This window comes from Chenopodium album, chromosome 17, assembly GCF_948465745.1.
Source record: "Chenopodium album chromosome 17, dcCheAlbu1.1, whole genome shotgun sequence".
Taxonomy (NCBI): Eukaryota; Viridiplantae; Streptophyta; class Magnoliopsida; order Caryophyllales; family Amaranthaceae; genus Chenopodium; species Chenopodium album.
This window is the reverse complement of record NC_137850.1, coordinates 11827484-11899572: the sequence shown is the minus strand read 5'-3', so window position 1 is coordinate 11899572 and position 72089 is coordinate 11827484. Positions and strand designations below refer to the sequence as shown.

General features: G+C 34.1%; 3 protein-coding genes and 1 long non-coding RNA gene across 4 annotated transcripts; all 4 read left to right on the top strand.

Annotated features, from left to right (window-relative positions):
- The first annotated feature begins 14228 nt into the window (after positions 1 to 14228).
- On the top strand, positions 14229 to 19302 carry LOC145588661 (uncharacterized). The gene is made up of 9 exons (XM_081645276.1): positions 14229 to 14238; positions 14505 to 14595; positions 14681 to 14745; positions 14840 to 14911; positions 15025 to 15096; positions 15197 to 15268; positions 15374 to 15439; positions 15534 to 16415; positions 16688 to 19302. Exons 1-9 carry the CDS (start codon positions 14229 to 14231, stop codon positions 19300 to 19302), a joined length of 3945 nt encoding a protein of 1314 aa, XP_081501402.1.
- Positions 19303 to 19418: 116 nt separating this feature from the next.
- On the top strand, positions 19419 to 24586 carry LOC145588660 (replication protein A 70 kDa DNA-binding subunit B-like). Its single transcript, XM_081645275.1, has 10 exons — positions 19419 to 19689; positions 21104 to 21273; positions 22567 to 22834; positions 22912 to 23017; positions 23116 to 23246; positions 23324 to 23402; positions 23507 to 23618; positions 23726 to 23904; positions 24047 to 24185; positions 24461 to 24586. Exons 1-10 carry the CDS (start codon positions 19419 to 19421, stop codon positions 24584 to 24586), a joined length of 1581 nt encoding a protein of 526 aa, XP_081501401.1.
- A 7613-nt stretch (positions 24587 to 32199) lies between these two features.
- LOC145587603 (uncharacterized) lies at positions 32200 to 36192 on the top strand. The gene is made up of 4 exons (XR_014101321.1): positions 32200 to 32309; positions 32972 to 33036; positions 33929 to 34048; positions 35674 to 36192. It is a non-coding gene; the product is annotated as an uncharacterized LOC145587603 (long non-coding RNA).
- A 20104-nt stretch (positions 36193 to 56296) lies between these two features.
- LOC145587602 (uncharacterized) lies at positions 56297 to 70788 on the top strand. Its single transcript, XM_081644333.1, has 22 exons — positions 56297 to 56550; positions 58098 to 58628; positions 58723 to 58982; positions 59094 to 59186; positions 59421 to 59555; positions 59643 to 59764; positions 59974 to 60138; positions 61359 to 61458; positions 61802 to 61907; positions 62001 to 62111; positions 62936 to 63099; positions 63862 to 63979; positions 64558 to 64782; positions 66590 to 66780; positions 67575 to 67742; positions 67886 to 67991; positions 68215 to 68352; positions 68485 to 68643; positions 69258 to 69464; positions 70005 to 70199; positions 70282 to 70353; positions 70509 to 70788. Exons 1-22 carry the CDS (start codon positions 56503 to 56505, stop codon positions 70665 to 70667), a joined length of 3573 nt encoding a protein of 1190 aa, XP_081500459.1. The 5' UTR covers positions 56297 to 56502; the 3' UTR covers positions 70668 to 70788.
- Positions 70789 to 72089: the final 1301 nt, after the last annotated feature.

The following is a 72089-nucleotide window of genomic DNA, read 5'->3' as shown; positions in this document are numbered from 1 at the left end:
AAGGACAATTAAGATGTTTTTGAAACTTATAGTAGCTTCTAATAAATCCTAATTAGTTTAAGAACGGGATTAAACCTTTGGACCCTCTACATGATCATTGGGTCATAGGTAAAATCCGGTTTGGGCCCAGTTTAGTATTTTGGCCATAACTTCCTCATTATTCATCGGAATTGGGCTTATAATATATCGTTGGAAAGGTGTTTTCAAGCCCCATCCAAGTACACTATTATTGGATCCATATCATGGACCAAACTAAACTGTACTGGACATTTTCCATAAATAGAGTACGAAAAGAAATATTTTCGAAAACAGAAGGAAAGTATTTTATTAAAACAACCGCATCACGAGACTCTTTCACATTTCACCTTGTTCGACAATCAATGACATGAAGTTATTCATCACTAGGTTTGGTTTTTGGGGAGACACAATTAGGTGTCTACAATATGATTATGATTCATGTGTTCCGCATTATAGTACCTATAAACTCTTACACATTCGCCGGATGATTCTAAGGTTTTCATTGACTGCTTGAGGGGCTATCTGTATAGACTCCCACCGGATGTGCCAACAAGTATGGTTTCCACTTCTTGACCGCCATGAATGGGCGAGACCAAAATTTTCAACCATGGAGCACCAGAGTTCTGCATTTTGAAACATATGGCTAGTGAAATAGACCGGGAGCTGATTGTCATCTCTCTCTACAAGGAGAACATCACTAAGGGCATGATGTGAAACGGCTAGGTACATGCAAAACGTCTCCTTGGGCAAGAGGCTAATAAGCCTTCGCAAAGAGTGCAAGTGTTCTTTTAATTTTTAAAAGGCCACCTCAGCATCATTTCTTATTCAAACACGGTCTTCTTTCTGATTACTTGGAAAAAGTAGAGACATTTGTCACCTGACCGGCTGAGAAACCTCACCAATGCCACTAGAAAACCAATCAAATTTTGAACTTCTCTTACAGTGCGGAGTGACTTTATGTCAATGACTGCTTGTATCTTCTCGAGATTTGCCTCTATCCCCCTTTGAACAATAAAAAATCCGAGAAACTTCCCAGACTCAACATCAAAGACTTACTTCTTAGGATTGAGCATAACCTTGTACCCGCCTGAGTGTGGCGAAGGTTTCTACGAGGTTAGCAAGATGATTTATCTGTAGCTTGGATTGACTATAATATCATTAATGTACGCCACTACATTTCATCTGATTTGATTAATAAAGACCGCACTAATCATTCGTTGGAAAGTAGCAGTCGCATTTTTCAAGCCAAATGGCATCACAATACAACAGAATAACCTCTGATCAGTGACGAATGTCGTCTTCTCTTGATCTTTCTTCCACAGGGGTATCTTATGAAAGCCTAAATAGGCATTCAGAAAACTTATCAAAGCATGTCCAGATGTAGAGTCGACCAGATTGTCGATATTTGGAAGCGGATAACTGTCCTTCGGACATGCCTTTTTTAAATCAATATAATAACACACATGTGCCAGGTCCCATTCGTCTTTTTCACAAGGACAACATTCACAACCCAATCTTGAAAGTGACATTACCGAATGAACCCGACGTCTAACAACTTCTTGACCTCGGCGGCTGCCGCCTAAGATCTTTCCTTGCCGTTATTTCTTTTCTTTTGCCTGACAGGCTTCTTATTTGGATCAACGACAAGTTTGTGGACGGTAAGGTCCAGGCTGATGCTTGACATCTCTTCCACTTCAAAGGAAAAAATGTCCTTGAATTGCTTCAACAGATTGTGCAAGTATGCCCCCAACTTTGCAAAGGAAACCGTCCCCACCTTAACAGTTTGCTCCGGACGGGTGTCATCTAGAGCAATTTCAATGTGTTCACCCGTCGGATAGGGACAGAGTTCATATGACCGTTCCCCGGTCAGTGATTGCTATTGCTTCTCTTTCTTGACAGTAATCAGCTGGTCAACCTTTCTCTTCTTGCCACCTGCTGGTGAGGCAGACTTAGGTTCCTTGACATTGTCAAGGTCTATTGGCTCCATGTCTCGGCCAACTGTCGTGGGCTTGACGTTAGAGAGATAGAACTATCGAGTTATCTTCTGATCTCCATTCAAGGAGCCAACAAAACCATCATCTTTCTCAAATTTCAACAACATGAGGGATGGGATAATGACGACCTTGTATTCGTTTAGAGTTGGACAACCTATGATGAGATTATACGCGGTCAGCTCCTTCACAACCATGAACCGAACAACCATATTGCATTCTTGCCCTCTCTCCCCCAGCCAGATGGGTAGATCAATCCGGCCGAAAGGGGTGCACCACTCCACCCCCAAAACCAACCAAGAGATGAGTGACCTTGTGCATGCTGCCTATCTTGTACTTCAGCTTAGACAAACAGTTCCAGCTGATGATATTAGACGAGTTGCTTATATTAATAAGGATCCGACCAACCCTTCGGTTGTCCACCTTACATTCAATAATAATGGGGTCATCATGCGGCCGACAGACTTCGCCCCGGTCCCTTTTAGAGATGACGACCTCCAAAAAGGTGTCGGCAGACGTCTGGCCTTCATCCACCGAGATGACATCCATTTGTCTGACTTGATCCTTGGTGCCTCTGATAGTTGGGCCCTGTAGACAGTTAAAAATTTCTCCCCAAAGACAAACCCGATGATGAACAACCTTTCACCGCCATTAGCGGTCGGGTCAAGTATTTAATCTCAAAAGTGCTTAAAACCTATATTCAGTCAACAAATCAGTCAAACCATTTATTCAAATTCAGTCCAACTCATATTCTAGCCCAAACCCTTTTGTAATTTATTTCGTGTTATTTATTAATTAAGCCTGATTAATAAATAATAAAACCATAAGCCTGAAAATAATCCGGAGTAGCTGAAACGACACATAAAATATCACGTTCTTAGTCATTAAGCAAAGAATAAAATGAATCTGGACTATTTTTAGAAAAACATAAGCATCGTGTCACGGCAGACACACCGCGTCACAGTATTCCGCGCCGTGTCGTGACACTTCATACCGTGTCACAGTATTCCGTGCCGTGTCGTGGCACGCATACCCTTACGCAGCATTTTTCTAGGGTTTCTCTGCGGTACCTTCTCACTTCTAGGGTTTCGTGCTTCACCCCACACATCTTCTCTATAAATACGAGTCTAATTTCCATAGTTTCGGGACACCATCAAGTCATTCTCTCTTCTCCCTTCTATGCTTTAGCCTAAACACTAGCCTATCTTATTCTTCCACAGTACTTCCCTTAAGCACTCCAAGGAGTCCGTACTTTACCCGTAGTTCTACACTTAAACCAAGGCGTGATAGGTAGAATTGTTTGAGGGTTTGGCCCCAAATCAACTCTAGTTTATTTAAATTTTACTTTTATTATTGTTTATTAATTTTCCTTAAAGTTACTAACGCGTTTATTATTTTATAGTTGCAAGCAAACAAAATCAAAGTAAGGAATCATGTTCCTTTTGTTCTTATTATATTTCTAACGATTTTTATTGTGTTTGTCATACATTAATTGTTGGATTTATGGTTAAATTGCATCCAATGTTGATGTTGATTTTATTATATTTATATGATCACCATATTGCATGTTAGAGGGAATATGTAATTGAAAATCACGACTAATAAGATAATTTGGAAGACCGGTTTAGGTTCCTTTTTAATCTTGGTGTTTAATCAAGTGATAACAATATTTTAAAATTATATGTTGCATTAACATTCGACCAATTTAGCCTAATAATAGTTTGGAGCAAATTGAATCTTTGTTTGCATTCTTTTTAGATCGCATGAAATACTTTTTGCTGTAAGAATCGAGTAGAGGTCAATACGGGCAAATCTAACTCCATGACTCACTTTGTACCATCATCCGCGATCCTCCTTTTATGGTTTTGATCCATATGGAATTAGTAATCTCATGGTTTATTAATGGGGTGTAACCTTCACGGGTCAATCGTTGTTGCCTATCGTTGTCCCTTAATCGTGGTTGCCTTAAATGATCCGTGAACGGTTTACAAGTTCCTTAAAAACTTGTTGGCAGCTCCCTACTTTCCTTGTCCCTAATTGTTGTCCCTAATCGTATTTGACAACTCCCTCTTCCTATGAGTTCCAAGAATATTCACCACATGCTTAACATAGGTGCGCTTTGAATGACGTACGCCTATAGGCCCCCACCGGCAAAGCCACCTACAATGGTACAAATCATGTCCTGATCTGTATTTGAGCCACTATCAGCCTTTGCAGACTTTTTTATGGCTGCCTAGGGTCCGTCATTAGGGTTACCTTGGACTTGAGGATGTAGGACTTCAATATCCCCTTATCATCCGATCCATCCAATAGCCACCTGAGGCTATAACAGTCGTTGGTGTCATGACCAATATCCTTATGAAAGTGACAATACTTGTCTTTCTTCCAGTTTTTAGCTGGACCTTTCATTACCGCGGGCTTCTCAAGCATAACTCGGTCTTTGATTTCCATGAGGATGGTGTAACACCCCAATAATTATCCCTTTTCCAAACCACTTACTTTAAATAAAATAGAGGAGAACCATTGACATGTTACCGCCACGTGTTAAGACGTTAAGGCTTTATCAAAGTATCGCAGCGAAAAATCCGACTTAAATCTTAAAGAAATATAATAAAGAAAACCAATAAGTCAAAGCGTACAAACTGGAACCATAAAGGCCCTTATTTAAAACCAAATCAATATTAAAAACCTAAATCATAAACGGAATAATAAACATAAATAAGTTCAACACAAAGAACGTACTCTCAATCACACTAATCCCTTGACAATGCATTTGCCAAATTCCTAAACATCACATCATCAAGCTAACCTGTGCAATACTGCTCCCCAATAATACAAGTGTAATAATTGGATCATCATAGGGTCATCGAAAGACGAAGGCCATGACCAAAGGAAATATACACAAAAGCATGCAATCAGCAAAGCTGAGTACATACAAGCTACAACGTAACAAACTTAACATGCTCAACTAATTAAAATAAAAGCCATTCAATATGAATTCATTAACTAAAACTCCACACTAAAATAGTTCAATCAACTTAAGATACTCATTAACCAATTCCGAACACTTAACTCTTTATATTTAATTTCATTAATTTAACTGGAGTAAGCAATAGAGTCCAACCTACCAAATTATTTTGGTCCCAAATTACCATTTAAAATAAAATTTTAGCGCGAAGCAAGAATGGGCGTGACTCCATTCTCACAAAGTTAGTCTAGGATCCCATATAACTTTCATTATATAATTAAAAATGTAAATACCATAAGAAAAGAGGACATGTTGATCAAATAAACCTCGGAAAGCCACGGGCTACACCGTGTACCCCAACACATAATTGAATACTCTAGAAGTGCACGCTTTCTAGAGTTTTATTGTTCATCCATGTTTCACTTTACGTGACTACAAATTTAAATAATAGTCGACTCATTCAAGTAAACCATACATAACAATCATACATATAATTCACTTTTAATCTTATTTCGGACAACGATGATCACATCACAAATTGACCTTTTGAACATAGTCAACCAACCTAGTCATTTCGGCTTATTCCACTTTTACTCAACATACTAACAAGTCATACTTGAGTAATAAATAAAATAATAATAACCTTGTGGAATAATTAATAAATTCATTCCACTTAAACCATTCAATTCCAATCCTTCAATAATCCAAATATGGTTATTAAACCAATCCAATAAAAATATGCTTGTATCAACTTTCCATACAAACAATTAGTCCAATATAATTCAATGTGTTTGCATCCATAATTCAATACAAACATAATCAATTCATCAAACACATGTCTCATAAACATAAGCACGTGAATTAATTCAATGTTTAACCAAATAATTTCCAACCAAGAGTTCCCTAATCATGAAACTAAGTTCTTCCTTTTGGTACCTAAACATGATACTACTTACAACGAAGTAGACATGTACGTACCTCTTATAAATCCTTTGTGCCACTTTTAATCTATTAAAAGTCTTCTAGGGAATAATCACTTCCTAAAAAACAACCAATAATCATAAATTAATACCCAAATAAATTTCCAGTAATATAACTTGATTTAAAACCCATTAAAACTTCCTTTAAAACATGTTTTTATAGTTAATTAATCACTAGAAATTCAATAGGGACAAAAGCCCCAAATTAACTGATAATAAGAACCCTAAAATCCCAATTTAAATAAATTAAAACCTTGGGTTTATAATTCATAAAATTTGAAAATTAAAACATTAATAATCTGAAATTATAAGTTTAAACCACCAAAATCATGAATTTGATACTAAATAAACTAATTTCAAAAAATTAAATTAAACCCAAAACAATTTAATAACATTAAACAAGAGAGGAAGAAGGAGAGGAAGACCAGCCACGGTGGTGGCCAGGCTGGTGGTCGGCTGACTGGAGGTCACCGGTGACGGCGACAAGTCCAACAGTTGTGGTGGCAGCGATAGTGAATGGTAGCAGCAGCAGCAATGTGAGAAGTCTCACGTAAGGAGGAATAAGGGGGAAAGAAGGAAAAGAAAAAAAAAAAAGGAAAAGAAAAAGAAAAAAGAAAAGAAAAAGAAGAAAAATAAAGGAAAAATAAAAGAAATAAAATAGAGATGAAAGAAATTAACTGACATTTTTGTGTGGGAAAAATTTTGGGGATTCATGGGGTATTTATTGGAGAGAGAGTTGTAGGGTAAGTAGGAAGATTGAGCATCATAAAAAGAATGGGCCAATTAAATATATAAAGTGGGTTAGACTTTGTTTGTTTGGACATAAATTGTAGAATGAAGGTTCATAAAAATTTCTTTGTAATAAATCGTTTATCAATCCAAAAATAATTTGAAACTTGTAGAATAAATTCTGGAAAATTACAAATGAATACTACCTCCGATTTTTTTTAGTTGCAACTTTTGGGGTATTATTTGAGAGATATAAAATATTCCAAAGTTGCAACTAAAAAAAAGTAAAGGTAGTATTATAAATAAAATAAAATTTTATTTATAAAATGTTTAAAAATACGGGAGATTATAGATGGTGTATCAGTCTTTGTTAAACTCGTACCATAGGACGTACGGTTTAAACTCTTTTTTTTTTTCTTCTGGGACGACTGGTTAGAATCCTCAACCGCACAAACTTCTTTTTTCTTTTTGCTCTCTTCAGCTTACTGAGCCTACTGTTCTGGCCGACTCCCCTTTTGTTTATCAGACTTCTTGGAGTCTGACTAATTGCTGGTGGAGCAGAGCGCGGTCGCTTGTATATAAGCTTCCACCTCTACCAGTGCCTCTTGAAAAGTTGAGATTCTCTTCCAAACGAGGTCGAACTTGAAAGTTGGCCCGTTTTTTAGACCTTTGAAGAAGTCTGTAAAAGCAACATCGTTAGACAGTCCTTGGATTTAGATTCTCACCATATTGAACCGGCTGACGTAAGAACGGAGCCCTTCCCTATCTCCCTGTTGTACCGTGCCCAAGTCGAGACTTGTCTTTTTGGTGGGTGTGTTCATGGAGAACTTAGAGGCAAACATGAACGTAAGCATCTTGAAGTTATTCATGCACCCAACCGGCAGATTGTCGAGCCACTATTGGGCAATGCCCTTCAACTTAGTAGGGAAACATCTACACCATGTGGTATCATCCAACCCCTACAAATACATGAGGTGGGTGAAAGCCATCAGGTGGTCTTCTGGGTTGGAGGTAGCATCGGCCGGTTGCGCCGCCTCGGTTACTTCCTTAGAGAAAGCCAAAGGTTGTTCTCCAATTTTTAGTAGACGGAGCTGCCTGTCAAGGAGCTGGACTTGATATGTTGCCTAACCTTCGAAGAGGGCAGGATGCTGGTAAGGTTGAACCGGCCTTTATGGTTGTTGAGGCACATACGGGACCGAGCCTATCATCTGAGGACCTGTATGGACGGACTGATCGCCTGACAGGTGCTCCTGTGTAGATTGGGAATTCCTCATCGAAGTATTCCTGAAGTTGTATGGCATGGTCAACGTTGAAGTCGAGTCAGACAGTTGCTTGTTTCTCTTTTGCTCGATATGTCGAGCATTAGACTAAGTCTTCTTGCTGCCATTTGGCTCTGTATGCCGGATAGGCTTCCTCTTTCCTTGTTCTGGGAAGCATATTTGGACCAATCGATAAAAGGCCTGCCCCCCTCCCTTGGATTGGGATGCGGAGTGGGCTACCTGTCTTTTACCGACTTAGCCTTCTCGGAGTGAGAGGGCTTCTTTGCCGACTGACCCTTGCTGAGACAACTCATTTTCTTAGAGATCAGGTCCTTCATCTCTCCCTTGAAGGTTGTAATGAATTTCATGAACTCTTCTCGCGTGATGTGAGCAGCCTTTCTTGCCACTTGGGGCTGGTCAGTTCACTTACTCGGACCTGCCTGACCGTTGCCCCATTACTTATTATCCTTGGAACGGGTGCGCCTGGTTTTAAGAAATCCATCTTTAGCCGTATACACTTCGACCTCTAGATCAGAATCTATATCATGGTCCGAATGGACCTCAACCGTCGGCTACTTTTCTTTAGGAGGAGGCGGTACAGTTCCTTGAGAAACCATCTTAGAGGTACTCTCTCCACAGACGGCGCCAAATGTTTCAGGGTTTTTTTGGATTTTCTATAGGAAAGTTACGTCACTAAGTATGGATTCTTACCGGCTATACCTGTAAACAAACAGAAGCTTCGGTTGGTCGGAGTTCTGCCTCCGACGATTAAGTTAGTACATGTTCGGAGTAAAAAACGAAAAGTAAAAATATCTTTTCGGGGCCCGTGATCAGGTGTTTTCTCTGGTGTAAGAGAATTGATTGTGATTCAATAAATGAACGTGTCCCCAAATTAAAGTAAATCTCCCTATTTATAGGGTCATTAGTAATTGTACCTTTACTTAAGTCACTCTGACCTAGGTGTGGTGGGCTGCGCCATTTTGCGGCTTCCTTAGAAAATGGGCCCTGAACACCGTCATTTCCTTTAGGATATCTGCTTGACACGTGTCATTCCCTGATAGGTCCACTTTGGGCTCTCCCTAAGGTGACACGTGTCACGCTCTCATTGGTAACGTGGCTGGGTAAAAATACCCAAATCAATATAAACTCCCTTTATATTTGTAAGTGCCTCAATTTGACAAACACTAAGCAATGATTATATGTTTGTAATCATCAACAAATATAAATTACAAACATTTGATATTACTAGGGTGGCTAACGCTGCGATGCGCGCGCCATAGCTAGCAATACTCGGGAATTTATTTCAATTTGGCCTTACGTCACAATTGAAGGGTGTGTTCTATTCACCTAATTTTCATTGATCTGAACTTATCTTAACTTATTTAAACTTACCTGAACTTATCTTAACTTATCTAAACTTACTTGAACTTATCTTAACTTATTTTAGTTGTAATTTGTACTTGGGTAACCCTTATTAGAACTTATTAACTGAACAACTTATTAGAACTTATTACACTTGAAATAAGTGAATTAAGGTGACCAGAACACACCCTTAAGTTGTTGGCAACATTAATGAGGGTTAATAAGTAAACAAATATTTTTAGGAGTATAAATGTCCGCACACTATTTTTAAGAGTTTAAAAAAAGATTTAATTAATATTAATGGGGGCAATTAAGTAAAAAAATATTTTAGAGGGTATAATTGTCCAAACATTATTCATAACAGTTACCTCATACTTTTTAAAAAATATAGATTGAGACAATTTTATGAAATACGCTCAAGAGTGTGTTTTATTTGGTGTATAAAATAAAAACATTGATCCGAGTGTTGTATGTATAATTGTATAGGAAAAATCCAAATGTATTGGAGCACTTTTATATATATATATATATATATATATATATATATATATATATATATATATATATATATATATATATATATATATATATATATATGTCTGTGTGTGTGTGTGTGTGTATATGTATGTGTATACACACATATATATATATAAGTGCATTATTTTGAATTTTGCAATATGCATAAAGTGTATTAGCTTTGACTAAGGATCATTGATGACATAAAAATGTGATTTTTATTAGGTAGATGTTGGATAAGTTGTGTATGTTTTCAAAATTTATTTATTTATTTCTTTTTTTTTATGTTTTTTTAGTAATGAATGAACTTGAAATATATTAATTGTCAAAGTTTTGCATTGACTTATGTGGCGTTCAAAGTGATGCCTTTTAAAAACAATAGAGGGAGTAAACGTTATTCAACGTTATTGAAATTAATTACAAATAACTTTAAAAATAAATGTGCATAGCTCCCATTTAAAAATAAATAAATAAATAAATAAAAATAAAAAATAAACGTGTATAGCACGTAACCTGAGGTAGTCAATAATAATAACTATGTACTAAATGACACACCACCAATGACACGTGTCATCTTTTGTTGTGTCCTTAGGTTTTTTTTTTTTTTTTTTTTTTTTTGAAAAAAAAATCAATTTAAAAAACAAATATTTTACATATTTAAGGTACTAAAAAAAGTATAATAGAAGATTTAATGTATATTTCCATAAAACAACATATTGACAACTATAAACTTAAAAAATAATATTATTAATGTTATGAAATATAATAATGTATGTCCATTATGTATACCATTGTAACCCCCTAGACATTATTACTTTCCTAAGTAACCTCTTGTAACTCTTCATTATTATGACTCTCCATTGCTTTTGGAGAGTTACTATTTCCTCATGTATATATATAGGCATTGCCTAATGAAGAAATGAACTAAGACTAACACCTACATCTCCCTCTTGTATTCTACTATTCTTTTTTTTCTTTCTATTATAACACGTTATCAGCACCATTATTCTACAAATACGATTTAAAAGAAAAATTATGATAGCAGATGTATTAAATCAATTGATGATGACGATCTCAACAAATCAATCGAGGTATGTATGTTTGTTCTATTAACAAGTTATATGTTATTATATAAAATTGATGGTGGGTAAATATATCTATGATGAGTGGCACGAATAATGTTATCGGCTCAATTTCTCTTAGATATGACAATTATTTTAGTTTAATTAAATCATGAAATATGACTGCATCCTTTTCTTCAATTGCACTTTATCACATGATTTATTTGGGTCTTACCATTATTTTTAGTTTGATTTGTAAAATTATTGTATGTACTATGTAATTATAATTTTCTTTTCATTGAGGTTTTCTTTATCATATAATCTCACTACAGTTTATTAAAGATTACCCTATTTTTTGGGACATATAATGTACCTTGGATAGTATTATATATATATATATATATATATATATATATATATATATATATATATATATATATATATATATATATATATATATATCCTTAACTCTTAAAAAGCCCCGAAGCAACTTACTGTTGCACCCAAGTTACTTCCAATTTTATTGTTCATTAGGAACAGTAAAATTACGCCTTTGCCCTTAGTTTCCCTTGTTGGAGCACCAAAATTTCAGGGGTAGGGTTGTCCTTTCGCGTTTTCCCTTGCTTGGTGTACATTTGTCAGCTGCTGTTGGCCACGTATACAGCTATGCTTCTTGGGAACCATATTTCTTTCTTTATTGATGTAATAATCTTTGATGTAATTAGCCAATTTATTTGTTAATTGCGTTTTCTTCTCTTCCAGAGCATAGTTCAGTTGCGTTTTCTTCTCTTCCAGAGCATAGTTCAATGGAGATTTTCCGTGTAATCTGGGTTGTTGCTGCTTTATATATGGTGCTTATGGATTATTATAAGGTGGGTTTTCTTTTTTTCTCCTTTTTTTTTCCCTGTGAAATTTAACTCTCTTTGATTTATGGTTGGCTGTGTTAGTTTGCTATTTACTTTGGAATTTCATTTTGTATGATTTATGTTAGTGGTAGAGGTTATGGTACTGTTAGATAAGTAGGTATTTAATTATTGTGATTGGAAAATTGGTCTGGGCTATTTGTTTTGAATTGTTATTTTAGCAGCAAAGGATACGGTCTGGTTAGTTAATTAAGTGATTAGTTATTGCAATTTGTTAATTAAGTGATTAATTATTGCAATCGGAAAATTGGTTTGGGTTGGATACTGTTGGTCTACAGTGTTTGCACAAGGAATGATGTGGGTAGCTGTTTGAGTTGTACTGCATAATTGCTAGAATACTTATTGCATTTAGATATACTGAGTAGAGAACATATTTGAATTTCGAGGCTTAAGATACTTTTTTAATGTACTTTTTTTTTATTAAAATATGTATAGGTATGTCCTTTGGTTTATTTTTTTGCCTTTTATACCAGCACATATTTCTCTTATTTCTTGTATGTATTTCTTTGTTATTCTTCATATGCTGTATGAGAAAAGGTTGGTGCTATGAAACTTTGACTGAGGCTGTTTTCTTTTGGCTAATTTTGATGGGAACACTGTATGATAATGGAACATATTTCACTGAAACTTAGTTATATAAACAGATTTGTATATTGACATAGTGATTCTTGGATTAAATGAGTACTTGACCTTTTGGACTATAAAGGAATGTAAATTAGCTGGAAATATGAACTACAAGTTATAGTTTAGTTCTTAATTAGTTTATGTACTTTTTCTAATATTGTTGTATTTTTGAAGATTTGGCTTAAATGTTGTTGCTTATGTTGCCTTTTTTTTTTGGTGTTTTATGTGTTTTCTTTTTCCTTTTTGCCCCCCTCTTCTTGATGAAATAAAACAGAACAATAGGAAGCTGCATCTTGGGTTAGTTGTGGTGGTGAATCTGCGCAATACTAATATTAGTAAGTTTATGTGATGAATTTGGACTTGAATGTTTCGAGTGTATGTGGTTTCTTAGCTGCATTGCTGTTAGATTTTGTAATTTGCTAGGTGTGCTTGATTAGTTGGTGCTTGTGTTGCTTTAATTAAGATGCTATTTTTTGCCGGTTACAGGTTATGGCCATTCATCCAAACAAAATTACCATTCCATTTCGACCTTTATTAGGTCAGGTGGCTGAATGTTTAAATTTCCCTGAACCAGTGTATGGTTATGTAGATAAGGATATATAGGAACAATGCTTTTGTTCGTGTTAAGACTGAGTGTGGCAAATCTGAATTTGTATTCTTTGGTGGAGAGGCTAATACAATTCAGGAGTCACAGGAAAGGGAAGCTCAAAAAGCTGTACAGAAAATGATCAACCACTATGGAGTGCGGGTGAATGATTTCACAGCTGATAGAGCAAGAATGTATCAGTTGTGTAGTAAACTTTATAAGCATAAGGTTTTTGAATTATGTCGTGAGAAAGGGTTAGAGATGCCTATAACTGAAGGCAATTTAGGAAGGAGAACAACTGAGGATGTTGTCCATGTGACGATGAATTATGTTGGCTTTTTAGGTGCTGTTGTTACAAAAACGGGAGCAGAGGTAAGTCCATTGGAGACTATTTGGGCTGAAGGTTTGGGATTTGTGGCTTGGCTAACTGTGTCTTGCCCTCACAATGGAACTGGTATGGAATGCATTTATAGTGATCCTTGTGCTGAAGTAGCAGCTGCAAGACAAAAGGTAGCTAAAAGAGCAGTCCATTACTTGGTCACCCAGTATAACCTTGAGGTTATAGATGCTAATTATGGCCTTGCTTCAGAGAAGGGTGCTGCTTGTTCTGATTTAAAGGCTAAGTTTTATCATTTCAAGGAACGATTAGCTGCTAGAGGTGATCGCTTTCCTGAAGGAGACTGTGTGACTCCGACATCTGAAGGGTTTCAGATTCCTAAGCCTACTGTACCACCCTCTGCTCCGATGAAGCATCGCTCAAGTGCAGCAATGGACACCGCATCTTCTTCTTCTGTCAGAATTACAGAACCTTTTGTTTCTGGCATTCCTGAACTAGAGACTGTTTGGAAGCGCACTAAGTTTGCTTAGGTTATTTAGTGTTATAGTTAATAGGTGCCATGGCATGATGTTTGCCTTATTATTAGCGTTTATGTTTAGTGTGCACTAGGTCTATTATATGAGCTTATGTTCTTCTTTTGCTGTTTAGACTTAATGCTTCTTTTGAGTATGTAGAAACCGCATGAAAGAAACCGTATGTATGATAAGGCTTGAATATAATGTAATGTACTTTCTAAATGAATGAAAGCACCTTTTGATTGTACTGTTTAAGTTTACATTGTTTTATGTTACTTACAGACATATTATTTATCCTTTGCCTATTGTTTCTGAAATAGTCATCAAAATTAATTTTATTTTCTATAAGGCCTGGTTAAATGTCGAGCAGTAAGTTGGCTCCAAAAAGTAATATTGGATTGTTGGTTGTGGTTTTATGCAGAAATAAAAGCACAAAAAACGCAAGCTTTCTTACTACCGTATATCAGATCTAGAGGTGGTTTCAGCTGTGCAATTGTTAGATGGGTGCGTTTGTGCAGTTAAATAATTTTTGCAGGAAAAAAAAATTTCTTATTTATTTTGAATATTGTGTTGTTGTATACTATCACCTTAATGAATAGCTGCTTTATTGCTGTTTTACAATATTTATGTAATAGCTGAGGCGTCTTATGATTTTAAGAGGCCATCAGCTCAAGGTCGACAGTCAAAACGAGCACTTAGTGTATCATTGCCGCAGAATTGTATCAGGTACTAGGTTATTATGACACCTATGATTATGTCGGGTATAATTATGTAAGAAAATAAATCCACCTGTCTTTTATGCTTTGTATAGTGAGGGAGAGCAACCGAGAACTAAAAAGGCTAGAGCAAGGCCTTCGACATACATCACAGTTGGGAGTAAGCATTTTGTTTTGGTTTATGGCTATAAAGAGAACATATATGTGCATCAATATAATAAGGTTTCTTTCTTTTTATTTATGTTGCATTACAGAAAAACCTAAATGTACTAAAGCAACAGGTTCATCTGCGCGGAGTTCAGAGCAATTAGAAAAGACGCCAAAAAGTAAGCATTGCTTTACTTTTGGGGGTTAGCGTATGTGTGCTGCTGTGTCGGAGAAATATTTGGTTTAACTTACTTAGTGGGTTTTGTTCTTGAATTATTTTTGCATATGACAGAAAGAAGCAAGGCTACTAAGACAGCTCCATCATGTGCGCAGAGTTCAGAGCAGTTACAAAAGGCGCCTAAAAGTAAGCATTGGTGTAGTGTATGTGTGCTGCTGTGTGGGAGAAATATTTCGGTGCATTTACTAAGCAAGCTTTGTTTTACAATTGTTTTGGTATATGGCAGAAAGAAGCAAGGCTACTAAGGCATCTGCATCATTTGGACAGAGTTCAAAACAATTAAAGAGTTTGGCTAAGGGTGAGATCATATTGTAATTACGATTTTCAAAGAAAATCTATATATGTTGCTGTATAATATGTTGTTTACTACTTTTTGTTCTTTTTTTATGTTATAATTTTACAGGGAAAAACAAAGCGTCAGTATCTGCATCGACACAAACTTCAAAGCAATTAAGGGATGCGGCTAAAAGTAAGTCTTTATGTATAGTTGCAGTTCATGGGATCAGTATATATATGTTGTTGTGTGATGGAATTTAACAAGTTGTCTTTTGATAATGTTATAGAAACACCTGTGGCTGCTGTAGGGAAGCCACTGCCTACACAACCATTACAGTTAGCTTCTTCTACTTACTGTGCCAAATGTGGAGCTAAGAAATTCCAGTTTGAATCCAAGCATTTCTGTTGTGGTGATGGAGATGTTAAGATAGTTGCTAATGACTATCCCCCAGAATTAGTAAGGCTTTTTACTTCAAAGGATGAAGATGCTGTGCATTTTAGAAAGTATGCTAGATTATACAATAATTTATTTGCTTTTAGTTCGATTGGCGGTAAATACGAAAGAGAAACACATAAAGGAATATATGTCTTTAAATTACATGGTCAAATATATCATTCTGTACCAGATTTAATTCCGAATGAAAAAGGCCCAAAATACTTGCAGTTGTACTTCTATGATGGTCAAAATGAACTTAAACATCGAGCAGATTGTTTTCCTGAATTAAGACAAGATGTAATTGACATATTAGTGCGAGTAACTAAAGATAATCCATATGCAAGATTCTTTCGTTCTTTGAAAGAAGTAACTGTCAATGAAAGTACTAACATCATAATAAATTCAAACACTGTGCCAGATCAGAGAGTGTATAATGCTCCCACTTCAGATGAAGTTGCAGCTATTTGGCCTGATAGTGTTTCGTCAAGCCAGAGTTCATGGCCACATATCATTGTAACTGGAAAATCTACAGAAATTCACCGAATTGCCCATTATTATGAGTGCTATGATCCTCTACAGTATCCACTACTCTTTCCAAAAGGTGAATGTGGTTGGCATCAAGGACTGAAAAAAGTTTCGCACGGTAGAGACAGGCAATTGGCCACTGAATCTGATCCTATTCAGTCTTGCGCGGTGCATACTCCAGCAGAGTTTCTGGATGCAGAAGCCGCCCGTGAGTTTGCACAAAGACTTTAATTTTTAGCATTGCTTTTATAATATTGTTTCTTTTATATAGGCTTGATTACTTAATGTTTATTATTTCCTTTGGTTATTGCTTAATTACTAAATTACTATTACTTCTTTGGCTCTTTCCATTGGCTTTTATTATTATTATTATTCCTTTGGCTATTTCCTCTAGCATTGCTTAATTATTTAATGTTTTTTCCTTTCAATGATCATAATATTATTTGTTTTTGTTGATTTATCACTTCGTGCTTATTATAGGTGCTTCTGGAAGGCATAGCAGGGCTGATAAGTACATCTCTGCAAGAGAATACTATGCTTACATGATTCAGATCAGGATAGGAAACATGCTTCTAAGGGCGGGTCGCGCTTTCTTGCAGTACATCGTAAATATGTATATTAAAGTTGAGAATACTAGATTAGACTTTTTTCGGAGGAATCAAGATACAATAAGAGCTGATCTATATAAAGGGATTCTTGATACCGTCGAAAGTGGAGAAACAAATGCAGCAAATGTTGGACATAAGTTCATTTTGCCACCGTCTTTTCTAGGAGGGCCTCGTGATATGAAAAGGAGATATCTGAATGCAATGGCGCTTGTGCAGAAGTACGGGAAACCTGATCTCTTCGTTACTGTGACGTGCAATGCAAATTGGCCAGAGATAAAAGCTGAACTGTTGCCAGGTGAAGCTGCTCAGGATCGGCCAGATGTAGTTGCTAGAATATTTCGAGCAAAGTTAATTGCTCTTAGGAAAAAAATCAAGAAAGAAAAAATATTTGGCAAGGTAGCCGCTATGATTTATGTTGTGGAATTCCAGAAAAGAGGGTTACCCCATGCTCATTTCTTGTTAATTCTACAGCCACAGTACAAGATGAAGTGTCCTGTTGATTATGATAAATTTGTTTGCGCAGAAATACCCTCTGTGAATCAACCCGAACTCCGTAAAATTGTGTTGCAGCATATGATGCACGGACCATGTGGGGAATTAAATCCAGAATGCCCTTGTATGAGAAAGAAAGATAATGTATCTTCTTGTAAAAATGGGTATCCAAAACAATTCACACCACAAACAACAACAAATAAGGATGGCTACCCATGCTATCGCAGGACGGATACTGGAGAACAAGTCAAGGTCAGGGGTGCTTACTTAGACAATCGATGGGTTGTGCCTTATAACCCTTATCTGTCTTCACTTTTTGACTGCCATTTAAATGTTGAGGTTTGTTCAACTATAAAAGCAGTAAAATACTTGTACAAATATGTTTACAAGGGACATGATCGGGTTGCCTTTAGTGTTTCAGCTGAGGATAAAAATTCCGGAGATGAGATTGCTCAGTACCAATCAGGAAGGTGGGTATCACCATGTGAAGCAGCATGGAGAATTTTTGGCTTTGACTTATTTGAGATATATCCATCGGTAATGCCTCTCTCAGTTCATATGCCAGAAATGAACACCGTGTGTGTTCGGCCACATGAAAAACTAGATGTGGGAATTGCAAGTGGTGTTTATGCAAAGACTCCTTTAACTGAGTTTCTCCGTTTAAATGCTGCTTCTGAGAATGGTTTGGGGTATTCTTATGGAGAATTTCCAGAGCACTATAGATGGGATGCTACTGCAAAAGCATGGTTCGGGCGGAAACGTAAAACAAAAATGGTAGGTCGTTTAACCTTCGTAGCTCCTTCTGAAGGTGAGCGCTTCTATTTGCGGTTGCTATTGCTGAATGTCAAGAGTCCTAAGTCATTTACAGACTTACGGACAGTTCACGGGCATGTATGTGCGAGCTTCAAGGAGGCGTGTCTTAAAGCTGGTATCTTAGAAGTGGATGATGCTGCAAACATCTGTTTAGCTGAAGCAACTGAAATTCAGCTGCCAATAGCTCTACGCCGCTTGTTTGCTACTGTGCTTATATTCTGTCAGCCAGAAGACCCTGAAGAACTATGGTGCAGATACTATGCTGCATTGTTAGAAGATTTTGCAAAAAAAAATCCTGGTGCAGAAACCAAAATTAAAAAGCTCACAGTCAGATCAATTGAGCAGCATCTAGAAGCTATGGGAAAGTCATTGGGTGAATGTGGTTTGGGTTCTTTAAGTGATAGCACTGATAGCGTGATTGACAGAACAAAGGATATACAAGACGCATTAGATGCCCCAATTCCTCAGAGCTGTATTGACAGTCGCAGCCTCTTAAATGCAGCTCAAAAGGAAGCATTTACGTCTATAATGGAGCATGTAACGCAAGGAAAACCAGGAGCATTTTTTGTAGATGGTCCAGGTGGAACCGACAAAACATTCTTATACAATGCACTGTATGCAGAGGTACGCCTCATGAATAAGATTGTTTTGCCGACAGCAACCTCTGGCATAGCTGCAGCAAACATTCCTTCTGGTAGAACAGCACACTCAAGATTCAAAATACCAGTAGACAGTGATTGCTCACTAGCATGCAGCGTTTCTAAGCAAAGTAGCCTAGCAGCATTGATAAAAGAGACAGCTCTTATAATATGGGATGAAGCATCAATGGCAAACAAGCAAAATTTGGAATCCTTGAACTTGTTGTTGCAGGATATATGTGATAATAATATTGTATTCGGCGGAAAAGTAATTGTATTTGGAGGGGATTTTCGACAGGTGCTGCCTGTTGTTCCTAATAAGTCTCAGAAAGAAGCAGTTGATGCAAGTGTGGTGAGTTCATATATATGGAATCATTTAAAGAGATTCAGATTGACTGAAAACTTAAGGGCCAGGGAAGACCCTGCATTTAGTGATTTCTTGCTTGCATTAGGAAATGGAGAATTGCAAGCTATGGAAAGTGATCTTGTTCAGTTACCAACACAGATAGTGAAGACTTTTCCGCCTGAAGAAGATCAATATTAGAATATCTAGAATCGACTTTTCCAAAATTGAATTCAGGCAGTTTGGATCCTAAAATTTTTTCGAGGAGAGCTGTTCTAACTCCAATAAATGATGATGTCGATTCTATAAATTCGTTCATGATTGATAAGTTTCCAGGGGAAGAAAGAACATATATAAGCTATGATACTATTTTGAATGACACTGGCAACATATACCCTATAGAATTTCTGAACAAACTGTGCCCATGCGGAATGAGTCCTCACAACCTTGTGTTGAAGAAGGATTGCCCAGTAATACTGCTCAGAAACCTGTTACCTTCTTCTGGTCTGTGTAACGGTACACAGCTCATATGTAAGAGATTTTTCTCAAATTTAATCGAGTGTGTGATTGCTGTTGGACAGTATCAAGGTGAACATGTGTTTATACCTCGAATTAAGCTCAGGCCACCAAATTCTCAGAAGTATCCTTTTCAATTTCAGAGGAGTCAATTTCCAATCAAATTGAGTTTTGCAATGACCATCAATAAGTCTCAAGGGCAGACACTAGACCAAGTGTTGGTCTATCTTCCTCGATCATGCTTTTCACATGGTCAATTATATGTCGCCCTTTCACGTGCACGAACAGCGGATAAAATCTAGGTCCTATCAGTTGCTCCTGCTATAGAATACGCCCAAACATCTGTTAAAAATGTTGTTTCGTACACTGTCTTAGAACTAGCAGGAGTGATCTAGGTAAGTATGCAAACAAAATAGCCTATAATTACATATTAGCTTAGTTGAGAAAATATATATGCATTACAACATAAATCCTTAATTCAGTTTCTTTTACATGTTTACATTGCAGGAAATCCGGTTTTAAAGGACCTACATACAAGCCTGAAGTCATTTTGTGTACATTTCTGAACACCTTTTGAGCAATAGCATTATGATAATAGCAATTTAGAATAAGCTATGACTGTATCAAATGTTCTGCTAAGATGCATCATGTACTCTTTATTATTTTGATTTTGATTATATAATATACATATGAAGTGCTCCTTCTTAGAAAGCAAAAAATCATTTATATTACTCATATAAATATCTAATTATTATATTGCAATAGTAGTATCATAGAGTATGCTAGAAAATTTAAGCTATCTTTTAGGGTGGCTTTTAGAGTGGCTTAAGATCTGACAACCTATCATAGACTTTTCAGCCAAAATTTAGAATTTGGACTATATGAAATTTCTCCAATGAGTACTTTTTTTTTAAAGACTTTTTAAAAAAACATATAACTTATTATATTCTTACATGTAAGTAGAAAATCAGACATATCAAATATAAAAAAAAACACTTTGAATACCTAACCAAAAGCATAGAATGTGCAGTCTAATGTTCAGAGTACAGATTTGCAAATCAGAAGTATGGGATGAACAGTATAAACAGTAACAGCAACATTTTTTAAAAAAAAAAACCTCACTGGTTATTTTCCAATATATCTCTAGAAGTATCCAAGGCTATTGTAGTCAATTCAGCTGTGATTTTAAGCACTACATGTTTTCCTAAAGCACTATAAAAGCATTTGCTGCTAGGTCATGCGTTTTTTTTTTGGGTTTACAGAAGCAAATATTCTCAGCGTTAATTCCTAAACTATGGAAGGTATGGTTTTTTCTTTATGCAATAACTACTCATATTAATCTTTAGAATGCTTCTTTTCGTTTACCTTTTCTAGGAAAGTTATTGTTATTTAGTTGTTTGTTTTTCTAGCAAAAAAAAAAATACATTGCAGATTCTATTTACAATTGATAGTAACCATGAAATTCTGTACACATTTATATGCACAGAGTTAAAATTCAGAGCAACTAGACACAAACCACAGTATGTGTATTTGAATCAGTTGAATGCATCAAGCAAGTCTTACATAGTCAGAGTAGTAGTTGCTGAAAAAGGAAGAGACATACTATCTTCCAAAAAAACTGTCAGATTCCAGACTTTGCTACTCAAGGATGAGCAGGTATCTATTTTTTGCTTTAAAAGATTATAAGTCCATATTATTTTAGGTATGTTTTAAATGTGAGAATCTAAGTGTTTGCCACGCATTTTGGGTTAGGTTGTTTTAATGTGAGAATCTGAGTCCTTTCCAAGTACAAACCTTTCTTATTATTATTGTATGTTGTAGTCTAACTAATTTAGTGTTCACTTTTGCTCCATATAAAAAAGAGAAGCACATAAATTAATAAAAAGTCAATGGAAAATAGGCAAACACTTCTTAAAGATTTTAGACTAGGAAAAAAAAAGGGGAATTGATCTTCCTGTTACAAAAATGCTTAGACAATAAAATCAGAGTATATGATGCTTTTAACATGTTGCTTAGTTTTGTAAACTATTGACTTATTTTACTCAAGGTAATAGTAGATGTTATATATCCATGTTGCTTTAGGTTGCTGCTATGTATTATATTTGTCTATAATTGTGTTTAAAAAGACTTGGTCATAACTCTAATATCCTATTATGTTGTTTGATTCCAATTATGCATTTTGAAGTCTGATACATGTAATTCCTTTGAATAAGTTGTTTTATGCACTATATTCTACGAGTCATGAGCATAAATTGCTATTAGTGAAATTGTTTTTTGCTATTTTGTGCACTTTATTCCACGAGGTAAGACCATAAATTGCTATTAGTAAATATACATGATCAGGTGTTACTTTGAATCGGATCTTCTTATAAAATAATCAATAAGTTGATAAGTGACATCTAGATTGATCACATCTTATACTTACTCTGTTAGTATCATTTATACCTATCCATTAGCATTTGTTATCACCATTCTATTAATTAGCTATAATTTATCAGCACACTTGGTTATGAATCAAAGCTCTTCCTCTGCTTCTCAGCTTGATTTGTACTTTATCTGCTGGTAGCTTTGAAAAAGTACATATCAAGCTGAGAAATATTTGGATTTTCATTTGGTTATCGGCACACTATAATTTGAGCTGGTGTAAACAAAAAAAAAAAGAGCCATTATCATTATATTATAAATTTACTATAATTCGATCTTCAACGAAATAGTTGCCAATTTCTACAGGAGAGATGCATTATATAATAGGATTATTCTAATACGTTAATGATATCATTTTTTTTACTGCCAGATATGAAGATAGCTATTTATATTTATAACTTTCACTTGCAAATTCAGACGAATGCATTGGACTAACTAACAAGCAGAAGCAGATTGCTGAATCTTCTTTACAATGTGATGCTAATAGCATCGAGTGGCTTACAAGTTTTTGTTGCAATATTGTAGGGCAACAGGATGCGAGGTACTTTATTTGGAGATCAGATTGAGGCTTTTGAAGATGCACTGCAGTATCTGGGAGAATATGATATTTCGTCTGCACCAATCAAGTTTATAGATGAAAAATGGAGAACTGACCTTGATCAGTTTCCTTACCAAATGACTTTTGGCAGTAGAACTGTGATTCAGCCAGTTGATCCCGAACTTGGACCAGTTTTACCTAACTACCATCTAATAGCAGCTATTCCTCATGCAGTGGATCCAGATGAGAGATATGGTAAGATAATATAACTTCACATGTTCGAAATAACTCTATATATATTAAAAATACTAATCAGCATTTTGTAATCACAGATGTTGTAGGAGTGGTTCTTTATGTAGAAGACGAACCAAGAAGAGTTGAAGGGAAGGATGGAGGACGAGATAGTTTAGTGCGAGAAATAATCATCACTGATCAGAGGTTACTTTACATGACACTCAGTGTCAAACAAAATATAAAATTTTAGTTAATCATGTTTGTGTATTACAATAATTAACTATGTGTTTGTCACGAAACAGCTGCGATCAACCACTCTCCATCTCTCTGTGGAATGACTTCACAGAACCAAGATACTTCGACAGATTAAAGAACTGGGCAGATTCGTTCCAAGTCATAGGATTTAGAGCACTCAAACCATATACTCGTCGTGGTGAGGCATAAACTGCTATTATTAAATAACTCAACATTTTAATGCCATGAATATAACATTGCTGCTGCTTTATGTAGGATTTTCAATGAACTCAAGTATGTCTACTCGCATTATATATGAACCTAAGGGAGAACGTGCACGTGTACTGCAAGACTGGTAAGTTTTTTTTTTTTTTTTTTTTTGCAAGAAATAGATTCAGAAATAACAACACTATAAATCATATTATTTGCTAATTCTGTTTGCACTAAAACTTATGCCAGGGTAAAACTCTTCCACCAGAGAATAGTTGACAGGCAGGCAATGGTATTAGATGTCAAATACCCAAGTGAAAACAAGAAGATAGTTTCAATTGCTGAACTGAAGCGAAGAAAGGTAAGGCATTGTTCTTACTGTTCATTATCATATGTCTAATTCACACCTAACTAAAAATTAGATATGTGAAATCTAACAAATATTCATTACCTATAATATGTTCATAGCCAAGCAACACCATGCAAGAAGAGATTCTTTGGATTGAAGTGACTATTCAAAATGCTGATTTAGACAAGGTGAACGCATATACAGGATGTTCTAATTGCTCAAAGCGCACCAATCTCCCATTGCAGAAGCGTTTCACATGTCCTTCTTGTTCAAACAAAGAGAGTATCTGCTCAGAGAGGTATATGCATAAGGACTTATAAAACTAACTTCATTTAGTAGCATTATATTTAATAACACAGACTTATTGTTTATACTAGACTAGAGCGACATTTAAGTTCAAAATTAGACTCTATTTAATGTTATTATACTTAATATCATAGACTTATTGTTTATACTAGAGCAACGTTTAAGTTCGAAGCTAGCGATGACACAGGAAGTATGGCATTCACTACATTCAATGATGATACAGAAAGACTATTCAGAAAAACTGCTGCAGAAATCTATGCTATAAAAGAAGAGGTATATAACATTACAATGACCACTCTAGCTCTTTAGTTTCATATTATTTTACTTTAAACTGAGAATATACATAGAAGAAGCACTTAAGCAACTTCTTCTTAGCAACTTTTTCTTATCATTAAGAAATTGCTAATTATGCCCAATATTACACTTGCCTTCAAAGAGCACACCACATAAAAAGTCTTACAAACCTACAAAATCATAGATGTAGCTTTTACCTGTTACATTTTTAGAGTTTATTTCTGATATATGCTACTATAATGCATTAAATACAGAGTGATCACGACACATTCAGAGCTATTCAGAATACGCTTAGCAGCATCCCGTTCTATATTCAAGTAGGGCCAACTTTGCATCTGGCTCAAAACAATGTCCTAGAGTGGGCACTCAAATCTGTGTAGCTGAAAGAAGATCCTAACACACAGGAGATTACAGACGAAACCCAAGGAGCAAATGAAACGCAAGTGACCAACATCATGACTGAGATGCAAAGTTCTGAGCCATTTATTCCTACACCAAACCTGAAAATCTCTTCAGGGAACCATCCGCAGCTAGACCCTTTTACTGAGGAGCTTGAATCACCTCAGCAAACTTCTGAAATGAACAAGCAAGCAAAATCTGCAGGGAAAAGGCCCATGGAAGCTGAAGCCGTGCAAGACACATCACAGTTGCAGAAATCACAATCTGCTGCAAAGAAAAAGCTTTGCTTTGGTGGAATGTCTCCATAGAAGAGCAGCAAAAGTCAAGGCCAAACCACATCTCTGGGAAGAGGTAATGCTGAGGATGCTGCTGAACTGACTGAAACTGATCAGAAACACACCACACCTATCACTGTGAAGACTGAAAAAATCAAAAACGCCTCCACTGAACCAGCCACTGATGGAAATTAGTACCCGATATATCAGCTACCTAAAGAAGACGAAGCAATGTATGTAGTAAGGTGATCGACTATCTAACATCGACCGATTAAGGTGCATTTCCTGCACACCTTTTGAATATTAAATATTTTGCTGCTCTTAAGTATCTAAGTAACCATAGCTGTTTCCTTTTGCTATGTTAAAAATATAACTGCTCGAGTTTATCTAGCAAATGGCACATTAGGTGCCTTATGTTTTGTCTCTAGCATCTTCTAAGGATCAGCTTTAAGTAGGTCCTTATAGTTTTATGTATATAGAAGAAGGATGTTGTAGAAAGATGTCTTTTGAGGGGTTTCCTAGAAACAATGACAATGGTTATTGTTTCTAGCAAACAACTAATTAAAACTCTGTCTTATGTACTCCTATTTATATAAATCTATATAAAAATATGTTTATTAAAATTGAACTGCTTATCTTGCTATTACACTTATATGTACTTGCATAGACCTTTTAAAGAAAAACAAATGAAAATGTAAGAAATCAAGAAAAGATGCAAATGACAATATATATTACAACTGAGAAAATACTATATTTATTTAGTGTACACAAATACAATTTAAATATACTAAATCTTAGGCAAAGATAAAGACTAAGTAGTCTAAGAACATACTCTTAAAACAATAATTCTACCACTTAAACACAATTAGCCTACAGCTCCTAAACTGGTCCAAGCAACAACTCAAACAAAGTAGGATAACCATGTCGATAAACAACTAACGCTCCAACTCCGTCGACAATTGCTTGATCTTCATAGAACAAATTAACTCCATTCTTCAAAGCACTATCAGTGATAATGTTATCCTCCTTTACTAAATGCAGTTCAACAGGCCATTGTTTCATTCTATGCCGGAGTAAAACTAAAGTGCAAGGTTCTATTTCATAAAGATGAGCCCTTGCAAAAAATAGAGGAATCACCTGTATAGAACATAAACTATTTCAATTTCTGACAGCAACAAATTATGATCATAATCAACTATAAACGAACAACTCACAATTTTTCCCTGGAAAATGGATCGACGATCAAACACATACTTAAATGACGGATCAGAGCATTGTTCTTGCATTTCAGTTAAATGCCTATCCATTTCCTCAGCACTCAGAGGGAGCCTTCTTCGAACAGGGATAGTTTGATTAGTAGGAACATTTACATGTGTTTTTTCCTCCCCAAATGAATTATACATTTTGGTATGAATGATACCATTACCCATGAAATACAATATCAAAGTATCTCCTGCTTCTAGATCATTATCTGAGATAAATTCTTTCCAACCTGCATCAATATACATACCAGTAATAGACTTTCCAATGCAAGTCTTATAAACAACTATGTCCCATGCAAGTCCATCTTCACCACGGTAAATACGAAAAGCTCCACATTGATCTGCTAGAATGTGATAAAACATGGAAGGAATCTCCTAAACAATACCAACAATTACCCTAATCAAGGCCACATAAACTTATCAAGTTTAAAAATAAACTTTATTTTAAAAATAGCTAACTATACCACTACTTGTAGATGCTCTTCATCCAATCTCTGAATCCACTTCATTGTGCAACTGCCATCGGCCTAAAATACCAAAAGGGGGAAAGAAAAAAACAAAAACCAACAAACATGAACATAGTTTATAATGCAGTAATATATAATTATCATCAGTTTTTATGTCCAAATGTCCATACCATTATTACTAGGCTATGAATCCAATGCAAATGAAAAATTCTAATTCTCCAAATTATATAACTCTCTTATATACTCATTAACATTACATAATTTTTTAAAAAAAAATGTATATTTAAGATAAGAAATCAAAGGGAACTGTAGGCATGTGAACTACACTATAAATGAAATTGCTTAGTTCAGTTGATATATCAATGCAAAAAAGAAGGAAAAACAGAAGAAAACAAAAGGAAAAAAAAACAAAAAAAAAAAGGTAAACATGTAAGGAAATCAGTCACTTTTATAGAAGGAGTACATCCATTACATATGTAAAGCTTCTCCATAAAGATTATTCAAATCTTTCCCATACAAATTTTTTGACATTATAGAAAGTATTACAACTAAGAAAAAGCTTGGATAAAAATCCATTACTCAATTATTATTAGATTTTAAGACGATATTAATCTTCAGAGGAGCAAACTGCATCACTTGAACTAAATTTGTGTAAAGGTTCAATGAGACTGAATCTTTCTACCATAGACATTGAAAATATCCTCACATAAAAAGAGTTATTCCCGCCATAATATATCATAAGAACTTCGCCTTCACATATTTAGTTATCGTTTACGAACGCTTCCCAACCAATGCCAAGAGTCATATACTCTCCGGTTTGGCCTGTGGCTTTCCCCAGTTCAACATTCCAAATCCGACTATTGTTCCCGCGGAGGACTTCCACCGGGCTAGATAAACTATATAACATAGATGTCCAACTTTCAGGTAGTTCCTGTAACAAATATTAATAACATAAAAGGCAATTCTACAACATAGAAGAAAAACATTAGTTATAATTAGTAAAAATCTCTTCCATACCAGCTCTTTGCGACATTCATCTTTAAAAAGCACCACATGAGACGGCAAATTCTGATATAAGCTCATAATTTCGAAATACCAACACATCTATTCAAAAAATATAAACAACTCCACTATTATAAAGAACCAAATAATTAATAGTCTATGCAAATAACTAAGTAACTCCAGCTCTAATAAAAGTTACATTTAGTATATATTGACCTACAATTGGCGGTTTCTATAAAATCAGTTTTAAATTTGACAACATAGCATAGAAGTCCAACTTTTAGTCCTTAGTTTACTATGTACATACAACAATTTAGGAAAATTAAGGAGTGAACTATCTCACAATTAAATCACTTATTAAGAGGTTTCTATAAAATCAATTTTCTTTAAGAATCAGTTTTCAGTTTTCTATGAAAATTAAAAACTAAACTATGTCACAATTAAATAGGTTTTCTATAAAATCAGTTTCCTTTCAAAATCAGATTACTTTGAACAATTTATTTAATTAAAGAATTCTGTGGAGATCAATATACACAGTTACATATTAATTAAATTTTTGTGGAATTTATCTATAAGCTTATTAATTTGTTTAACATATAGTCTATTAATGTCATTTATAGTGCACTAAGCTTGTTTGAAGATTTCTATGGAAATCAGTTTCATTCGAAGAATTCATTCATAATCGATTATTTATTGAATTCATAATATTACTAACCACACCTTATAATCACTTACTCATTCAAACCGAAGATGCCTCATACAAATGCTCAGAGGACTTCCTTCAGTAAATAAGTTCACCTGTAGTAGTAACCATAAACCATATAAATTAGATTAATTAGATTAGTGAACACTAAATAGACAACACAACAATAGAAAAAGAAGAACTGATTATATCATATCACATTGCATTCATAGAAACTGAATTAGTCACAGCTTTCAGTGAGTAGTAATTTTAGTGACAAATCAATAAGAGTTGTCATTCATACCTACTGAACAACAAAGCAATAAAGATAAGCATGCTGAGTAGAAATCTATTCATATCAATAAAGCTATAATGAACAATATCGACAACAAGATAATTTTTCAGCTTATAATATCCAATAAAAGCAAATAGATAGAGATAAATTTCTGCACATATTGTCAGCCTTAACAATGCATCATACATTTATAGCCTGAAAAAAAATAAAAACGAGGACATGGAAAAAAAAAGGAGATTTCAGCATCTCTAGAATCAGTAATTATACAATTTATTTGTACATATAGACATAGGATTCCAATTTTAACAATAGGACAAAAAATTAAAAAATAAGCCTAGAAATATATTATAACCGTACAAACATATATACACCTTTTTTGTGAATATAAACTTCCTGAATATTTCATAGAACTACCTACGTGGAATTCATGCAAATGCAATTCACATAACTTTTTTTAAAAAAAAGGAAAAAAAAAACAAAAAAAAAAAAGATTGTTAGTATAAATATAGAGCTATTGCTTTGCAATTCACATAACAGAAAAAAAAAACAGAAACAATCCTCTACCAAGTATAATACACCCAACTCACAAAATGCTTCAAAAAATAATGCAAAATCACACTAGCTTTCACCTTCCTCTCATTAGCCAAAAAAAAATACCGGCTTACCTCAAAATACCATTCTATATATCAAACTACTAAAAATCAACACCAAAGTTAATGGTAAATAAGGGAATCAACTCCAAAGTTAATGGTAATGTATTCCCTAATAATAATCTTTAGTGCAGCTACGTTGTCTTCAGTTGAATTCACTGCGTAGGCTACGTAATTGTATTAGAGTTCATTAATAGCTATTTAGGTAATTTGTCAATAAAAAAAACTATATAAATATTGGCAATTAAATACCTAAATAGCACCCAAGTTTTGCGTTGAAGCCAATGATTTGGGTCTTTCAAAGAAAAAAAAATGCCTTGCATTCCGTTCGACTGAACAATCTCCTACAAATAACTTAAGAGAAGTGTGCCAATATGAAAGATTCATGAAGGCGAAAGATTATGGATGCCGGGCAAAAATAAAAAAATCATTGCTACGATTTCAAGCATTAGTACATTAGATGCTCTAACAAATTAGCCGACATTACTTTCTATGTATTCTAGGATTAATGTAATTTACATATTGTTACAATAAAGCAATAGAATTATTTTTAACTTTGCAAATCCGTTTTTATCTTTAATGATGCAATACTATATTTCACTAACTGCTCATCTTTAAAATAACTCTAATTTCATAATAGTTGTGTTTATACATCCCTAAAAGAAAATAGTCACCTATTAATTCACGGAAAACAACGAACCAAGTGCAAAATAGTTATATACTACACTTAGTGTATATTTCAAATTGAATAAAAAACCCGAAATATTCAGTTATTTTTTATATCAGTAGAATTTAATGATTCTTTATTATTTTGCATTTTCTTTTCAAGTAAAATTATTTATTTTTAGGTTTGCAATTTGTCTTATGCACATCTAATTAATTAGAAATAGGAAGATTCGTAAAATTATTGTGCACTTATACTTGATAAAAACAAAAAACAAAAAAGGAATGTTTAGCTTAATATTGCAATAAGAGATCAAAAACAAAATAGTCCCACTTAAGACAAACGTAGGTCCCTTTCATAAAATGGAATAGATGTTGATCAATATTAATAAAGTATGATAAAGACAATAGTAGATATTAAGCCCACAAACTCACCAAATGCATATTACTCCACCAAAATACTTCACTTAAACAAATTTATTTACCATAAACTTTCCTTTTTATCCACATTATTAAAGATAAAAGGTATGTAATTTTACGAAAAAAACATACTATAAATGCCATATAATAAGACATAATAAAAAACAATTGAATTAAAAAAAAGAGAAATAAACTAAAACCTTTCTTCTGACAATACCCTTTAAATCTTCACCCAACCAAATTTAACTCATCACATTTTTTTTCATCTTTGCATTTTGGTACGACTACTATAGACTAAAGATGCTATACTTAAAGATGGGGCCTTTTTTTTTCCATTTACTTTATCTCTTTTACTTTTCTATAGTACTGTTTTTTTTCAACTTATCAATTATTTGTCTCAACATATCTCTTTCTTTCTCTGCTTATGTGATGAGTCATAGATATTATTTGGCTATAAATATAGCACATGCACTTCTCATTTACAACAACAACAACATAACAATATCATTCACCGTCTCTCATTTTCAAAATGGCTGAAAAAACAACCCAAAAAAATAATACATCCCTCCCTCCTCTCATCAATCGAAAATCACTAATAGCTTTCCTAAGAATACCGCTACACACAAAAGGTTAGACATGCTCGACCCCAAAGTTAATGGTAAAAAGGGAGTTATCACCGAAGCTCGTGATAACATATTCCCTTAAAATATTCTTTAATTAATTATGTCGCCACCGGCTAAATCGGCACCGTCGGCAACATATTTGTATTAAAGTTTATTAATAACGCCCAAGTTATGCGTTGAAGCAAATGGTATTGGTGTTTACATGAAATAAATGGAATTAACTTTCACCGGATAAACCCAACACCTACCAAAAAACTTGGGACAACGGCGTCTACATGTAAAATCCTTTAATTTAGGGGAATTTGTATGTTAGGCGAAAATGAAAGAGATTTCTTATGTAATATTTTTTAAAGAAACAAATGTACAGTCACTATAAGTTTGTATTCTACAATTACTGTACTTTTCAAATTACAAAAAAAAAAAAAAAAAAAAAAAACCAAATATTCTTCCTATCAATAATATTTAATAATTGTTTACTATTTTGCGCTTTTTTTTTCGTTTTGCATTTTCTTGCCATTTTGCATTTTCTTTTTAAGTGCATTTACCTGCTAAACTAATTTGGCATTAATGCATTCGTGGGTTGATGAATGTGTTCTACAATCTCATAATGCTATAACTACACCACTAGCAATGAAACTATTACTATTCAAACATATTGTCATATTGGACTACATTAAATTCAAACATATTCTTATACAGTCCAATATAGCCTTGGCTTTATCCAAATAAGCCCAATTGATAAGGCTGCATTATATTCAAGCACAAAAAGAGTCAAATGAAATCCTTCAACCATAAACCTAATATTAGAATATTAATACATTTTCTTACTTATTACTAATGAAAACGAAAATTAGAATATATAATTGCACAATTATTATTAGTTGTAGTTAAATTAATAAATAAACATAATTCTAGGTTATTAACAATACTTCCTAGCAATTCGACTTAACATAAATAAACCAAAATTAACACATACACATCAACTAATCACGCACTAATTACAAATTAGAATAATGTTGGGGGACCGCGCGTGTAGCGCGCGGGCCAACGACTAGTATATATAGAATTGAGATCATGTGAGAACCAAAATGAATAATGAGAACTAAGAACTCATCTGGACTGTTGATCACATTTCATCTAACGACTGATATTTAACCCGCCTCATTAAGGGCAAAATAGTAAATTGGAACATTGAATGACTACCCAAACATCTCATCATTCTCTTTTTTCACTTTCTCTCTCTTCTTTACCCTTTCTCTCTTCCTTCAAATTCTCTCTGTTGTGAACTGCGATTTTCCATTGTTCCTCTAATATCAAATTCTTTGAATTTTTTCATTGATCTTCGTCGCCTGTTATTTTGAACAAGTATGTTTTTTTTATTCAATTATTATTTATTGCATATTTAAATTCAATTATTTGGAATATAAAATTAGGGTTTCTGATATGTTTTCCTGTTTTTAGCATATCCAATTCATTGAATTTGTTTTTGGATCTTTGTTGTTGGTTATTTTTGATCAAGTTTTTTTTTTTTTTTTTGACGAGTATTTTTGATCAAGTTAATTAGATTTCGATTATCGTTTTTTGAGTTTGGTTTGATTCGAATTTTTTATTTATATTTTATGATTTCGATTGTGTTAATTCAGTTCAATTTCGATTGCGTTAGTTTCTGATTTTTTATTTCGATTGTGTTATATTTTAAATTTGATTTCGATTGCTTTATTTTCTGATTTTAATTTAATTCGAATTTTTATATTATTGAGTTAATTTGATTTCGATTATCATTGTTGAGTTATTTACTTTTATAGTTTTATGCTTAATTGCATTTAGTGCTTATGAATCTTGTTCTTGACCTCAAGCTTGATGATGCATATACTTGATTCTATTGTGCTTTATATTGCTCTAAAACATTATCATATGTCTCCAATAATTAATGAATATAGCTTACTTTTGAGATGTTTTGATTGACTTTTGGGGTTTTATAGTTTGCTTTTGAGAACCAAGCACAATTGCACTGTTATTTGTTGCAGGGTATATGAGACTAAGGTAGTAGAGGACTACAAGGAGTATACAATGAAGATACATAAGCTGCCAGGTGCTTTTGCTAAGCGTCCTATGGTTACGCAGTGACTCCCCCCCCCCCCCCCCCCCCCCCCCTCTTCCTTTGATTTCTTCTCCCATAAAGCTTGGCTGCATTTCCTTATAGTCCTGCACTTAAAACTACAGTTGTGCTACTTTCCAACAATATCTATAACTGTAAGACAGTAGGTCAAGTCGCTCTCCATCTCTCTTTTTTTAGGTGGAAATGAATTATATTGTTGAATTGATATCTTGATGCTGAAATCATTCATGATTTCTGATTATGAAATTTTTGTGATCAACTTGAGCTTGTGGCTTAAAGCTTAGGTGGCTTTGTATATATGAGGAGTGGGCTTTGTACTTTATTCCTACTAGTGAGAAAGAACATAGTCTTATCTCCCTCACTTGAGAAGGAAAATCGGTGTATGTGGGATGGTTAAATCTTGAATAAAGACCATAGTTGATGACTTGTTGTACTAGTGACTATTAATAATCTCAAATGGAAGAAATCATTTTTCAAGAAACAAGAAACACCAAGTAAAAAAAAAAAATTCATTAGTTATACAACCTCCACTAAATTTCCAGCCCTTTAAAAGATCCTATGAAATGCAAGTCATTTGGAATTAGTAGTTCTAAAGTCCGATCAGTCAGATTTCTCTTAGCCTATAAAAAATTTGGAAATCTTTACTATCCATAGATTTTTTTATTTACTTTTTAAATTGTTCTATATACTTTTAATGTGAAAATCTTTATTTAATCTCATTTTTAATGTACAATAGCCTACTAGCTCAACAGGTAGAGCATTGTGCAATTGCACAAAAGATGTGGGTTTGAGTCCCATGTAGGTTCATTTGTGTAATGTTTTATTTACTTTAAAGTGTTTTTTATTTACTTGACAACCTATGTAGGAATTGATTCACCAGGAATCCGCCCTAACAGATTGTTGCCTGATAAATCAAGCACAACCAATGCCAAACAATTAGAAATCTCAACTGGAATACTACGTGTCAGAGTATTCCCCCACAGAAGTAAGCTATCCATCTTCCTAACCCTTCTAACTGAGTAGGAAGCGCACCAGTCATCTAATTTATATGCAAATACAAATTCGTATATACATCTTTAAGATTTATCTACTCTTGAGTAAATCTCAACTGGAATACTACGTGTCAGATTATTTCGATTTACTTTTTATTATTTTGTATCTACTTTTGAAATACATTGGAAGATGACTTCAAAATATCATTCTAGCTTAGATGCCCACATGGTTCAGTGTTTAATAGTGCAGAAACAAGCCAATGTTGCAATTATACTCTGAAACTACTGCATATAAGTTACTTAATTATCATAAGCAACCTCTTTGTTTGTATACTTTAGAGCTAATTTGATTAGTTTTTACTTGTTTTTATTTATGTTTAAGTTACTGTGATTAACTTATAAGACATCATGATTTACTTTTGAATTCTTTTCTAAAGTCACAAATGGACATACTATAAATTTGTTGAACATAGTAGAGCTAATTTGATAACTTTAAAGAATTTTCTATTTACTTTAGAATGTTTCCTAATTACTTTTAGATATAACATATGTAGAAATTGAACCTACACCTCTATGCATTTGCATAGTGCTCTACCACTTGAGCTAATAGGTTTTATATGGCTATACAGCTACACCCACTACATTTAGAAAGTATCTAGCACAAACACACGCACAAACACACATTCATAAAGCAGCTATGAGCACAAATTCCAAATATACAAAAGGCTATAATTGCACAATCAACAGCATAACCAGCAAGTACCCCTGTCAAACCTATGTATTATACAGAGCTGCATTCTCTGAACTCTAGTTGGCAATTGCTAACCTTCCAACAAAAAAAAAAAAAAAAAAAAAAAAAAAAAAAAAAAAATTATCTACTTTGGGAACAACTTAGTTCACTTTTGAGGATAACTAGTTTACTTTATAAAGCAATTTAGTTTGGAAATGGCCAATTTAATTTACTATTCTGTATATTTTGGAACTGGAAGAATAGATCAAAATTTCTTTTGGTTTTTAACAATGATTGATAAGATAACTAGCACAACACATAACCTTGAGCACAAAGCTATAGTTACACCTACTTCTGTTCAGTGTTTTCTTTTAAGCATCCATATCCACCTTAATCGTACCAGTAGGAGGGCACCGCCAAGATGTTTGAGCAGCATTAGAGCAAGCAGCAGCTTCCTCAATTCCCATCTTTGTAGCAGTAGCACCGATACGAGTAGCAGCACACATACACCTACCTTTAGCAATAACATCACTCACATGTTTAGATGCAATGGCAGCATTAAAATGAGCAGCAACAAAACACGTTCCCCCCCTTCCCCCTCTTGCAGCAGCAACTCCGGCATGTTCAATGACACGGTTCAACGTTTATTTATCATGTTCAATGAATTCGTTATACATTTACCTTTAAATTATTACGATTTACTATTGAGCTATTTTGATTTACTTTTGCCTTTTTAGCTATTTTGGTTTACTTTTTAGTTTTTCTATTTTATTTTGAGATATTTTGATATAATTACTTTTAGAGATATTTTGTTAGCTTGAAAGTTTCTGGTAAAGAGCTTCTGACGATGGCCGCGTTGATGTGGGCTGCGTGGTGGTGTCGTAACAGGGTTATTTTTGATAATGAAACCCCCTCACCTATTCTTGTTGCGGCTGGTCTGGTGAATAATGTCTTGGAGTATGGGGATTATGCGTGCAAGGTGTTTAAGCCACCTATTATTTCCTCTGCTCCTGCTGCTGTGCGTTCGTGGAAGTGTCCTGGTGCTGGGCTCGCCAAAATGAACTGCGATGCCCATATAGGTGGTTTTACAGGCTTGGGAGTGGTCATAAGGGATGAGAAGGGTGCTATCTTGGTTGCTGCTGTTCGAAGGGAGAATGCAGGGTGGTGTCCAGCTTTGGCTGAAGCTGCTGCCTGTCGTTTTGGTATGCAATTAGCCATCAGGTTGGGGTATAGCAAAGTCATTATTGAGAGTGATTCTCTCATGGTTGTACGGGGTATTGGGCAGAAAAGGGTTGGTTTTGATCCATTTAGCTTGTTGTTAGAAGATATCTGGCTGCTTGCTCCTTCATTTTCTGTTTTTTCTTTGTGTCATGTTAGAAGAGAGGGGAATACTCTTGCCCATCTTGTAGCGAGGTGGGACTCTAGAGGTTGTAATGAATTTATTTGTTTAGGTCCTTTCCCTCAAGGTCTTCAAACCTTGGCGGATCTTGACCTCCTTTAATTTATTCCATGATCGGTTTCTTTAAAAAAAACAATAAATAAATAAAATTAGTCATAAGGTATACAACTTCTTTTATATACGATTATACCTTAAACTAATTTGATTTACTTTTACGTTTTTCTAATTTATTACTTTTGAGATATTTTTAATTACTTTAGACTTTAAAGTATTTTTAATTACTTTTATAGATAACTTATGTAGGAATCGAACCTACACCTTTATGCGTTCGCATAATGCTCTACCGCTTGAGCTAATAGGTTTGCTTGAGCTAATAGGTTTACTTTAAAGTTATTTTTATTCACTTTAGATTCTCTTTTACTTACTTTTAAAGAACACTAATGTAGAAATCCACCTTTAGCAACATTAGAAGATCAAATTTCCCTCAAAACCAATGCACACAAAGAAAATGAGGAAACACCCATTCCATGATCTGGCTGCTTTACAATCATATACTTCATCAAACCACAACAAAATCATATACTTTCCTTAATCACCACTTCCCCTTCTGGATATATGTCTTGTGGTTGTGATAGTTATTGGTCCAGAATGTTTTAGTAGCATATCAAAAATTTATACTACAACACTAGTACATAAAAGTGACTTAATAATCAAAACTACAAAGCAACTCTTGGATTCTAAACATTTTATCAGGAATTACGAATGGTATCTCCAACTTCTTCTCTCTTTTATTTCAATTATTTTTATTTTTATAGTACTAGTGCACAAACATTTGATTATGAACTGCTCTATCAAGGTACAAACAGGGACAAAATCCTCATGATACCCAAAACATCCCACAACAACAAACATCAATTAAATAGATTACTTCAACGAACAACTAATCCAATCTTGACAAACACCGTCAACTACTTATTTGCAATTACAGAATATTAACAACAATCAACGGAAACACCAATTATATATCCAACACCACAATCAACAATTATGCACCAAACTATCATCAAACCAACAATATCTGTCAACTATCATCAGACTAATTGAGCAAATTAAAGAAGAGACTTACAATCAAGTGGTGAGCATAAACCGTGAAATTTCAACCAAAAATCAGATTTCAGCAAGAACTCACTTGAGCAATTGAACTCAGAAAAATCAAACTTGAGCATAGTCTAATTACAAGGTGGACTGTATGAAAACACACTCACGTTATTTAAAGTAAATCCAACAAGTATACTATGTTGTAGCATTTTGTCAAACATTTGGTGAGCACCAAAATATTTATTATACTTTTAGAGCAATATAGTTTACTTTTGGAGAACTTTAGTTTACTTATACACATTTTAATCAAATTGAATTGCTCGAGTTAGATCTATAAAACTAACAGATCTGATTGAAAAAAATAATAAAAGAAGAACGGTTTTTTCACCAAATGCCCTTGACCTTTTGAAAAATTCACCAAATACTCTCAAATTTTTAAAAATTCACCAAATACCACTGACGTTTGTTAATATTCACACCGTAACCTCAAAATACTCCTGACGTTAAAGTTTTGTTAAAAATAAAATTTAATTCACCAAATGCCCTAACTTTGTTAAATAATTCACCAAATGCCCTAACTTTGTTAAATAAAATTTAATTCACCAAATTATGAATGACTAGTTTGAAATTTAGAAAACTAATCATTAGTTTTGATTTTCACCCTTTTTTCACATAAATACTCAACACATAGCAGCCCTCTTATTTGCTTAACCACAAATTTTAACACCGTGATTTATATGTCGAAATCCTCTTCCTCAATATATTAGTGCGTCAGAATTGCAAACAACCGCTATTTATAAAAAGAAGTGTTGGAGACTAGGCAAACAGAGAAAAAAGGGGTAAAATGAAGTAGATCGAGATGATAATTTTGCAGGCTTGGGCGGGAAACGAACCTGGCTTATAGTTCATATATTTTCCAACGGGCTTAATACAACAAACTCAAGCCCCTTTTAATACGGGCTTGATAATTTGTTCATACTCGCCCTAGTAAATGGTCTGGGCTTGTCTGCGAGCTAACGGACTTAGAGCTTCTAAGAGTACTCATACATTGAGGAAGATGATTTGGACATATAACTCATGATGTTAAAATTCTAGTTAAGCAACTAAGAGGACTGTTATGTGTTGAATATTTATGCAAAAAAGGGTGAGAATCAAAATTAACAGCTAGTTTCCTAAATTTCAACTTAGTCGTTGTACCTCAAAAAATAGAGGTATTTTGTGTAATTATTTAGCAAATTTAGGGCATTTGGTGAATTAAATTTTATTGCTAACGGACCGTTAACGTCGGGGGTATTTTGAGGTCACGGTGTGAATAATAACAAACGTCAGTGGTATTTGGTGAATTTTGAAAAACTTGAGGGTATTTGGTGATTTTGCAAAAGGTCAAGGGTATTTGGTGAAAAATATAATGAAATTATTAAACTTATTAAGAATTGATTCATAGTTAAATTATAACATGCACCATTATCAGTAAAAAAAAATAGCGCATTCAACAATCCATCATGCTCACTTCAATGTGCAGCAAAAGTGAGCCTAATATTTGAGCAGCAAAAAATCGCAATTTTTGCAACAAAAAATCGACTAATTAGATTAAACAACAAGTAATTCAGAATCAAATATCGCAATATTTGCAGTAAACAATTAAACAACACATAATTGAGTAAGAAGAGCGTCGCCAAATTCAGCAAATCCCCAATTTAAAAAGTAGTCACGGAATTTAACCCTAAATTGAAAAAAAAAATTAACGAAAAACTAGTGAAATTGAAATTCGTGATTCAGAAAATAGAGGAAAACAAACATCTTACCTCAAAATCTGCTTCATTATATTAGAGAAAGCATGGAAGGCTCTTTAATGGAGGATTCAGACCACTCGTTGCAATGGAATTTGATTGTATACATATTTATTAGGATTTTATTAGAAAAAAGTTATCTCTTCAATGATTTTTTTACCATTACCTAGCTTTGTAAATTCCGAACTTGCATGGACACTACATTAAGAAATATTTTTAGGTGAACACTATTCTAGTAATTTCTTTATTTTTCAACACTACATTGGCAAATTGTTCTAGAAAAAGATTGCCTTTGATTTACAATTAAATTTGCTTAACTTGTTATATGTACATATTCTTTGAACTTCAATGTGGCATAATCAACAATTTGTACTATATGTCTTATGTGTATGTTTAGTATGTTTAAGTCTTAATTTATTGCAATTATTTATTCTTGAATCCTAAACATTGGTAAGTTATGTACCATAAATCAAATCTCACTCCTACAATTTTTTGTTTATTGTTTATTAATTTAAGATGTCATTTTAAAGTTTTTTCGTTTATATTTGCGATAAGTTGTATTTGAACCGCAGATTATAATGTATTTCTAATAAATTATAAGCTTTCTTGTTTAATTTAGTTTTGGCACATATAAAAAATTTTTGTGGTTTATTGAGGTAACCGAAAGATATATATGTTGTCTATATTATTCCTAGAAAGCATGACTCTTGATTAAAAGTAGAGTACTTATTATATTAGATTGCTATATAATCATGTACTTCATATAGCAGTAAGATTATATAAAATGAGTTGCATAATTATTTTTATAAGTTACTCCTACTTGTTTGAAGCATATATATTTCGTATTAGTTTGGTTTTTATGTCATACATATGTATTGTACTACAAATTGAACTTTAAGAGCCCACATCTAATTATATTAAGATGATTTCATGATTATACCATATACATACCTCTAATTTTCGTTGGGTAGAACATTGTTTCATTAAGTCATAGTGTATAGTGAAGTACGAAAAAGTGCTATTGAATTATGCGATTTCCTATGGAGTAGTACAAGAAAGAAATGACTATGACTGTTAACATAGTTTCTAAAATTTATTGACAATAATATACTCTGCTTTCATGAAATGGATTGCTATGATCTTGTAGGCATAATATTAACGAAATAATTTTAAGAAAGTTTATTTTAGATAACCGATATGTTATCTATTATTAAATGAACAAAATAGTGAAATATGAATGTTTGTTCATAATTACAACCAATTATATATATATTCATTCCCAGAAGTGAATTGAATGTGAGATTATTAATTAGAAAGGATAACAATCAAGCATGGTTGCATGATATTTCTTAATTACAATTCATTTGAAAGTCATGAGCAATTCAAATGTGATCAAAGGTTATCTAATTGATAATGATAGATTATTTTATGATTTTAAGAAATTGACTATGAGAGTCCGTACACGACTCATATAGAAATTAACTTGATTTATCTATTTGTTATACAGGCTTATAAGCAGTTGTAATGATTCAATGATTGATACAATTGAACACGAGGAATATGTAAGAGTTTCAATTATTTGAATTATTAAATCTAAGAACGCATATTTATGTATAGACCTTATTATAATAAGTTTTATAATTTGTGTATATGAATACTTTGCTTGATACATGATATTGTCAAGATACTAAAAGACCTAAATGGTGCAAAGCCTTTAAAAAGGTTGTTGAATTTTCGCTCCTGATATGTTTGGTTTAGGGGGAGATTACCTTATTTTAAGTAATCCTTGCACATGACCAATATTGTGTTATATTAATGGTCTATTTACCATGACACCATCTCGAAGATGGATATGAACAAATATCATTGTTTATATTAATAAGGCATAGTTAAGAATAGTGTGTTTTTTTTTTTTTTTTTTTTTTTGGACAAGCTAGTTAAGAATAGTTATATCAAGTAACAATTGGTATATGCCAAGATTATATATAGGATGAACCTGAAGAGTAAAATATGTTTGATCAATAAATTTGATATGTAGCAAGGTTGTTCATTGATATACATGGACATGCATGAACAATATGTATAAAGTAATCACGTTGTTAGAGTAATGAGAGATTAAATTAGGGAAAATTATTGGATAATTAGGTCATCGGGGTTTAAAATACCTAATATGAACACTTGAATTTTTATTTGAAGCGAAGAAATAATGTGCTGACTTTAATTTATATATCTCATGTCACATGTATAATATGAATTGAAAGGCAAGACGTAACATTTTGATTGAAGAATATCTGAATCATGTGATTTTTCCTAGTGGGTTTTGAAAAATAAAATCAAGAGATAAATATTGGATTTGAATGAGGTATATATATGCATTCAAGTAATAACTAGGTGACTAGAAGTTCATCACAATATCTTATATATAGTCAAGCATTAAGTGTTTTGAAGCTTAACAAAATAACTTAGCTTGTATGTGTGAAAATTAAAAGTAACTAAAGATCACCATATAGTGGTATTATATACAAGTGTTTTATTATTTAATCTCTTGATCGGGGCTATCGCATGTCATCATATAAGAAATAAAATAACAAAAAGAAATAACTGCATAATTCATGGCTCCCCATTGATTATATTGAAATGATCTCCTGAAGAGAACAAATAAAATTATATAATATTTATCAAAAATGTACTTGAAAGTTACATTGTTCTCCGGAAGAGATAAAATTTTTTGTCTATGGTTCTCCAAAAGGATGAAATTTGTTGCACATGAAATTACATTATAAGTTGGTCAAAAATTTAATGTCCCTATCTTTATTGTACCAACTTAGGGGGGAGAAAAACTAGTATAAGTTGGCAAAATTTGAAATTATTACTTGATCCCCATAATTGATAATTTGAAAAGTTTATTACATGCCAACTTTTATTTATACGTTATCAAGATATGTTGTACATAACTCTATGATTTGATTTCTATTCAGTTACGACCCATTCAGAGGCGTAGAAGATACATATTGGTTATAGTGATATTGTGTGCATACTTTGAGATAAATCTTGCCAACGTTTACTTGAATATTTACACCAGAAGTGTAAATTATATAATCGGTTCCAATATTAATTAAGATATGATACATGACAAGATAGTGTAGTTGATAATTTTGAAGAGCATAAGACATTGATGAAATAATATTGTATGGGATATTCTACAAGTGAAATAGATATCTGAATTATATAAGATGCATTGCCTAAAATATGAGCAAAGTATATGGAAGAAGCATTCGGATATAATCACTTATAAACTTGCAAATATTACATGATAGAATTTTTATGATACTGGTATACGATGGAACCGTTATAGTTTTGCATATGCACTTACTAATGAGGGGATCTAAATTATACGTCCATTTTTATGATTATGAGAATAAGCTCATTGACCTGAAGTCTACAATATATGAATTCTAAAATCCACATTGTACAATGTTTTGCATTTTTTTTAGTCTTACATACATATGCATGTTTAACAAGTAGATAAATGTATCATTTGTCATGTACGCATATTTATCATTATATAATTTTGCTTTATTTATATAGCTCTACATTTCATATTGCATTAACAAATTATTTATTATTGTTTTCTAATTATGAATTTTGATATAAATGAATATACACGTGTAGGGAATATTTCAAGCATCCCACACTTGAGCCCCACTATGATCATACACTTAAGCATAGTGGCATCAAAAGGGAAGGAAGCTAGAGTAAAAGAGTCGTCAACAAGTTTTAAGAACTTGTAAACCGTTCATAGGATGAAGGTTACACCCCTTCACGATCCATGAGATCGCTAACTCCATAGTGGTCTGGAACCATGACTGGATATTGGGGGATGAAGGTACAAATCCAACCTAAAAGAGATTGAACCTGTCCTAAAAATAGGCCTCTACTTTATTCTTCTCGTATTCATGTGCGCTTTCTGACCAACATACAATCAATAGGTTAACCTTAAACCTGTTTAATCTATGTTGGTTGAATATTAATGCACAAACAAATCTATTATTGGCGATCACTTGAATTATAATCATATTAGCCTAAACAAGATTATTAATTATCTTATTAAGCGTGATTACAAGTACAAATTCCCTTCAAAAATGCATAAAAGGCGTGATCAAGCAATAACAATAATATACATCAAGCAACAATCATCATCAAAATAATCTCAATCTCATCAAAGCATAATAATATTAGCAAAATCCTAGGCATGATACTAACAAGATCAATAACAAACCCTAGCATGTCACTAAGCAATAAAGATTAAACCTTTATCCCTAACATGAAACTAACACGATATTAGAAATAAATAGGAAGCATCATAAACATACATGATATTAGAAATCTTAGCTATTACCCTAAACATCACACTAGGAATCATAAAGACATCCTAACACTGATACTAGGAATCAAAATAATTAAACATGATTTCTATATCAAAAGAATAACAAAGTAATTAAATTACTTACTTTGATGCCTCGTATCTCTTTCTTATAACAAAATACACGCGTTAGTAACTTCAAGGAAAATATTAATTCAAATAATTAATTTAAATAATTGAAATAGAGATTTGGGACTAAACCCTCAGAAATTATAAACCTTTCACGTCTAGGGCGAAGGCAACTTCGAATTTGGCTAGGAGTGTTTAGAACTAATGTATATGGAATTTTGTGTGAGGGAAGGTTTAGAAAAAGAATAGAGAGAGAGAGAAAGAGAAAGCTTCTAGCTTGAGAGAGAGAAAGAAAGATTAGATGGTTGCGAATGAATGAAATATGGAGACACGACCCCTATTTATAGAAAAAATAGTCGGAAAACAAATTAAGTCCCATTCAGAATAAAATACCTCCTGTCGCCAACGATAGGAGTTAGCGCCAGACGACAAGCTTAGCGCCAGGCGACAGCTATTAGCGCTAGGCGACAGCTATTAGCGCTAGGCGACAGACTTGTCATCTTGCGCTAAGTCAGAAACAAAACGTGCTTTGTACGCGGAATCCTCTTCTTAATATGATTAAGCAGCTAATTCCGTGTTGATCAGATTATTCCTAATTCAATTAGAACTTAAAAGAACCTTCCAGATTACTCTAAAAGATTAAAATGAATCCTAATAACTTTAGGAATAATAATTAATAGGCCCTTCTCTAGATCATTGGGCCGCATATAAAATTCATTTCGAGCCCAATTTAGTATTTAGGCCATAACTTCCTCATTATTCATCGGAATTGGGCTTATAATATATCGTTGAAAATCTCTTTTCGAGCTTAATCCAACTACACTATTATTGGACCCTTATCATGGACCAAACTAAATTGGATTGGCTATTTTTATAAATAGAGTGTAAAAAGAAATATTTTCAAAAACAGAAAGAGAGATATTTTAATAAAAACAACCACATCACTAGACTTTTCACACTTTCACTTTGTTCGATAATCAAATGACGTGAAAGGTATTCATCATTGGGTTTGGTTTTGGGGAGACACATTTGGGTGTCTACAGAAGCCCCCACTTTGACTGAGTTTGGAGAAACGCGAGTTTCAAAAACAAAAGTCAAAGTAGCGATAGGGACGGAGAATGATTCAGAACGTTTTGCGATCCTAAATCATTATTGTAACGCCGATACCTGCAAACTAGCGTTAGTTAAACAGATAAAAGAGTTAAGAAACGCGTATCTTGCATCGTCGAGCACACGTCTTTGGAGTAACCGATTTGTGTTGCATTGTTGTTGGTGTGACGACCTCCACAGTGCCTCGTGAACGCCATCTAAAGGTAACAGTGGCTCGCTATCTTCATTTGTTTGTGACAATCCTCCATAGTGCCTCGGGAACATCGTCGAAGGTAACTGTGCCTCGTCATCTTCAGTTCTGCTGTGACGTCCTTCCTCGTCTTGGGAATTCTATCGTGAACCACCACGTCTCGAGCGATCCATTGAACGACAATCTTCGGCGCCTTGGGAATTCTTATTATGAGCTTCTTCGCCTTGAGCCACTCACAAATGATTGATGACAAATTTCCTTGCCTCATGTCGTAGACTTCTTCGTCTTGAGCAGTCTTCTGAATGATGATTTTCCTCGCCTTGGGAAGTCTTAATAGTTTAACAGTTTCCACGCCTTGAGATTCCTGTCGTGAGCTCCTACGCCTTGAGTAGCTCTTAAGTGAAATTCCGCTAAGTACCCACGCCTTGGGATGCAATCGCCAACTTCTACGCCTCGGGAAGTGTGCATCAATCGAGAATTTCTCTTTATCTCGGGAAAACTTGTCTGATAATTATGAGTCACTTCGTCTTGAGAAACTTGCTGTGCGAGTCGTCTGTGCCTTAGGACATAATCAATTTTTGTTGAATCAAAGTTGTTTTATTTGACAACCTCCTCATCTTGGGGAGCGCCGTCCAAGATCGCTTTGCCTTGAGCTATCTTCTCAAATAAGGTGACAACTTTCGCATCGTAGGGAATGTTGTCAAAGACCACTATGCTGTGAGCCGTCTTGTTCAAATTTTCTCATCTCCTCGCCTTGGAATTGATAGCTTTGCATATCTTTGAAAATTTGCGTTTTCTGTCTTAGGTCTTTGTAAAGATCACTTGTCTGTCTGGGACTTAGTGCACCTGCATATGTGTTTTGAACTACAAGACTTTGCTTATGCTTTCCTTAGGGTTGACTTAAGGTTTTTTGTGCTTGACATTACGATTGATTTGACTTGAGGTTGACTCTAGGTGATTAACACGTGTGTTAGACTCAACTCGATGTGATATGACATGACATGACTCAATGTGCATGACTCGTGTGTGTATTGTATTGTGATGTGCTTGACTCAAAATGCAGAAAAGCAAAAATTTTCCGTCATTTTTGTGGAGGGTACCGACTTTCTCCCGAAAAAGAAAGACACAAAAAAGAATCGAAGTGAGTGTTTGATGGTGCATGTTGAATGAGTTTAGTCAAATGCATGCATTGACGTTGTATCTCATAGTGCAAGGGTTATAACACCCTAGGCTATCTCAATAGTTGACTCGATGATGAAAATATTTGGGTAACTTAGGCACGGAGGCTAAGCACTTCATACTTTGTGATGCAATGATGAGTGATTTTGATATGACAAAGCGTACTTCAACGTTGTGTCAAGATTTCATGACAAAAGGGTTTCTAAAGGGAATGTTATATGATCTATGTGTCTGTGCAGTGTGTGAAAGTGACACTAAGTTAGGCTGCAAAGGCTAAAGGTATGAAATTTTTTTTTTTTTTTGAAAAGAGTCATTTTGTAGGGATCAAGCCCCCAAGTCTAGCTCTAAATGGATAGGAATGAGCATTGGAGATCCCTTGATATGATCATGTATGAATGTAAATATGATTGCGAATGTGTGAATGTATTTTTTATTACGGCCGCACCTCATTGTGAGGTTGCCTACGTATCCGTTAGGAATCAGGCCGAATGTAGCTCTAGCCGAACCTCGCATAAGTATGTGTATACCTCAAAGAGGTCTTTGAAGGTTTGTAACGTGGTTAGGCTAAAGGTTTGAAGAAAAGGGGGATAAAGGCTCAAGACCCTAGATAAGCCCCCAAGGTGTGCAACTTTGCTTTTGAATCTTTATATTTTTATGCTTGAGGTTTCTCGCTTTTGAACTCTTTTTTTATTTTTGCGCTCTCTTTTTTTATTTTTTATTTTTTATTTTTTTTGCTTTATGATCTTTTTTATTTTGATAAGTGTGGCCAATCCCAATCATGCGGTCTATCACTCACTTGGCATTCATGTTTCTCAGGCACGATACCGAGCACTCGATAAGAGACGTAATCTGAGACGTGTTCTTATCAAAGACATGTTCATGTCAATGACATTGGAACACTTGTCCTTTTGTACACTTTTATTATTTTTGCTTTTTTGAAATTTTTATAAAATCACTCAAGCTTTTATTCTTTGAAAATTGCATAAGTTGCACACCATCCCATCCTAAGGTTAGGTAGATGTGGGTTGAAGAAAGAAAGGTCTATCGTTGGAGACGAGGCTCAAAGTGGTTCATCAAGAAAGGATTGTATATTCGAAGGGTGAAAGGTGATATGATGTGGCTACAAGGGGTGCCTTAAATCATTGATATACCTTGTGCTTAGTTTGACATGGAATTTTTTTTTTTTTTTTTTTTTTTTTTTTTTGTTTTGTGCAATGCAATGCAATAATCATATGCAAGAAAAGAAACGCTCATTTTATTAAAAGGTAAAAAGGAAAAACCTACAAAATAAGATCTAAGGAAAATAAAAGGTGCCTATACTAGACATATCGGGGAAAGGATGAATAAAAAAAAAAGGTCACGAAATCTTGTCGTTGAAGCTCGCCTATTGTCTTGTGCCTTATCATCACTTGCTCTTCTTACCAGCTGGAGGTATGGGAAGCTTGTTATTATCGATCAAATGTTGGATGGCCTCCTTTAGCTTCCAACAACTCTCAGTAGTATGTCCCCTACCTTGATGGTACTTGCAATGAGCGTCAGCATTACATTTGGGTGACCTATTTTTGGGTGCTGGATCTTGAAAAGGTCCAATAGGAGCGATGAGTCCTTTGGCATGGAGTCGATCGAAAGCGGTATCGTAGTTCATCCCAATGGGGGTGAACTATTTCCTTAGCTGTTTCTTAGGTCTCCGACTATCCATGGCTAAGACTTCATTGAGATCAAAGGTACTAACATTGTTGCTAGAGTGGGCGTTTTCGGAAGAAGAAGGATTGTCGTTCTTTTTTCCTTTCCAGCCACTGTTGTTGCTATTGTTAGTAGGTTTTTGTTTTGCAAGGTCATCTTCAATTTCAATACCTATGTCATAGACGGCCTTGAAAGTATTCAAATTATGTTGATATTTCAAATGTTTCGAATACTTGTCTTGAAGGTTCTTGATGAACATCCTTACGGACTTCTTTTCAGTAGGGACTTCAATCATATTAGCGGAAGTTTCCTTCCACTTGTTGAAGAAAGAGGTGAACCCTTCGTTTTCTTTTTGCTTTAGCATCTAAAGTTGTCTATGGTCTGTGTCGACTTGGATGTTGCACTTGTATCCATCTATGAAAGCGTTTACTATGGAATCCCAAGAAGAGGTCTTCTCTTTATCAAGAGAAAAGAACCAATGTTGACAAACGGTTTCTAGAGATAGTGAGAACAAAGAGTGAAAAATATTCCTATCAATTCCCTTAATGTTCATTATAGTTTCAAAAGCCCTTAAGTGAAAATAAGGATTGTCCATCGGCTTGAACTTAGGCATGTCATATGCATTGAACTTCTGCGGAAGAAGCTCCCTGTCCACCGAGACCCCTTGTGAGCTAATGCCCTGGAATCTATAGTCATTGGAGAGTTTGCTCAAGCTTTCTTGCATGAGCTCCATTTGTTGTTGCTTCACAGGGTCATTGATTTGAAGGGCCATAGCCTTCATCAATTCAGTTATGTTAGCCACTGCACGTCCTTCCTGAGTTCGTTGACTTCTTCTTGAGTTGCCATTATCTTCTTAGCTTTTCTTTTCCGACTGATTGGTTTGTCAAAAAGTAGTACTTGAAAAAAGGTGTTGTCCTTGATTAATATCCCTTCTCTCCTTGACCAAGTGCTGTGGAAAGGGAAATCGGGGCTACTTATTGTTAATTAATTATTTGACTCAAGCTCTATTCAACATGCAATAGATGGGAAGAGAATATGGAAGGGAATAGGAATGGAATGGGGGATGATATGTATGGAGAAAGCATGTAGAGAGTGAAAAAATGATATAGATGAAGATATATGGAAGAATTAGGAATAGACTAGGCCCCTAACTCAAATGACGGAAAAATGACTCATGCATGAACCAAAGACATGGTCATGGTGACACATACACAAAGTGTGTGCTAAGCCTAGTGAGTGTAAGTGACATGCTTTGACTCTTGTCATGACCATGGGACTAGAATATGTGACTAGACTTAATTAAGGACTAAACATGACTATTGTCATTAATAAACTGGTTAAATTGATTAAGAAAACTGATTAATTAGACTCGTCGCGAAGACTCGAGTAGAAAACTGGACTGTCGCTGGAGCAACAGGACCGTCGCCAAACGCTAAAGACCAGCGCCAAAAGACAATATTGTCGCCTGGCGCTAATCACTAGCGCGTGGCGCTACAGCCCAAACTTTTGCGCCATTGTTGGATCATTGGTCTGGGATTGTTTCAAGTATTTTACTCTAAAGGGACAAGCCTAAAGTCATACTAAGTCAAGTTCGATCAATTTATTTAGACTTTAATCATTTATATTAATTAATTAATTAATTTAGCAAAGTCCATTAGTCATTAATTAATTCATTTAGACTCATTCACAAGTCAAACAAACGGTTAGTGGAAACACATATAGGTTATGCACAAGTAGTTAAATAGTCACAATATGATGCAATGAGTTTGCAACCTAACCATGGCTCTAGTTCTCTAAAGTTCAGGATATGGATTAGTCAAAGAGGGTCCATGGTTATGAGTCCGGATGCACCGCGCAAGCTTTACCTTTGGAAGGGTTGGCTCGAGTGGATGGGACCCCGCGAGTTAAACTCGCTTCCACGGTTTGGTGAATTCAATAAACTCGGATGTACCCTTCGTTGCCAGGAGCGTTCGATTGGGTAGATGGAGCGTGAATTCCCAGAGGGTTATGGTCATATGTAGAACACATATGGGTTTCAGAAAAAAGGAAAAAACTCAATCAGGAAGTAAAATCGAGCAAACAGTACTAGAACTAGTCGAAACAAGAAGGTAGATTTCTGGCTCAGTATTGGAAGAATTCGGCGCGAGACAACAGTGCCTGTCGCCAGACTATGGCACTATCGCTAGAAGACAATTACTGTCACCAGGCGACAGAGCCATCGCTTGGAGATGGCGCTGTTTTCTCAGTGCTAATTCCTACATGCCTCGGCAGCTTTCTGTTCTTGAATTTTCCAGTTTTTTTGCAGTGTTATTTCGATTTTATTTGTGAAAGATATTTCCCTAATTTCCTACGTGTAAAATCCTATGTTTTTTACGCATTACGGATGGTCTTTCCAATGCAGACCTTTTTATGCATATGCCAATAATGTTAATAAAAATTACGCACATGAAATACTTAGAACTTTTCGAGTCTCATCCAATCATTCTAAATTATTGCCAAAATAAATTTTAGGAATTAAAATAGAAATCCTCCCCAGCGGAGTCGCCAAAAAACTGTAGGGAATATTTCAACTATCCCACACTTGAGCCCCACTATGATCATACACTTAAGCATGGTGGCGTCCAAAGGGAAGGAAGCTAGAGTAAAAGAGTCGCCAACAAGTTTTAGGAACTTGTAAACTGTTCATAGGATGAAGGTTACACCCTTCACGATCCATGAGATCGCTAACTCCATAGTGGTCTGGAACCATGACTGGATATTGGGGGATAAAGGTACAAATCCAACCTAAAAGAGATTGAACCTGCCCTAAAAATAGGCCTCTACTTTATTCTTCTCGTATTCATGCGTGCTTTCTGACTAACATACAATCAATAGGTTAACCCTAAACCTGTTTAATCTATGTTGGTTGAATATTAATGCACAAACAAATCTATTATTGGCGATCTCTTGAATTATAATCATATTAGCCTAAACAAGATTATTAATTATCTTATTAAGCGTGATTACAAGTACAAATTCTCTTTAAAAATGCATAAAAGGCGTGATCAAGCAATAACAATAATATACATCAAGCAACAATCATCATCAAAATAATCTCAATCTCATCAAAGCATAATAATATTAGCAAGATCCTAGGCTTGATACTAACAAGATTAATAACAAATCCTAGCATGTCACTAAGCAATAAAGATTAAACCTTTATCCCTAACATGATAATAGAAATAAATAGGAAGCATCATAAACATACATGATATTAGAAATCTTAGTTAGTACCCTAAACATGATACTAGGAATCACAAAGACATCCTAGCATGATACTAGGAATCAAAATAATTAAACATGATTTCTATATCAAAAAAATAACAAAGTAATTAAATTACTTACTTGGATGCCTCGTATATCTTTCTTATAACAAAATACACGTGTTAGTAACTTCAAGGAAAATATTAAATCAAACAATTAATTTAAATAATTGAAATGGAGATTTGGGACCAAACCCTCAGAAATTATAAACCTTTCACGTCTAGGGCGAAGGCAACTTCGAACTTGGCTAGGTGTGTCTAGAACTAATGTATATGGAATTTTGTGTGAGGGAAGATTTAGAAAAAGAATAGAGAGAGAGAAAGCTTCTAGCTTGAGAGAGAGAAAGAAAGATTAGATGGTTGCGAATGAATGAAAACGGGGAGACACGACCCCTATTTATAGAAAAAATAGTCCGAAAACAAATCAAGTCCCATTTGGAATAAAATACCTCATGTTGCCAACGACAGGAGTTAGCGCCAAACGACAATCTTAGCGCCAGGCGACAGACTTGTTGTCTTGCGCTAAGTCAGAAACAAAACGTGCTTTGTACGCGGAATCCTCTTCTTAATATGATTAAGCAGCTAATTCCGCGTTGATTAGATTAAAATCAGATTTATGATAAATCACTTATTTTATTCCAAATAAAAATCTTTAAAATATAATTATTAATCCTAATTCCATTAGAACTTAAAAGAATCTTCTAGATTATTCTAGAAGATTAAAATCAATCCTAATAACTTTAGGAATAATAATTAATAGGCCCTTCTCTAGATCATTGGGCCGCATATAAAATTTATTTCGAGCCCAATTTAGTATTTAAGCCATAACTTCCTCATTATTCATATAATATATATCTTTGGAAAGCTCTTTTCGAGCCCAATCCAACTACACTATTATTGGACCCTTATCATGGACCAAACTAAATTGGATTGCTAATTTTCATAAATAGAGTATAAAAAGAAATATTTTCAAAAACAGAAAGAGAGATATTTCAATAAAAACAACCACATCACTAGACTTTTCACACTTTCACTTTGTTCGATAATCAAATGACGTGAAAGGTATTCATCACTGGGTTTGGTTTTAGGGAGACACATTTGGGTGTCTACAACACGCCAGTTATAATATCAATAATTTGCAAGCTTTATAAAAGTTTATAAAAAGGATATTCAAAATCCATTGGGATAATGATGTTCTTATAGCATGTTATGAACCATGCATATGCGATTAAGAAAAGTTCTTGAAAAACTTATACATATATTTATATGTCTATCTTTCAAATTTTACTTTTGAATATTGATGAGATTTTGTAAAGAATAAAACTCTTAAAGATTATTTTTGACTAAGTAGATGACGTCTCAGCCTGAAGTTTGAGCATAGCTAAGTTGGCGTGAAAAGTCTTATTCTGAATTTGCAAGACGAATTTCATATTCAATATACAATGTGTACAACTGTACATAAGTGCAATGACATACTTATTTGTATAATTACATCTTGGTCCCGAAGAACCAACGACGATGCAATGAGACCGATGCTTTATATTATCGATTCCAATTTGACGATGATATGAATGATATAGATATGATTTAAGAGGATAGTGTATCATCAAATATTCATAAATATCAAATATTGATGAACTTTTAACTATTAAGGACCTCCAGAAGAAGGTACAAATCAAATACATATATATATATAGATAAGAACCATAACCTATGTTTATATGAGAAAATGTGTTTTATTTAAAATGAGGTTATTACCAAGATATACGTATTCGACATTTCGAGAAAAACATTGACTCTTAAGAAAGAGATATATACATCATTACATTATTCTACGTGTATTATTCTCATAAGTTAGATGGAATGAAGACAATTGAACAATTCAAGTGAAGATTTGAAAATTCAAGTTAAATTTCGGAATATCAACTGTCCGTGAAGATTTTGTTGCTACACATAAGAAGTTGTTTGTTTTAATATTTGACTTATTGCATTAAAGATATGAAGTGATGTAAAATTCAAGGGGAGAAAATACGCGCTACACACTTTTTCCCTTAATTATGGTTTTGTCCCATTGGGTTTTCCTAGTAAGGTTTTTAATTAGGTAGCATCTCAAGCGTATTATGAAGAATGATGTACTCTTTTCCTTCACTAGATTTTTATCCCACAGGGTTTTTCCTAGTAAGGTTATAACGAGACACAATCTTCAATAATGGACATCCAAGGGGGAGTGTTATGAAATATAATAATGTATGTCCATTATGTATACCATTGTAACCCCCTAGGCATTATTACTTTTCTAAGTAACCTCTTGTAACTCCTTTTAGCTTTATTGTTTCTAGGGTTGAGCAAAACTACTCGAAAAACCGAAAACCAGAAAAATCGATCCGTAACCGTTCCGAAAATTAGGGTACCCAATCCGATAACCATAATGGTTCGGGTACCCGTTCCGATAATTTGTTATCGGGTATGGTCGGATATCATTTTAAAATTAACGGTTACCCGATCCGATCCGATAAGCATTTTTTTTGCTTTTTTTCCCTACTTAAATCTTTTTTAAATCTAAACTCTTACTTTACTTCATAATTACTTTTTAATATCCATGATTAGTAATGTTATTAATAATTTGGTCAAAATCATATGATATTATTGTTAATTAGTGGTAAATTATATCATAATAACTACATAATTAAGTTTAATTATTATTATTGGATATCTTATTGGGTACCCGATAACTGATCCGAAAATCCAGGTACCTGAACTTATCGGTTCGGGTTATGGATATCACTTTTAGGGATTTTGGTTATCGGGTACCCGAACTGTTAGTACTAACGGTACGGGCACCCGTCCCATGCTCACCCCTAATTGTTTCCATTTGTAACTCTTCATTATTATGACCCTCCATTTCTTTTGGAGAGTTACTATTTCCTCATGTATATATATATAGGCATCGCCTAATGAAGAAATGTACTAAGACTAACACCTACATCTCCTTCTTGTATTCTACTGTTCTTTCTTTCTCTCTATTTTATAACACTTAACATAATTTATGACATATGGAGTGTTTTTTTAGGAAACACATTTTATGTACTACATGCGTTAATTACAACAAGATTTGTTCTTAATTATGTAATAGAAGCTACAAACTTAAACAATGAAATACAAATATCAAATCTTCAAATGATGCTTTTGTTATTTCCTTGAATAATTTATGAATATTATTTTAATCAAGTATTACTCTATGGATACTTCAATAATATTTGCCAAGAACGACAGATGTTGATTATTCTAATGTTATTTTTTCAAACTATTTTTTGTTGTTCTTTATCATTCAATTGATATAAATATAGCATACGAAAGTTATAAAATTTGATATAGTGTTAATTTGAAGGAAATTTTTGTGTAGAACTATCCTAAAGATAGGGTCATTTGTAAACAACTACCCATTTTTTTTATTTGTATAGAACTACCAGCAAGTTTGGAAACGTTTGGGTAGCACTACCCAATAACGTTTTCCGTCCAATTAAAACGTTACTTTGACCCAAATTCTCACATTTGTCAATTACAATGACCAATTAATGCTAAAATAAGCAAAACCCGAATCAATTAAACTCTCAAACCTTAGAAATCAAAATCCCCAAATAATACTAAACTCATGAACCCTAAAATGAATCCTAATTAAAACCCTAATTAGGTTAATTAGGAAATTAAAACTTTTAAACAAATTTGGGGAGTTAATTGGGTGGCAAAAGTGAAAAAAGTGGGCTCCAATAACGATTTAATTTGACGGAAAATGTTAGTGGGCAGTGCTGCCCAAACGTTTTCAAACTTGTGGGTAATTCTAAATAAATAAAAAAATGGGTAGTTATTCACAAATAACCTTATCTTTAGGGTAGTTTTACACAAAATTTCCTAATTTGAAAAGTAGTTATTTTAAGTTATCGTGCATGGCACGAGACCTAACATAGTTATTGTATTATTTTATTACCACTCTAAGTGGGTGACTAATGACTTTACTCTTATAATGGGCAACCAATGACTTTACTCTTATAATTAGGGGTAGCAATGTATCGAAGGTAGGTTGAGTGATGCTTCATTTGCCTCCATCCACCAGCGATCCATCCGTCACCCGATCTTTTCATCTCTTAATTTACCTTCATCCACATCCGATCTACCAATTATCCATGGATGAATTTTGTGGATCGGGTGATAAATCAGTTAGTTTTTTTTTTTTTTTTTTTTGACAAGAAGAAAAAGGGATTTCATTAAAAAATATCGCCAAACGGCACTTACATATAATTATTAAGAAATCAAGAATTCCAACACAAGTACTCACCTTAAAACTAAATACATCGTAGAATTGATTAACAATCGCCTTTATAAAAAACTTCATCTGAAGCAATACAATCTGTGAGTTCACACTGAATCGGCTTGAATTCCACGGATGCGTAGTCGTTTGAGTGAAAATATTCATGTGGTCCTCCGGATTCTTATAGAGAATATGAAACCCTAGATCTTCAACTCTTACCATAGAAACATAAAAAGAAAATAAACTCAAGAGAAAAATCATCATCTCAAGGATGAGATCTGTTTATTGAAAGCAATTTAAAGGTTTTGGGGCTTACCACCGACAAGAATACCAGTGGAGGCCCCTACAAAGATTCACAACTGAGATCAAGAGGAAAAGAGATGTTAGGGATGAAGAGAAAAGGGAGAGGGGAGAAGGAAAACCTTCAAAAAAAAAATGAAAAAAACTAGCAATGGAGGCTGGGAAAACCCTCCCAAGGAAGAAACCCTAGAGGGAACCAAAAAAACCCTCCCAAGGAGAAAGCTTAGAGGGAACTCAAAAATAACTCATTTCAGGTGATAAATCAGTTAAAATAAACTATATAAATACAATTTTACACTTGCATAATTAAAATCAAGATTAAATAATTTCTCAAAATCCTAACATTGCAAATAACCATTAAATTATTTAATAATTACATATTTAACAGGTTGATGGATGAGTAAGGTGATACATCAGTTGACGGGTCGGATTTAACACTATCAAAATTCGATTCGATTCGTCACCCGTTTAAATTTGAGTTTTCATCCATACTTTAAATTCAGATGGATGAATTTTTTTTTTGGAAGATAGATGGATGGTTATCCATTGGGTTCGGATGATATTGTCATCTCTAATCATAATGACATACGGCCTTGAGCCCTTGAGTCGTAACTCACACTTGAGTCGCAAGTCAAATTGTCAATGCATTGAGGTCCGCGGAGTAAGATTAACAACCCCCATCTTTTTTAATTGAAAAAACAAATTCAAAATTGAAGAAATAAATACAATACACCCACAATTTTTCTTCAAACTAGCCGTTACCCCCAAGCGCTCCTCTCCATCATTCTACTGGTTTGTTCTTTCAACCAGCAATTCCACGAAACTAGTCAAATTCATTTTCTCTCAACTCAAATCTTTGAAATTCAAAATGTTTGCTCAAGGTTTGGATCAAACTGCTATCAATTGGATTAAACAGGTAAACTTTCACTTATTTTCACCTCTTGTTTTTCGGTGTTTTCTTGCAATTGCTTTGATTTTTATTTGTTTCATTAGATTTCCATTTATAGAAATTAAAATGTCAAAATTTATCATAAATAATTGTTAATTGTTTTTTTTAGGAAAAAGGGTAAGAAATGCTTAATATCAGTACCAAAATGCTTAATTTGAAGGATAAAAGAACGCAAATTTATTCAAAGAATGATTAAAAATATGAACAACTTAATTTACTGACGGTAGTGATTAAGGGTCGTCGGAAAAACGCCGAAGAAAATTGCCCAGATGAATATAGTTGCATATCAATTAACCAAGAACACAACAAGAAATGGTGGTAAATGAAAAAATTTAGAGTTAAAAAAATTTAATTCATGTCAAATTAATTTAAAGTATAATCTGGGAATGAATTGGGAGTATAAAAAATTAATTAACTAATATATTAAAAGACCGATGATTGCATGTGTTAATATATTTAAGGTTGAAGATCAACAAAATTAGCTAGGGAGAAAACTAGGGTTTTTACTTTTCAGACATAAAAATTCAATTTTGTTTCGATTGTTTATGAAGTAATTTCATGATCTAATTTGATATTATAATTATTTTTTGTGATTTGAAACTGACTATATCATTTGAAAATTGCCTAAATCTCTTGACTGTTATGTGAAGGCAGAAAATAGATAGAGATAAGTAGAAAACGAGAGTATAGCCCGATTTTGTTCATTTCGATTAGGAAAAATAAGTTAAGATAAGTTCAAAATATAAAAGTCCAAGATACAATAATTTCAAATAGGTTCCGATTATTTCCTCAAATAAAAAAAAAGAGGTTCCGATTAGGGTAAGGGCTAAGGGCTACCAAGTATAAAATACAACTAACATAAATTCTAATATGGTCGAATAGATTAAAATGAGTTAGTACGGTTAAGTTTTGATAAATAAAAATGAAATGAATAGTACACTCAAGGTTTTGAGTACTAGAAAATTTGATTTTGTTTTGATTGTATTATGATTTGATTTAATTTATAAATGTGGTTGTAAATTATTACAGCTTGTGAATGTTAAGCTAAAATTTTTTAATATCATGGCAGATATAAGAAGAAATTTGATGAGATGTTTCATTGGCAAAAAAGTTTTAACCAACAGATTTGTTTTTCCCATCAACTTGGCTCATTTAATTAGCCACTAGCATAATTTAGTCATGTTTGGGGTTTTAGCATGAATGCAAGATTTCTATAATTACTGAGCTACCGAAACAACCTGTCATTCAAACTATATTGTAAAATAGGCCATGCATGTGTGATTGCTGAAATTACTGCGTAGCTGGAACTAGTCAATCAATCAAAGCCATAATCCCATAAGTGGGGTCGACTACATGACCCAAAAGTGATAATCCCGTGTAGTCATTAGTAGCTGGAACTAGTATCATTCAAATTATAATCTAGTTGGAAACTTGCATCTGTGGTGGTTATTTTTGTTGGAGTATTAATGAATGCTGCATATGTATGATCAAACCTTTATTTTTTAAAATATTAGGGCAAAGAGGATGTGATGGAGGCTGGACCTTCCTCAGTGGATAACTTTGAGTATGGAACAGTTTTTAAATCATCTCCGCTTCTTCGCAGTGGAAGCAATTATATGTCACCCAAAACCTTACCTCCTTTAAAGTTCCATTCTGCTTTGCTTGGCAAACATAGTACGTCAACTTTTGATCTATGTGAATCCGAAGAACACAGTGATGAAGAAAGTGTTGCTTCAGCTCCATATGATATGGATGGTTATTTTTCTGATAATTTCGACCAAGAGTTTTCCAGATGCAATGATATCAAAGATTTTGAGAAGCCCATTCTTCATGACAATGATGAAGAGGTCACTGATTTACAAGCTAGCACAAATTTGAGAAGCAAACAGCCAGTGCCTTTGATAAATAGAGGATCATCTAACATTGATCTTAAAGTTGAGTTGCCAAAGGCTACCAACAGATTCAGTGATATGGTGCTTAAAAAACACGAGGAGCACTACATGACTCCAGATAGTTGTCATCATCCTCACAATAATGTTTACCCTGTAAGTGCACAGGTCAGATGAAATCTGAAGTTTTATGGAGCTCTTGGTAACACAAATTTTGACATTTTTTTTTTGGCCAATTTTCTCATTGTAGGATACTTCCTTTAATCGTAATAGACTTAATGATGTAGGAGACTTGGGTACCCCGAGTGCTCCTCCGGCCAATGCTGTTGGAGAGGAGGTACATGAGCCTAAAGATGAAAAGAAATACATGACTGTAATGGATGGTACAATGGATGGATTTACCAGCAATGGACTTTACATGCCTGGAGTTGGAGACTGTTATGATGAGTCTAAGCCAATTATATCAGAAGTAACATCAGAAACTTTGGAATACAATGGTTTAACAGAAAAGTATGCTAAAATATTGGTTCTTTGACTAATTGCCTCGTGCAATACTAATGTGGTTTATTGGTCACATCTATATTTAGTTTGGTAAATAAATTTATGTCTTTATCTTTACAGAGTGAATCATTCAACCACTTCGGTGAAAGAAGAAATGCTCACACCCCACTTTCTGCCAGAGATCATGGATCCACCTCCTTGTTATGATACTAGGTGCCTTGTCTTTTCTTTTTGCCAACTCATATATAATTCCAAAGTTCCATATTTTAGCTCGCATGTATTATCACTTGGTGATTGAAAAATTAATTATTGTACTCGTATGTATTATCAGTTGGTTATTGAGAAGTTCATTCTGCAGTTTTCATCTTAACAATATAAGCAGCAAAGTGGAATTATTTTATGATATTTAATCATTTGTTATCTTGTCTGACTGGCAAAATGCTGCAGTGGCCAACATGCCTTCCAAACCCTTGTAGCATATGATGCCTGCATTCGACTATGCTTGCATGCATGGTCAAAAGGCTGCCCAGATGCACCCGAGTTTCTACGTGATGAATGCCTTATCCTTCGAACAGCTTTTGGGTATGCCACCTTTTGGATACTTGAATTGTGAAGTGTAGAATAAGTGTTTGTCGCGCTAAACTCTTTAATTTACGTGGTTAATTGTAGGCTGAACAAGATCCTGCTACATCCACTTGGTATGCAGACAGAAAAAGGTGGAGACTATAAGACTGCAGAAGAAACATGCAGTAGGAAGCCAAATAAAGTACTCCGCAAGATTAGGGTGGAAGGTAGGTTCATGCTTCGCTTACATTTATTTCTGTTTTTGCAAGTGTGATCTATTTGAATGTCTTTACTTTAAAATAATACGCTCCACCTCTGATATTCTACTATGAAATACTGTGAAGTTGGAGTCTGCTCATCAGCTTATGTCTTCAGAATGTCCTAATTTCATTCTGAAATTTTTTGAATGGTCATGTGACTCTTGTTAATGTGGCAGTGAAAAAGCTACGCATTATACCAAGAAAAAAACTTAAGAGCACATTCTCGCAGCGAGGTGCATTATACATGCAATCAAGAACAGAGTATGTGCGGCATGTTTCATCACTTGTGAAAACCAGCATCAACTCAGTTATGAACTCGTCTTTATCACTTACACGTGAAGGTCTGTATTTTTTGACAATTGACAGCTTATTTTTCATCCATACATTTTAGGTAAGAAGAAAATTGACATAATTTGCTCTCAAAAGATAAATATAAGATTGACATAATTTTATTGCTTAGGAGACATTCACTCTGAACTTCATACAAAAGTATTGAGACGATGATAAGTCCTTTTAATATATAGCTCAACTATTGATTCTAAAGATCTATCATTATGTATATGTGAAAAGAAGGATATAAAGTGAAAAGAAGATAGGAGTGTATTGTATGGGGCCTCTGGGCACTTTACTACCTTAAGACTTCACATAGGATGCATTAGTTGACATCTTAAGTAATGCCTTTCCTTACTTCTTCTATGGTTTAAGAATTTACTAGATTGAGGTTTGTCTAATTATGTATATGTGAAAAGAAGGATATAAAGTGAAAAGAAGATAAGAGTGTATTGTATGGGGCCTCTGGGCACTTTACTACCTTAAGACTTCACATAGGATGCATTAGTTGACATTTTAAGTAATGCCTTTCCTTACTTCTTCTATGGTTTAAGAATTTACTAGATTGAGGTTTGTCTAATTGAGTAAATTTGGGAGACACATTAGGAATTAAATAGAGCTGTGTGGAGAATTTCATAATTTGAAGTCTTGAGTAATGCATTATTTAAAGTCTTAAGTAATGCCCTTAGCTTCTTCTACGGCTTAAGAATTTACTTGATTAAGGTTTGTCTGATTGAGCTTAATTTGGGAGACAACTTGGGTATTATATAGAACTGTTTGAAGATTCAGTAAGATCTTCTGTGAGGAATCTAAAACTCTTCTCGGAAGTATTTAAACCATTACAGAAAGAGTTGCTGGTTCATTCTCTCAGATAATCTGCTAAAGTCACTGTAGGTTCCCCAATCTTTTTGCTACTCTTTAAGGTCTAAATGCTTTTAAAATTTATATAATGCATGCAGAACATTGTTCACTTGAAGAGCATCAATGACACTTTTTCATGTGCATAGTGGCAAAAGAACTAACTATTTGTAGAACCTTATTTAGAGGTCTCTTGTGAACATTCCATGCCATATTACACTTTATGTGGGACCCTTATCCTTGGCCATTGATTGTACTCTAAGGAAAGAGTAAATATCATCTATGGGCCTGTCATCTATATTATGATTCATTTAAGTTGCATGCTTCTAATCTGTGTTACTTCCATGTCAATGATGCCTTACTATGTTTTCAGAGCCTTTGTCATGCATATTCTTTCTAAAGAGCTCCACGGAAGATGCTCCAATTGATTCTGGCTCTGCAGTATGCTTACATTCTGGCGAGTACCATGACTTGTAAGTTTGGTTGTTTTATTTTGACCCGTTTTGTAAAATTTATTGCAAAAGCCTTTTAGCAATTTAATTAAGCTGATAAGATTTAATAAAGTAATGAGTCATACTACACCCATATACAAAGTATAACTATGAAGTATAAATTATAAATGTCACTAGTATATGCAGCTTCTAGATTTTCTTTCATAGTCCCGTAACGGTTTGTTTTAAATTTTGTTTACCTGTATACTGTCAATAAGTTGTATTACTAAAGTTTAGCATGGAAACATAATTAATGCAACTAGGCATATATTTAAGATATTATTCGAAAAGATGGTAAAAAACTTATGTGCTCTTGTATTTTCAGCTTTCCAGAAAGTCAAGGGAATGTACTTCAAATTGAAGTTAGAGATACAAAACAAATGGCCCTTGGTCATGCTTCAATTCCACTTTCAGCGTTAGCTGATAACCCTGTATGTATCCTTTTCAAGATATACATTATTCTTTTTACAGGATGCTCTATCTTCCCACATATGGCATACTGACTTTTATACATGTTCATACAGAGTGACAAAGTTCGATGGTGGCCTATCTACCATGATGACCATGAATGCATTGGAAAGATCCAACTTTTTATGGCCAATATAATTACAGATGAAGAAGGTAGACATGCAAAGGTTTGGTTCCCTTACTCGCATCCTGATTAATATCATGTGTTTTAGATGGAGCTGTTCCTTTTCTATATGGGAAATGCACACATGGAAGTTTGTTTTTTTCTTTCTTTCTTCTGTTTTTACTATTACTAATTTCTTCTGTTTCTAGTGACTAGTCTCTAGTCACTAGAACACTGTTATATTTTCCCATACCTCTTCTTACATCCCTTGCACCTCTCCGAGAACGTACTTCGTAATAAGAACTAAGGGCCTATATTATTTGTTTGTTGTGAACCTCAAAGAAAAGTATGGTTCAGATCATTTTGGAAGACATGTCTTAGTTTACCTCCTTTCCCCTATACCAAGGAAAAGAATTGCGTAGTTTATCTTGCACGCTAGCTAAATAGAGTATCTCCGTTGTAAATATCTCAGGTGAAGAACTCTAAAGCCATCAGAAAATATAGATTTAACAAGGGCAATCTTCGCTCTTTGAAAGATACTCCATCCATGCTAATTCTTTTCATGATAGGGTTTGACACCAAAGTTAATGCTAAATTGGTAGGGGTATTGGGGCTTGGCATTTGATATTTGGAATACTCCCTTCGATCAACGATGCTTTTCATAATAGGGACATGACACGATTATCAAAGGTATTTTATTGGTTGGGTATAAAATGTGATAGATATTATGGAATAAAACATATGAAATATAAAATTAAACTTATGATTCAGATAGTTTCAGTTAATCATTCTGTATATTCTAAGGCATTCAGCTGCATACTTTTATGTTAGTTATTATACTAAAGCATACATGCGTACTTATATGTCTCTGTTATTTACATGTTACAGAGTAGTGCTGTCGTTGAAACTCTTGCATATGATATGTTGCTGGAAGCTGCAATGCGCGCACAACACTTCCATTCACGTAATTTGTGTTTAAATGGTCCTTGGAAATGGTTGTTAAATGAGTTTGCAGACTATTATGGGGTACCAGATTCTTACACAAAGTTAAGGTACTATTTGAAGCTTTTCACCTAAAATGCTTTCATTTTTCAACTAATTATAATTAAAAGTATTATACAAGTATAGGTCTATTAATTTATAGTAATCAAAGCATCCTGACTCATGAGCTCCCATTCTAATTACATGATTAAAAGTGAACCAATCTCCTATTTATTCAGACCTATAGTTGAGTTAAGAGAGAATGAAGAAAAAAAAAAAAAGGGACAAGAGGGCTTGAAAAAAGAAAGGAGAATATAAAGCAATAGGTTCAGAAGCTTGCAACTAAATGGTGCCCTGAGTAAGATATATAGAGAGTGGTTTAAGGGGTAATGGACGTCCAGATACTTTTATTTATTACTTGCGGTTTTTCCTTGATGGAAGCCAAGATTCGGATAAAGTGGGCATTGGTAAGAGATATACTGTCATGAATAACCGATAAATGTAGTTATTAGATGATCTAGATCTCAATCTCAATCTTAAGTTTTAAAGGGTTTCCCTCTGCTTTAATTTGGAGGATGAAGCATGGACTTGATTACTGAGAGAAAAGAGGAATAAGTCAATTGGAAAGGTTGTAATAGAGGATACGTTTTATTTATATCCTTTCAGATCTTTATATAAATAATTGATGATGAGTCTCAGGTATTAATAAGATAGATGCTTGCTAGATCACAATTGTTAAATGAATAAGATTTTTTGTAGGAACTTGTTCTTGTTTACATATCCTTGTGAAAATATCCTTTCTATAGTCTTTATTAACTGTAATGTGCTATTAGGTATCTCTTGTATGTTATGAAAGTGGCTACTCCAATGAAAGAATGCTTGGAGCTTGTACTGGATTTGCTTATGCCTGTTATCAAAGCTAGAGTTGAAAAAAGATTAAATAGACAAGAGGTAATTCCCTATAATAAAATCTTTATTTGGAATTTTGTTTTAAAAAGAAGTATCTCATTATCTAAGAGACTAAGCGGTATGCCAATCAGATATCACATCGCATCAGTATTTCATGCATTATATTTTGAGAATCGTGTATACAACACTTTAGGATATGAATCCAAATTTTTTCTTGTCACCATCATTCATTGTATTTTTATTATAAGTCAGTAATTCCAAGACAAGTCTTTTTTAAATGGACACAAGTTTTGCATCAAAACTTAAATGACATAGCTCCATTTTTTTATTGCATGATTTGCATCATCTAATAGTAGAACATGTTGGAAACACTTTACCCAACTTTTGATTTTTTCCATCTTTGGGTCTTCGCTGCTTTTGACCTAATTTACTATTTTGATGCCTACTTCCTTTATATGCTTGGAAAGAGCTATCTATATTATATCATGTAACTAGAATAATATTCTTGGGGACAGGGCCAAATTCACCCACTAGAAATTTGTGACTTGTTAGATTATGTAAATTGCATTGTTGAGGTGTATATTCCATTCTTATGCATTGTTGGCCTGCCCTTCATGCAGAAAACCATTTTCTTGGAATGCAAAACACAAGTTGAGAGTCTCTTGGCAACTGTTTTTGAAAATTACAAGTCATTGGATGAACAATCAGCCACAGGTTTGACAGATTCACTAACTCCAGTACCAGAGACAGCGTCACCATCTTTGGCTCCAGCAGTGCAAGTGTACTCCCTTCTTCATGATATTCTTTCCCAAGATGCACAGGCAGTCTTACAAAGGCATTTGCAGGTGATCGCAATAGTTTTTATAGCTAAATACATTATCCTTTTATTATGTGGATTACATGGATGCACTTAGTAACTAGCACTGTTACTGAATTCTAAAATGTGATTCTCAATGCACGTGCTCCAATCCTCCTTGTGATTAAAAGTTCTTTTATTTTACTGATAATCTCCACATAATTTCGTCAGAATGTTGCAAATTGTTTCTATTCACTACTGAGGTAAATACTACATTTCTTATTTGCCAAAAAAGCATCAGTACATGAGTACATCGCCTATTGTCAATGTTGAACAAATTTGGTTTAAAGCTTTGGTGTTTCTCCTTTCTGACTCTATAACGCCTTTTTTCATGCTTCATGTCAGTCCAAAAGAACTTTCACCTCTTTAATTTTGGCGATGAAGTTTTGTTGACTGTTCTCATGCTTCTTTCAAGGTTTTGTTTAAATTTCTTGTCATACGATGTCTTGCAACTGTTTTGAGGTAAAGGGAGTATCTTTGATGCTTGAACCACCAGAAGATGTACATGATGTGACGATAAACCCTAACGATTGAAGTTGGAACAAGCACTTTTTAGTGTCTTGTTAGGTTAACATGCTTTAAATATATGTAAGCAAATACACACAATTATTTAACAATATATTTAAGATCTTATTGTGTTAGTGTGTTACACTGGATTTATATATACTTAAGTTTTGTATTCGGGAATGTATAAAAAGCATTCAGAACTTAAAGCTTTAAAAGTGACAGACTTTATGCTAAATACCCAATGAAACTGTTATTAGATAAATTAAATACTTCATTATATTTTTTTTAAGAATGTATGACAATATATGACCCAACCTGATTAACTCTGAAACCAAAACTGATTCCTAAATAAGCTGACTTATTTCAAATAGTGAGATTATTTCTTGATCTTTTGCCACCATTTTCCATCCCTCTTCAAGACTATTTAAAGATGTGTAAGCTATTTGATGTTGGAATCAAGAATCTCATTATGAAGCATGAGGCAAATATGTGGTTCTTACGATGTTGCTTAATTGGTGTACTTGTGTTGGACATGTATAGACATCTAGCTAGGTATCTATGGAAGCCATTTATGTGAAAAATTTGGAGGCTTTTGATGAAATGTTGGGTTGGTGTCACTATCTCACAATCACCACGAAGGGAATTTGATGGAGTATATTTTAATTTTAGAGGAATTCTTTCCAGTTTGGTAGTAGTATGTAACAGCAGGGCCATGTACAAAAGGTCTTCGTTTTTCAGTAGTTTTTAGAGTTAATGTCTTGGCAAAATAACTAAATAAGTACCAACTGAAACTATTCTGATATCACTCTCTGCAATCAGGCTGAATAAATCAGATTTGGCCATTTGGGTCATGTTATGGTGATGTGTCATTCAATTTGGTTCAGATTTAATCAGCATGGGACAGATTTAGGTCTGTTGTCAATTAACTTATTATAATTACTCAATATTAGACACTCATGACTTTCTGCTTGGATCGATTTTGGTACAGCTTATTATTGGCTTGTGTTCATGTGGATTCAGGGATAATGTCGTAAGGGTTTGTTATGCTAGATGTAGATGTATAGACATATAATCCATAAAAGTATATGACAATCTCCTGTAATATGGAGAATAAACGCCATCTCTGTCTTCTCTCTTTGCATGCATAATTTACTGAAGACCTAGAAACATTCTTACATTAGTGGTTACATAGGTTTTATTTTTTTATTTTTTTATTTTTTTATTTTTTTTATTTTTTATTTTTTTAAATGGTTGCATAATAATCTCTGGACTCCTTGGTAAAATGTCAGACTGCAGCTCAGAAAAGGTGTCGAAGGCATATGTTAGAGGCAGATGAATTCATGTCAAGCAACTCTGAGAATATCCTGACTGACCCAATATCTATCTCCACAGCATATATGAAGATAAAGAACCTTTGCATTAACATAGGTAGAGAAATTTTAGCAGACATCAAGATCCACAATCACCATATACTTCCCAGGTATTTTTCTCTATCCCTGTACATCTCGATTACATGATAATCAACAATGCTTTCTGCTATTCTTCTATAAATTTATAATAAGCAAATTATCAAGGCCTTGTAATTATGGAAAATGATATATAGCCGTAAGGGCTATATATAAGGAGCGGAAAATCTATGTACTATATATGAAAAGGCGTTTATAATATTGTGTATGTTCCAAGTGTATCCTTTCTTACACCACTATCACGCCACATCATCATTCAATAACCTTTAGCATTATGCCATATCATCATTCAATCATCTAAATTAAAAATGCATACAAAGAGATTTGAACCCCAACCCTCATTGAATAAAGACCACATGAATTACCATCTTAGCCAGAGCTAAATTATGCTTTAGTAATCCACATACAAGTTTATAATTTAGAATAAAAACAACAAATAAAAAATGAGTTATTCTGTCATTGTATTCTATTATCACGTTAAAAAAATTATTAAGTCTTTTAAAGCGTCTAATATAAAATTGAAATTATTTGAAGTATCACTCGAAGCAAAGCCCGGGTCACACACTAGTGATAAATGAAATATAAAATTCATTATACCGGAGTACGTGTGATGTTGTCTTGCATTCCTAAATAAATACCAAATTGGGAAAGACATTAAATTCTTATTTTCATCCCTAAGGGCTGCATATATCATTACCCTTAAATTATACTAAGTAGTTAGTTGTGAAATCTGCTTTCCTATTTTCTTTAGTCTTCTGTCCCGAAGGATCCTTCAAATGCCTGATACCTCTTTTGCTCATGTGATCAGTTCAATTGACCTTTCAAACATTACTGCTACCGTTTATAGCACTGAATTGTCAAAGAGGCTTAAAGGGTTCCTTGCAACATGTCCTCCATCAGGTCCTTTGCCACATGTGAATGAACTTCTGGCAACAATTTCTGATTTTGAGAGGGATCTGGAAACATGGAAAGTAAGGTAAAGAGTTTTCAGTCCTGAAAAGCATGCTACATTAAATTATGAGGCCAAGTTACAATGTTGCCTAATTTATGTCCTGCACCTTGTTGTGGCTTATCTACTTCCTCTACTTAACTTGTTTAACTGTAACGTAATTTTTACAGTCCTATTCAAGGTGGTGTAGACTGCAAGGATCTATTCCACAATTATATAATGGTGTGGGTACAAGAGATGCAACTTGAAATGCTAGATCTCTGCAAGGTAGAAAAGGTATGCTTGCCTGCTACATGTTTTGAATATTTAGAGTAATCTCAAACTCTGCTTACCATCCCTTATGGAACAGCATGCACCATTGTCTGTCAATCTCCCTTCGGAAAACATAATTAATTTGGGATGGGAAGCTGATTCAAAGCAACTCGAATTAATTTTTTCTTGAAATGCTGTAGCCTAGCAATTTAATTAATATGAATTTCAATTTACTTGTCTGTTGCAGACACCATGGTCTGGGGTAACAACCAACCTCTCTACCTCACCATTCACAGAGGATATGTATTCAAGGATAAAGAATTCCTTTACACAGTATGAAATGGTTATCAGCCGGTGGCCTCAGTACTCGTTAGTTTTGGAAAATGTAAGCTCAGTACACAAACTGTTGTGAGATATGTATGCTAACAAATAACATAGACCTTTCATCAGATTATATGCATCTGTGAAACCTTTACAGTTCTCGTTTCAGTAACTCTAACAAATTGCATTCTTGAAGGCTGTTGCTGATATCGAGAGAGCAATCTTAAAAGCACTGGAAAAGCAGTATAGTGACACTTTGGCTCCTTTAAAAGACAGCATTCCGAAGAAGCTTGGTATGCATGTTCAGAAACTGGCTAGACGACAGTTAGTAATAATCTATGTGGTCCCAAATCAAGTGAGTTAATATGATTATTTTTCTAGTGCATGCATTAGATGATAGCAGTGATCGTTCAACATCATTTTGACATTAAATAATAGTTCAAATGCAGCAATTATGTGCACCTTACTAACATTAAGAATATTGCAAATGCTTGCTACTCTTCTCAAAAATTTAATGCTTATATTAGAACTGCTTATGGATCCATTGTTGTGAGAAAATATAGAATTTGGAGGTTATTATTGATTTTAAAAATTTGGCTCTCATTCATTCGAAACTTAATCAGAAATGTGTTTTTGATTTGGATATATTGAATTTTGATCTAGAATTAAACATCGAACTTCGTGCTAACATTACACCATTCAATTGAGAAGTTGACAATTATTTGAAGAGGGTAAGAATATCCTACAGAAAAAAAAAAAAATCATATTAACCTTCTTCCTATTTCCCTTTCCCCTTTATCTGTCTTGGAAATTTTTCTGAGTTCTTGCTGTTTAATAGTGGAAAAAAGAAAAGAAGTATATACTGTTTTCATGTTTTCTGCTATGGTTCAGTTTTGCCTATACATGCAGCCAAATGTCCTGAGATCAATTGCAGTTTATTAAATGTTTGTCCATTTCAAAACATTGCAGTTGGGTACTTTTATGAACACTGTCAAGAGAATGGTTGAAGTTCTACATTCTCAAGTTGAGGATATATTGAAATCCTGGGCTTCATGTTTGCCCACAATTGGCGGTGAAAAGTTGTCCTATGGGGAGCAGATGAATGGTATAACTGTTTTGCTGAAGACAAAGTACAAAAACTACATGCAGGCTTTAGTGACCAAAATTTATAGCAATGTAAGTCCTTTTTTATGTCTTTATTCTCTCACTCTAATTTGTACTATAAAAGAACAATTCAGCAGAAGCCTCTGCATTGTTTATTTGGTGACTTTCTGGGGTGTTTTAGGGGGGTTGCTAGTTACGGTTGCTTTCTTTTTACGACATATATACACTATTTGTTGAAGCAGAGAATTTTGCTCAATAAATGGTTGAAACTTTCTTTAACAATATATTTATAAAACTATATCTCGTAGATTTTATTTGATTGCCAGATTGAGAAAATGTTGTATGTAGCTAGTTAGTTAGGTTTGTTTGAGACGCGTTTGATTTATAGGAAAATATTTGGAATTGAATTTTATCTATGATAGTAACTACGAAGTACATTTTAATGGATATCATCTTTGTAGTTCTGTTTTACCACTGGTTCCTTGCTAGTGGAAGATGAGATAAAGAAAGTTCCTAACTGCTTGCAAATAATTGTCAAAAAAGCATTTTTTCAAATAACATTATGTGGTTAGAGGAAAAGGAAAGGAATACACTGACAAATTATTGCTGCAGATGCAAGCTAATCGAAACACACAGCTTAAGAGAATCCTGGAAGAAACAGCAGACTCGGACAGTGAGCCTGAGGTTCGTGAGAGAATGTTGATGCTGAACTCCCAACTGATTGATTCAATAGCCAATTTACATGACGTTTTCCCAAGTCAAATATTCGTGGCACTTTGTCGTGGATTTTGGGATAGAATGGGGCAGGTATGAAAGGGAGGAAAATTTCATTTTAACTATGCCATAATCACTGGTGGTCTTATGTATATTTGCTCGTATTTTCCTTCAGAGTGTATTAAGGTTCCTCGAGGGAAGGAAAGAGAACCGTGTTTGGTACAAAGGATCATATTATGCCCTTGGGGTAAGTAAATTATTTGCGTTGCATTTGATGTTTCTAATGATATTTGGTTGGATTTATGAGCAGACAACAGCATATAAATCTATTTCCCATTAAGTTCAGCTTTCAATGTATGTATACTAGTTGTAGAATGCCTGAGTTGGTGTTCTGTTTTGTAGATATTAGATGATGTATTCGCTTCCCAGATGCAACGATTGCAAGGCAATTGCCTACAGGAGAAAGATCTAGAACCGCCCAGGTCGGTGGTGGAAGCTCGCTCCATGCTTTGTAGAGATGGAACAAACGGAACAAATCAATCAAATTATTTCTATATCTAGTATGCCACTGTGCCTTCCCTACAATTTGTGTAATCAATTATCTGTCTATTCTTTTTAATTCAGTTGTATTATGTATAGTCATGTATTTTTCCCTTTATTTTTTTATTCTTTGTGTACATAAAACTCCATATTCTTCATGTAGAAGTCATGATGGTTTACATGATACTTCAATTGAAAATAATTACATTCATTTTAAAAAAAAGAATGTCTCAATGTTCTTATGATGGATTGTTAGCCGCCATGCAATCATGAATCTTTAAGAAATTACACATTAAAATAAAATTTAAACCTATGACAAATTAAAAATTACCCTTTGTATAGCTTGATCATTGTTTATTATCGTATTTATACAAAAGCTATAACAATCTTCCTAAAAGATGCCATAACCATAAAGCCTAAAGAAATATTCAATAAATAATATTTTAACATAAATAACCTTGATTACATTATTCTCTTAATAATATTAATATGGAAAATATATCACGCATATATGTTCCAATATTGATTGATGCGAGATGCATTATTTTGGTGATGTTGCCTTCAATTTTTATTAAAAAAAGAAAAAAGAAAAAATGAGAACATTCAGCCTTTTGAACTCATCAATCAAATAAGAACATCATTCTTTTCGAACTTGCAAATATATCATTTATAACAAGCAACAAGAATACCTTTTCTTTTTCTTTTTCGAACTCGCCATATTTATTTATTATTAATTTTTCAATGCAGAACCGCCAAATCTCTTATTGGTTTTATTTTAGAGCAAAATAATACACAATCAAGAGAGCAAAATCATATCAAAACACCTATCTTAAAGCACAAGGAGAATCATTTAACCTAGTCTCACGACAAAGGCGGATTTGAGTTCAACGTGATGGAGTTAGAGTTGTCAAAAGCTGACTCGATCCGAACCCGATTATTAACCGACCTGTCTGAACCCGAAAAAATGGTGCCCAACCCGACCTGAAACCAACCCTAGACCCGAGTTGATCCCAGTATTTGAGACCTGAACATGAACCGACCTGGAGATGACCCGACCCGAATAATAACCCGTAAATTATTGGCCTAAACCGAACCCGACCTGAACCGAAATTGATCCAAACCCGTTTTAACCCATTAAAACCCGAATATTTTACCCGACCTGCTACTAACCCGACCTAAATTCAACCCGACCTATTCCTAACCCGACCCAAATTTAACCCGACCCGTTACTAACCCGACTCGGAATTCAACCCGACTTGTTATAAACCCGACCCAAAATCAACCCGACTTGTTATTGACCCGACCCAAATTCAACCTGACTTGTTATTGACCCGACCCGAATTTTACCAGACATATTACTAACCCGACCAATATTCAACCCGATCTGTTACTAACCCGACCCAAAATCAACACGACTTGTTATTAACCCGACCTAAGTTCAAC

Excerpts from the sequence above, each read along its gene's own strand:
- LOC145588661 (XM_081645276.1), top strand. Across the intron at positions 14,596-14,680 it reads TTGCCGCAGAATTGTATCAG|TGAGGGAGAGCAACCGAGAA; the intron begins GTACTAGGTTAT and ends TGCTTTGTATAG. Across the intron at positions 15,440-15,533 it reads ATTAAGGGATGCGGCTAAAA|AAACACCTGTGGCTGCTGTA; the intron begins GTAAGTCTTTAT and ends ATAATGTTATAG.
- LOC145587602 (XM_081644333.1), top strand. The coding sequence starts at position 56,503 with ATGTTTGCTCAAGGTTTGGATCAAACTGCTATCAATTGGATTAAACAG. Across the intron at positions 59,556-59,642 it reads ATCCTTCGAACAGCTTTTGG|GCTGAACAAGATCCTGCTAC; the intron begins GTATGCCACCTT and ends GGTTAATTGTAG. Across the intron at positions 62,112-62,935 it reads AAGAAGGTAGACATGCAAAG|AGTAGTGCTGTCGTTGAAAC; the intron begins GTTTGGTTCCCT and ends TACATGTTACAG.
- LOC145588660 (XM_081645275.1), top strand. The coding sequence starts at position 19,419 with ATGATTGATAAGTTTCCAGGGGAAGAAAGAACATATATAAGCTATGAT. Across the intron at positions 19,690-21,103 it reads TGCTGTTGGACAGTATCAAG|AGTTAAAATTCAGAGCAACT; the intron begins GTGAACATGTGT and ends TTATATGCACAG. Across the intron at positions 23,905-24,046 it reads GAGAGTATCTGCTCAGAGAG|ACTTATTGTTTATACTAGAG; the intron begins GTATATGCATAA and ends TTAATATCATAG.